Source organism: Talpa europaea (assembly GCF_964194135.1).
Source record: "Talpa europaea genome assembly, chromosome: X".
In the NCBI taxonomy this organism is placed as follows: domain Eukaryota; kingdom Metazoa; phylum Chordata; class Mammalia; order Eulipotyphla; family Talpidae; genus Talpa; species Talpa europaea.
This window is the reverse complement of record NC_140081.1, coordinates 54962274-55023221: the sequence shown is the minus strand read 5'-3', so window position 1 is coordinate 55023221 and position 60948 is coordinate 54962274. Positions and strand designations below refer to the sequence as shown.

The 60948-nt window shown below is 35.9% G+C and overlaps 1 protein-coding gene across 1 annotated transcript; it reads right to left on the bottom strand.

Moving 5' to 3' along the window:
- Positions 1-16262: 16262 nt before the first annotated feature.
- On the bottom strand, positions 16263-40583 carry ZNF711 (zinc finger protein 711; the record flags this gene model as incomplete). Its single annotated transcript, XM_084258581.1, has 8 exons — positions 16263-17440; positions 17940-18083; positions 19420-19467; positions 20328-20465; positions 23216-23353; positions 24032-24187; positions 33772-34332; positions 40505-40583. 8 exons carry the CDS (start codon positions 40581-40583, stop codon positions 16263-16265), a joined length of 2442 nt encoding a protein of 813 aa, XP_084114707.1.
- Between the last annotated feature and the right edge of the window lie 20365 nt (positions 40584-60948).

Here is a 60948-nt window from a genome sequence, read left to right as displayed (position 1 = left end):
TGTGGGGACTACACCTGAAAGGAGGAAGTATGCATTGTACAAAAAGGAAGAATGATGTAAAATATATATAAAATTAAATTAAATTATAAAAAAAATAAACAAAAATGTACAGCAATAAACAACAAACATGATACCTGAATGAAACAGAGACTGACAGCAAGTTCAAAAATATATTTAAATAATATCACAGGTGATAGAACTATATTTATAAATAAAGATATTTAGACATGGTTTTCCTCTAAATGTGACACCAAGGAGTAAATCTACTCAATCTTACTTCCCTCTTACTTAAAATCATTTGAAACCTTGACTCATGCCTGACAAAATATTGTTTCATTGAATAAATACAAAATAGTACCTCAACATATACATTTAAATCATTTTAATAAATATGCACTTATAAGATCTTAATTTATGAGCAAGTTCTAAATTATTTTTTTTCTTTTCTAGCCATGAATGAATCTCCAACTCAAAGAAGTTTTTTTGTATCTGCTTTAGTATTTTGTTATTTTTTCCACCACGAATTTTTTTTCTTTTCTAGCCATGAATGAATCTCCAACTCAAAGAAGTTTTTTTGTATCTGCTTTAGTATTTTGTTATTTTTTCCACCACGAACAGACAATCGAAAGTTTTAACCATGCTACTACCCAGTGAATCTAATGCAATGAATTAGTTCTGCAGATGATAGTCTCTCCAGCCACATATGAGATCTGAATACTTTCTATTATATTTATGTATTCTACATAGCAACATGTAACTAATTTAAAGGTAATTTGCAGACTTTGTAGGATACAATCCAGTGTTTTTCAATAAGGTGCTCCCTAGACATTGAATTGATTTTTGGGGGTAGAGATTTTACAAGTTATTCCACTAGATTTTCTTCTTTCATAATAGTACTACACTTTAGCTTAAAGAGTAAATACTGTTTTTCTAATCAAAGTAGAGGCAAAAGATTATTGAATTTTTAGAAAAGTTCATTTAGTGCCTGGTATACATAGCATATACTTGCTTTACTTAAGTTACACCTTGTGACTAATAGAGATGCTTTATTACATGTTATTGATCTCTCTTAAAGACATTACAAAATCAAAGGCAATGGTTCATTGCATTTAGTAGGAAAGTTGGACAATATATTTTAAACAACTAAATAAAATACATTGTATATTATACTATTATGGCTCTTAAGTACCTATCAATGGCTTGGAAAATCCATTCTTTCAAATAATTGGCTCATCAAATGAGCCCACCCAATTCCTTAAAAACATATCACTCTATATGGTAGTGGGTGAAAGAAAGGCAGACTTTTTTTTAATAGTAGTATATAAAACATAATATTGCAATATAGCATAAAGGCTTAGGGAATAAAAATAGTAACAGCAAATACTAGATATATGCATTCTACTTAAGAGAAAGAAATTTTTATAGGTAAGAATTTTGTTGACTAATTGGGTTCCAATGGCCTTACAAAGTGAATACAAGTATTTTTGAAATACATTGGTAAAAAAGAACGAAATTTCTTAATTTCTACATTTCTGGTAACAGTTAAGTAACTAGCAAAAATTAAAATGTTTTTATTGGACAAAGTATGAATTAAGTCAACAAATATATTTGGGTTACATATGATGAAGTTTTGCACTGAAATATCTCTGTAAATATCTATATATAATTCTGTAGTGCCTTGTAATTATATTCTAATAATTGTTCATTATGTTAAGAAACTGTTAGGAATAGATGAAGCATTACATAAATAAAGAGAAAAACACTTTAAATACTCTTACACAAATATTAAAATAGGTCTTTAATATGAAGCTAAAAGCCTTATTAATAGTTGCTTTGACAAAAATATTAAGCTTTATAACATGGATTGACACAATTCCAATGTTATCAATATTTGTGATAGAAATGTTAACATTCTTTATGAGCTATATAGTCCTTACATATTTTTTCCTATGGTGTAGGAACAATGGGGCAGTATCTCCTCTGCCAATACTAATATGTCTAACTGTAACAAAAGTATGTAAAGTTGTCTAACCAATAAAGATGATATAATGAAAGTTTTTAGTATCCTGATAGAAATCTGCCACCATATCTTTTTGAAAATTAGAACAAATGTGATTTTCCAAAAATTCTTAAATAAAAATACAGTGGCCAAAATTTGGGCCAGTTAAGTCAGTACTCATTGACTCTCTTGATCTATGCATAGTGAGTTAATTGGAGTCGTTACTAAGGTAATTATTATACCAAACAAATTTAAATGTATGCATTTCTTTTGCCATTTGTAATTGAGATCAATAGAAGTAGTGGTGATTTCCTTCCTTTCACAAAATCCATACAACTTATCTACGAAAATTGCAAAGAAATGCCAGTTGATAAATGCCTTTTTATCTACTTTCTATTCTAGTATGTTTCTGTTTTAATTTGCCAAATAAAATGGAGACTGTGCAATGACGTGCAAAGTGATTTGTTTTTAGTTTTCTTTTTAATATTTATAATTTACTTTATTGAAGTCACAATGGTTTACAATAGTTTTTATGGTTGAGAAATATAAATTCCACCTCTTCAGATGTATGTTATCATACCATATCCACCATCAAAGAAGCAATATTCCTCCATCATCGCCTAAGTGATTTGTTTAAATGTTTAAATTAAAATATGTAAAGTATCTGCATGATTTTTGTGAAGTCCTATTAGGAAACATGCAAGATTTTTAGTTAAGCTGTATTTTTTTTTCCTGGAAGCTGTTATCACGTGAGTATGTGTTAGAATTAGTATCACTCTAAAAACAAGAAACAAAACAAAAAATTCTTCCTTATATGGAGTACTAGAGACAGCACTTTAGCATAGACCTCCAGTAGATGCAGACTTTTGTATGAAATGTGAGTTTCCGTGCTTACAAACCTAGTCTTCTAAGTTCCATAATTCATTTGTTTCAAATGTGATTCCATAAAATGTTCAGCCCATTTGTTTAATAATGCTACATTAACTGTAATACTGTCAGCACAAACATTACATTAAGGAACAAAATAAAGCTAAAAAATTGCTTCTCACCACCCAATTTAGAGCACCTTGGCAAAAAGCTATTCTTACTTTTCCATTATTGTAATTTACAACGATGACAAGTAGACATAATTGTTTTGGAAGAAAATAATAAGCTGTGAAAAAATTCCCATATAAGGTACTTTTCCCCCACCACACACCATTACTAAACTTACTGGATTTTCATAGTATTTACTGTACAGAAAAAAATAGAAAGTCTTCCATGCTCACCTTATGGTAAAAAGTAGATACAATTTTTAAAAGACTATGATTAACAATTTCATTTGTCTTAATAAAACATTTAGCAATATGTACTGAAAAAATTAGATGTTCTTTTTTGAATCTCCAAAGGAACATTGAAATTGTCATATGATATAATTACATGATAGCCAGGCAGTCTTGATATCTTCTTGGTCTCTTATAGACTATGAAATATTGTCAGGTCCAGAGTCTTTATGTTTGGTTACACATCCCATTACCTTAAAATAATTATTAAAGTTTATATTCCAGAGATAATTTATGTTAATAGATAGGCATGGTAATACAGTGTTTTGAGTCAATAATTGGCTAGCTAACACAATCCTTGCTGAATACTACTAGCTCTTGTGAACCAAGATACAACACATCAGACCAATTTCTTAAAATGGGAGAATATATATATATTTTTTGAGATAGTTTCTATAAGGGGTGTGATGACCCAGCCATGTTATTATAAATGAATAGTGCTGGAATCTAGAATGGCAAGTTTTGGAGTCATATGGTAGGTGACTGGGCTTTCCATTACAGGTTAAGTGGTGTAAGTTTCAATATTGCCAAATGGTCCACAATTTTAAATGGAGCAGAATTTCCTTTTGAATAGTTACTTTGGTAATGCCCAAAGAGGAAAGCATAGCAACTGAAACAAGGCAAGTGAGAACATTTTTAGTTTGGGATATCTGTGCCAGATCCTTAAATGTACAAATTACAAATTTCCTTTATGGGGCCTCTGGACTGCTAATAATCGCCAGTTTTATCTAGGATCCAAGAGTCTAAAAGACCTTTCTCAACCAGCATCAAATTTATAAACTTATTTTTTTATAGAGGCATGTTTTATTTATTTATTTGTTTGTTTGTTTGTTTGTTTTGTTTATACATGCACTGGGTACAGTCAGAAGCGCGGGGGGGGGGGGTGTGTGTGAGAGAATTCACCAGAGCCAGAGCAGGGAGCAGAGCAGGCAGAAGGACCGAGGTACACTGCTGAGGGGAGCAGCGGGCGGCAGGAGAGGTCTGCGCGCCCTGTGGGACCTTCCTCCGGTGGCCGGGGAGCAGCCGGGATCGAACCGGCGCTGCAGAGGTTGCGGGCAGCTTCGCAACCCAGCGCTCAACCGTTGCGCCATTGGGGAGGCCCTATAAACGTATTCTTTTGAAGGAAAGGGTGGAGCTGAACGAAGTTGAGGAGATTCTCTAATTCAGTGATACTCTGGAGTTCTAAATCTAGTATGCATTTTCTCTTAATGAAATCTTATTAGTCCTGAACACTTTATTGAATAGGATTCCAAGTCTAGCCATTTTTTTCTTGATTTTACAAGGGTTAATCCCAAAGATTTAAACAAAAGGATTCTTTTATTCCTCTGCCTTTATAGATGGTCATTTCTCCTTACCCCCAGAAGTAATCATATTAAGAATTGTACTAATTCTTCAAAAATTCTTTAAAATACGTCTTGGATTTACTTTAAATTAAACCAGCAGATGAAGGGAACTTAAAAAAAAAAAAAACAAGCATGGATAGGTGAGTGAAACAAAGAGTGAAGAAGAATATAAATTAAACAAAATTAGCCATGTAGTGAAAATTGCTAAAGCTAAGTGATGGCTATATTGGGGTTCATCATAGTCTTCTATTTTTGTATAAGGCTGAAAATTTTCTGCAATAGAAGGTATTCATCTACCATATATTTTCCTATTACATGTATCTTTAAGGGCAGTTCAAGTTTTGAACTGGTGATTATCCTATATGTGACATTAGTTGAATTTGAGAGGTTTACCTGAGTAACAATTCCCAAATACCTTCTCCATTGTGGTATAAACAATTTAGAAGGACAAATTCATTTCTACATAATATAACTGAACTCTTCTGGAGAAATGTTTTTCAGTAATTCTCAACTTATTTCTCCTTCTTGTAAGGGTACTTTGACCTGTATTTTTTTTTCTCTACAGTGCAATTCCATTTTGTTTTGTTTTGAATTGTCTTTGCATTTTTGTATTTTATGGACTTTTTAATAATAAGTAAAAATAGTTTGTCTGAAACAGTTACCTGCTAGACTAGAAGAAAGGATGTGGGGAAGATAGTGCTGGTCTTAAGTTTTTGCCCACCGCCAAACCATCTCTGCCCATATCCCATCTACCTCCCTTCTCATCGCCTCCACTCTTTTACCTCTAGTAAACATTATCTTCTTTTTGCTGAGTTCAAGTTTTATTCCTTCTAGTCTTTGCATATAAAGCTTTTTTGGTATTTATATTCCACTTGAATGAAACAATTCTATATCTGTCCTTCACTTTTTGACTAACTTCACTCAACATAATGACCTCACGGTGCATCCATTTTGTCCCAAATGCCACTGTTTCACCTTTCTTCATAGCTGTGTAATACACCATTGAGTATATATTCATTTCTCTATCCATTTATCTGTTGAAGGGCACTTGGGTTGTTTTCCTGACTTGGCAATTGTCAATAGTGAATAGATAAATCTTTTCATATCAGAGTTTTCATGTTATTTGGATGAATAACATGATATTGAAGGATCAAATGGAATTTCCATTTTTATTTTCTTGAGTAACTTCCATACTATTTTCCACAGGGGCTGTCCCAAATTGCATTGCCACCAAGAGTGGATGAGAGTTCATTTTTCACCACAACCTCATCAACATTTGTTATTTCTATATTTTCTTATATTGGCCATTCTCGCAGGGGTAATGTGGTATTTCAATGCAATTCTAAATTGCATTTCCCTTGTAATGAGTGATGTTGAACATTTTTTCATATGTCTGACTGTTTTTTAAGAAAAGTGTCTATTTAGGTCCTTTGCTCATTTTTTTTTTGTTGGGTCACTTCTTTGTTGTTAGATTGTGCAAGAACTTAGTAAATTTTGAAGAATAACCCCTTGTCAGATGTGTGGTAAGAAAATATTTTTTCCCATTCTGTACATGGCTTTTTTTTTGTGGTGGTTTCTTTTGAGGTACAAAAAAATCTTTTGATGTAGTCCCACTTGTTTGTTTTTGGTTGTTTTGTGTCCTATGTTGTTGGAGTTGTATCTCCAAATACATCTTTGTGGAACATGTCCTGTCATGTGTTTTTTTTTCAAGTACTTCATGGTTTTCGTTCTCATGTGCAGGTCTTTAATCCATTTTGAATTAATTTTGATGTATGGAGTTAAATATAGGTCTTGCTTCATTTATTTGCAAGTGCCTATCCATGTTTCCCAGCACCATTTATTAAAGAGGCTATTTTTCTCCATTGTATGGTTTTAACTCCTTTGTCAAAAATTAACTGTCCATATTTATATGGTTTTATCTGTGGGTTTTCAATTCTATTCCATTGTTCTTACTTTCTGTTCTAGTGCCATACTATTTTGATTATTGTTGCTGTGTAATAAAGTTAGAAGTCAAGAAGTGTGAAACTTCCATCATTCCTACCCATAAGCACAGGATATCTTTCCATTTCTTTGTGTTTTCTATTATTTCCTTTTAACAGAGTTTTATAGTTTTCAATATACAGGTTCTTCACCTCCTTCATTAAGTTTGTTCTCATGTATTTCATTTTTTTGGTGTTATTGTAAATGGAAATGTGTTCCTTATTTCCCTTTCTTCTGAGACATTGTTTGAATATAGAAATGCCACTGATTTATGTGTAATAACTTTGTATTCTGCCACTTTATGGCGTTCATTTATTATTTCTGCAAGGATTTTTGTAGAATTTTTTGGCTTCTCTAAGTATATTAACACATCATCTGCAAATAATGACAGTTCCACTTCATTTCTAATTTAGAGTCCTTTTGTCTTGTTCTTGCCTAAGCTTCAGCTAGGACTTCCAAAGCTATGTTTAATAACAGTGCTGGTAGTGGACACCCCTGCTTTGTTCCTCACCTTAGAAGAATGCTTTCAGTTTTTACTATTGAGTATGTTGATGGCTGTGGTTTTATCATATGTACCCTTTAAATCTTTTGATAGGTTCCATTTATTCCCATTTATTAGAGTTTTTAATCATAAATGGATGCTGGATCTTGTTGAATGTTTTCTTTGGTAGCTTTTGAGGTGATCATGTGGTCTTCCTTTTTGTTGATTTGGTGAATAACTTTGACTGATTTGCATACGTTGAACCTCCTTGCATCCCTGGTATGAAGCCTATTTGATCATAATAGATAGATGTTTCACTTGATATATTACTGTATTCACTTTGCTAGCATTTTGTTGATTTTTGCATCCATCTTAATCAGTGATATTGATCTACAGTTTTCTTTTTTGCACTGTTTTTGTTTAGTTTTGGGATCAGGGTAATGGTGGCCTCAGGGTAATGGTGGCCTATGGGCAATACCTTCAGGGCAATTGCCCATGGTGGCCTATGGGCAATACCTCAGGTCTGGGCAATACCTCAGGGTAATGGTGGCCTATGTTATGAAGCCTTCCTTCCTCTTTGATTTTTTTTAAGAGCTTGAAGAGGACAAGTATTAGATTTTTCTTTGGTTTGGTAGAATCCACTGGAAAAAACTGGTCCTGAGACTCCTCTCACAATATTGTAGAATAGAGATGTTAAAATCATCCTCTCCACTAAAAACTATACAAATTATTTGCTCATGGATAGATCCAGATGCTTCATCCCATCTATATAGCCCCAGAACCTTCCCTTGGAATTCAAGAACTAAGGATGGTGGCTGCTGAGGGGAAAGAACAGGAGGAAGGGAAGGAAAGCTCTGTCTGGGTTGGGGGTTGATTTCCCAAACCATGAAGTGGGGACCTGTGACATTGTGAAATGCTCTGGAGAAACCTTGCTGACACAGAGTGGGTGCAGACCTAACCAGGGACAGTAGGAACTCTGCAATTGGTATGGTATGGGCATCAAAAGAATCTTCCTCTCTCCACTCTTGCAAGAGATCAAAGAAAAGCCAGGCTGAGCATGGCCACAACCCTTAAAAAGTTCTACAGCTGAAAGGACAAGTTTAGAGTTAGAATGCTTTGCAAAAGGAAACAAAGGGTGATTATGTATGTGAGCCCAAAGCAAAGAGATCCAAAAGCAAAGAGAATTCTTCACCAGATTGAATACATAAGATCACAAAAAGAGATTCTGAATGAAATGCAGACAAATTTAGAAAGTGCTTTAAATAGGACTGGCAGGAGAAAGAATATGCAGCTGAGACAGGGCAGCAATGGCCATTGTGGACAACCATGGTGTTAAGTCAGAACACATGTGCCCACCATACACACAGCTCTGCCTTTGGGCCAAGTGTAAATTCATCCCGGAGCTTAAGCCTGGTGGTCCAGACCTTGCTTTTCGCACTGGGAGACCCAAACTTCTTAGATCACAATGCTTTGCAGAAAGGAATCAGAACAAGTTGTGGTGTGAAACTATCAACACATAGAATACAGGTTGGTATGGAATAAAAAAAGAGGTAGAGGTGACTAAAGTCACTCTTCAAACTGAGATTGGATCTCCAGAATTCCCCCCTACTTCCATCTCAAGCCAAGGTAAACTAAAAGAAAAAAAGCTAAATCCCCAGCACCCCAGCGACCCCAGCCACCCTGCCACACACAGCTATAAATAATGCAATATACGTGCCCAGAAAGTAAGGAACATCTCAACACAGGATGGAAAAGCAAAATGAGGACAGAAGAACTGGGACAAACATAAAGAAAATAGAAATAGAGAAACTATCTAATAGTGTCTTCAAAACAATAATAAAAATGTCAAATGAGATACTGGTAGGTCAGTGAGAGGCAGATATGCAGGTGCAAGACCTCAGAAAAGAGATCCAAAAGCAAAGAGAATTCTTCTGAATGAAATGCAGACAAATTTAGAAAGTGCTTTAAATAGAACTGGCAGGAGAAAGAATTTATTTGTAGAAGGCTCAAATGAACAAACTAAACATTTAGAAGTCAGGACAAAGGAAAAAAATGAGGAAACTATATGACAAATATGACTCAATTAGAAGAGGTATCCTAAGAATGGGATTTCAGTAGTGGAAGAAAAAGCAATAGGAGCAGAGACCTTATTCAAACAAATAATAATTGAGAACTTTCACAGAATGAATTAAATATGCATCTCCACGAGGCAGAGAGAACTACCAAATATTTAAATGCAAATGACCTACACCCAGACATATCACTGTCAAACTGTCAAATATCAAAGATAAAAGATTTTGCAGGAAGCAAGGAAAAAAATAAATTACAAGGGCTCCCAAATTAAGATTTCCCCAGATTTCAGTTCAGACACTCTCCAATCAAGATGAGAATGGAAGGAAATGTTCAGAATCCTATAAGACAGTAACTGTCAGCCAATAATTCATCATACTGCAAAATTATCATTTAAGGTATAATAAAGGTTTTTCTCAAACAAACAAAGAAAAAAGCTAATACCATCACCAGATTTCTTCAAGTAATACTCAAAGAAGTTCTACAAGAAAAATTGAAACACAAATTGCTGAGCAAAATGACTATAGCAATATAACATTAGAAGCATGAGCAAGAATACTGAGTCAACAACAAAGCACTAAGTGGTGGGGGGAATGGGCAGAAAAATGTCAAAGAGCAGACACCAGCTCATAAAGTTTCTAAAATGCATGAATTTGAGTACCCAGTAAGCAAAATCCAAAATAGAATCACACAGACAAAGAAGTAAATAAATTGATAGAGATATTAAGGAACGTCATCCAGAAAGAGTAGAGAGAAACAAAAGGAAAAATAAACAACAAAATAAAACAATCAAAAACCAAAACCAGAATGACTGATAACAAAAAGTTTGTGTCAATGATCACACTAATGTGAATGGTCTGAATTCATCAATTAAGATATAAGCTAATACTATGTTTATAGCAGCACTATTTACAATAGCTAAGCTATGGAAACGACCCAAATGCCCCAAAATAGATGACTGGATGAAGATGTGGTAGATATACACAATGGAATATCACTCAACAATCAAAAAAGATAAACTCATGCAATTTCCAGCAACATGGATGGAGCTGGGAAAGGTACATGCCCAGTGAAATAAGCCAGAAAGAAAAAGAAAAATACCAGATGGTCTCACTCATAGCAGGAATTTAGAAAATCTAAATAAGAGACCAGGAAAAAGACTAATTATAATAAAGTAAAAATCAAGATCAACAAGCAACTATAAATCAGAGACACTCTATGGGGGGGTTGAGAGGGGAGGGAGAGGAGGGATTAAGGTCAAAATAAGGGGGGTGGGAATTGTATGGGGAATATAACCAAGATGAAAATGCATGCATTGTGTAAAAATGAAAAGTGATGTAAAAAATATGGAATGGGGGCCTCCCTGGTGGCGCAGCGGTTGAGCGCTGGGTTGCGAAGCTGCCGGCAGCCTGTGCAGTGCCGGTTCAATCCCCGGCTGCTCCCTGGCCACCAGAGGAGGGTCCCACATGGCGCGCAGACCTCTCCTGCCGCCCGCTGCTCCCCTCAGCAGTGTACTTCCGTCCTCTGCCTGCTCTGGCCCTGATGAATTCTCTCACCCTCCTGTGCTTCTGACTGTACCCAGTGCTTGTATAAATAAATAAATAAATAAATCTTTAAAAAAAAAAATGGAATGGAATAAAATAAAAAAAAAGAAATATAAAAAAAATAAAATAAAAAACAAAAGTAACGGGGCCTCCCCAGTGGCGCAGCGGTTGAGCGCTGGGTTGCGAAGCTGCCCACAGCCTCTGCAGTGCCGGTTCGATCCCCAGCTGCTCCCTGGCCACTGGAGGAGGGTCCTGCATGGCATGCAGACCTCTCCTGCCGCCCGCTGCTCCCCTCAGCAGTATACTTCAGTCCTTCTGCCTGCTCTGCTCCCCGCTCTGGCTCTGGTGAATTCTCTTACCCTCCCGTGCTTCTGAGTGTACCCAGTGCTTGTATAAATAAATAAATAAATAAATAAATAAATAAATAAATAAATAAATAAATAAATAAATAAATAAATAAATAAATAAATCTCTAAAAAATAAGAAGTAATAGCCGGTTGTCCAAAGGTTAGCGAGTGCTACAGGCCTGCCAGGGGCTTGCTCTGTGACCTCGGGAAAGACTCTGCCATCTCTGGGCCTGAGACTCCTCAGCTAAACAAGAAGAGCTAAGCAACGGGTCCCCAGAGAGGCTCCGCTGGGCTCCCCTCCAATGGGATGGTGTTGGGAGAACCCTCATGTGCAGCACTGACGGCAGAAGCTACTCAGCCATAAAAAATGGTAAAATCCTGCCATTTGCAACATGGGTGGAACTAGAGGGTGTTATATTTAGTGAAATAAATCAGATGGCAAAAGACCAAAAAAAAAAAGATAGAGGCTAGCAATGTGGGTGAAAAAAAATCCAGCCATCAATAATGTGTTTACAAAAGACCCATTTAAAACCGAAAGACAAAAACAAACTAAAAATTAATAGGCTGGATGAAAGGCCATATATTCCAATAACTCAAAAATTAAATCAGGAAACTGCTGTTCTCATATTCAGTAAACTAGACTTTCAAAAAGGTAGTCAGAAAAACAAACAAGGATATAAATGATACATCATTAATTTTAAAATAAATATCCAGGCATAAAGATGGAAACATAGGAACACCTAGTTAAATTAAAGCAACTATTGACAGATCTAAAACAACACATCAAGAAAAATACAATCAAAGCTAGAGACTTCACCACACCATTGGCACAAAGGGATAGATCATCCAGACAGAAAATTAACAAGGAAATAGGGCCTTCAATGAAGTGGTTAGAACAGATGGATTTACTGGACATTTATAAAACTTTCCATCCCAAAGGCAATGAATACACATTCTTCCCTAGTGCACATGAAATATTCTGAAGAATTTATCATATACTAGGACATAAAACAAGTCTCAGAGAATATAAGAAAATAGATTATATTAAGCATCTTCACAGATCACAATGCTATAAAGCTAGATATCAACCATAAAAAGAATCCTGGAACAACCCAAAACATGTGGAGACTAAATAAAATGCTTTTCATCAACCCTTAGGTCAATGAAGAAATCAAAGAAGAGATCACAAAATATCTGGATGAATAAAAATGGAGAGGCAAGCTATTAGGTCCTATGGGATGCTTTAAAAGCAGTACTATGTGGGCTGTTTAAAGCAATACAGGCCCACAATAAAAAAAAAAAAAAAAGAGAGAGAAAGACCTCAAATTTACAACCTAACTCTGCAGCTGAAAAAATAGAAAAAGAACAAAAGCATCCAAAAACAAAAGACTAAAAATTTTAGCAGAAATAAAATAGAAAAAAAGACAGAGATCAGTGATAACAAGTTGGTTCTTTGAAAATAATAAACAAAATCGACAAGCCATAAGCTAGTTATGAAGAGAGAAAACCCAATAGAATCAGAAATGAAAGAGGTGAACTTACAATAGATACTGCAGAAATACATAGCATCATAAGAACTTACTATAAAAGTTTCCATGCAAACAAATTGGACTCGAAGAAATAGACACATTTTTAGACTCATGCAACCTCCCAAGATTGAAACAAGATGAAATAGACAGCTTAAAAAGTGGGATCACAGCTGCTGAAATTGAAAGAGAAATAAAAACTCTTCTCAGGAAACTTTGACCTGTATTTTTAGGTGAAATGTTTGGGCACTTAAGGCAGGCCTGTGCTGGTAAAATCTGTATCTCTTTAAGACAATCATTTGTTTGTAACGTGAACTGAATTCTAATCTGTTCTATTTTGTCTAAGAATTTCTAGACCAAATTATAAGTGAAAGTAAATGTTTCTCCAGTTCCACTGTAAACATGAATAACTGGAATATTCTCTTCACAGGGATCCTTGCTTCCTCAGCAGTACATTCCTCATACAGCCTCCCGAGTGATCTTCAAAATATAAATTATATCATATTGCTTCCTTCCTTACAAATCTCCAGTGGCTTCCCATTTCAAATTACCACAGGTCTTAACTCTCAGTATCAGCATCCTCACCACAGTCCTGCCAAAATTTGTTCCATCTCAGGTTAGTTGCATGTTTTTCTGACTTGAATTCTCTTCCACAAGATTTTCATGACTAGTTCTTCTTGACATTCATCTCTCAGTTCATATGCCATGACCTCAGTGAAGGACTGCCTTTATCCATTCATCCATGGCTATCAACTTAAGTAAAGTTGCTAAAGTATAACGGAATTACACTGTGGTGGGAGGGGGCTGTCTAATACGTTATTACTCCTATGGTGGCAATTCATGGGCATTTGCTAGAAATGCATAATTGTAGGCCCCATTCCAAAGCTTTTGAATCAGAATATGCATTTGAACAAGATCCTTAGGCAAACTCTATAGAGATTAAAGCTAGAAAAACACTGTTCTAACATGCAGTGGCTAATAGATTTCTCCTTTTTATGTAAGTGATCATTATATAATAATTAACCCAATTAACAAGTCTTAATAGTGATTTATATCTAGGTACACGAATTTTATTGAATGCCAACTAGTTAGAACATAGCAGGTTATATTCATGCTCCTTTACAGCAATCTTTCTCAAATACTTGATTTAATACTTTTCCTTCGGAATGTATAGCATTCTATTGAGAACATAATTAGATGTATTCATTCCTTATGACTGTATTACTTCAGCAGTTTAAGAATTTTTAGTTTTGGACTAGCGTGCACTCCCACCAGCAGTGTAGGAGAGTTCCTTTTTCACCATATCCTCACCAACACTTGTTGCTAGTTTAATTATGTGCCATTCTTACTGGTGTAAGGTGGTATCTCATTGTGGTTTTGATTTACATTTCCCTGATTATGAGGGATGTTGAACATTTTTTCTGGAGGGGGAAGGACAGGGATCAAAACTATGCTGGATGGGCCTCCCCTGGTGGCACAGCGGGTTGAGTGCGGCGCCTTGAAGCTGTCTGCAGCCTCTGCAGCGCTGGTTCGATCCCACCAGCCAGTGAAGGTCCCACATGGTGTGGCAGACCTCTCCTGTCTTGCCCACTGCTCCCCTCAGCAGTGTATTTCCTCAGTCTGCCTGTTCTGTTCCCTGCTCTGTCTCTGGTGAATCCTCTCAGCCTCCTGCACATCTGGCCTGTACCCCGGTTCTTGTATAAAAAAATAAATAAATCTTTAAAAAAAAAAAAACTATGGTGGGAGGAGCACAAGGGACCAAGGGGATAGTGCATGGGTGAACTGGTGGTGGAAATTTTATGGGGACTACAGCTGATGTAAAATATATACAAATAAATAAATTAAAGAATTTTTAATTTTGTCTGTAATACTAAATCTAAAATCTTCAGATGGACACCTTTTTAGCATTCTGTCATGATTTTAACAAATATCATGCATTTTTGAGGAAGAATCATGCCATGGTCATCATAGTTGTTTAAATTCCTAGCTCATATTATTGTTAAAGTAGACAATTCAATTGAAGGCTAAATTGCCTATAAGGCATTTTAAATGAAAAGTCTTTCAATAAAGAGTAAACATTAATTACAAGACAAGTCTAAATAAACTCATTAAACTTTGAAATGCAATAAATGCTTTTTATTATATGCTCATTTCAATGAGTAACATTTAGAAATAATAATCCCACATAACAGTGACAATTTTATTTTGCAGTGTGTACATCATTTACAGCCACATAACACACAATTTTAGATATTCCAAATTTAATACTCTGAAGTTAAGAAAGATAAAAAATTTATTCTCCAGAAACTGATTCTTATCTGGTGCAAAAACAGAAAGGTGAACATTATTTGAAACACAAAGCCACAATATAGCATGAAGTAAAATTACATTTTAATTATGTTGAACAGCTGAGTGTAAACATGAAGCAACTAAAACTTAAAAGTACACATCATATGCATTACATTTAAGAACAAGATTTTCAATAAATTTCCCTAAACCTGCTTTTTATATTAAGCGCCATTTTGATATGCAGCATGCTAACACAAAGCGTTGTTTAAAGGGATGCATATTTTAAATTTATACACTGTAAACTGAATATCCACCTCCAAAGTCTATTGGCAGCATAACTGTTTCATTAATACTGCATAAATACTGCCATACTGAAAAATGCATGTTAATAAAATGGTATATAGATTTTTAAAATAAAAAATTTCAATAATGGCATAAAATTGCACCTTTAAACATTAGAACAAGTAAGATCAGAACAGTCATACTTGCTAAGACTGTCCTAAAAAAAAAAAAACAACTCTCTAAACATTATATTTAAGAAAACTGTGTTCTCTCAATTTAAATTTTAGATCATTAAGAAATATAGTGCTAACTTAGTTTGCAACAGTATTGTTGCATCCATTTTAGAAAGCCATATTTGAATCAAAATATCTGTTTTGTTATATATGCCATACTGAAAAACAATCAACTTGAACATCAGAAAAAAAGGGAACTTTAATCCACATACTTCACCTTAGACTTTAGCACAGAATGTTGTATTTTAAACATCCTATCCTGTGATAAAATCTTAGCAGCTCTGAATTTTTTAATAGCACTGAATTAGTCTAACCTGTTTTCCAGTGAAATTTATTTTAATGAATACACAAAATTTTTGCCATTTATGGAATTTAATTTCCAGGTACCATACAAAAGGCTCAATGACTGGTAAATGTCTGCTTTTAATTTCCTCACTCTGTTCCTAAAATTGCATAAAAGTGAGGCTTGCTTGCCATAGCAAAGCATTGATAAACTCCTCAATTATGTATGCTCTTTTCAGAAACATATGTCCCTAATATGATTAGCCAAATAAAGTAGTTGTCTTTGCCTTTTCTTTCTTAAGTTTAATTATGCATATAATACTATTAAATAGACATGTTTTTCCACAACCATTCTATGGTTCTTAAATTCTTTAAGTATTTTCAAACGGCTACATCCCCTGTCAATTCAAATATTTAAGATCTTTAATACAAATAGTGTAAAGTTATGATTTAATATCAAGCTTTGTAACCAGATGAAATAGTTTGTGCAATTTTCCTCCCAACTACCAAATTTGATATCAAAATATCAAATTTTCAAAATAGCTTTTCTTTATAGTGATCTTATTACAGAAGAGCCTCTTTGTGGTGCCTCATAATATGCTGATTTTTTTCTGATGGTCTTCGGAATCCCTTCTTGCAGAATTCACACCTGTGTGGGTAGTCTTTTGTATGTATTGATATCACATGTCGTTTAAAGCCAGATGCATCTGTAGTGCTATATTCACAATACTCACATTGGTAAATCTTCCTTCCAGTATGGGTCTTCATATGCTTTTTGAGCTCATTTTGTTGTCTGAACCCTCTCTTGCATCTTTTACACTTCAATGTCTGATCCTTAGTATGAACTGAAAGGATATGACCACTAAGAATAAATGGATCTGATGTTTTAAAGTCACAGTGTCTACACTGATGAATCTTCCTACCCTTATGGATATCACTATGCTTTTTGAGCTCAGAAGGACGATGGAAACCTTTATCGCAAACCTCACATTTGTGAGGAAAATCCTTAGTATGGACAGATATGATGTGCCGCTTAAGGTCACTTGAATTGGTGCTCTTATGGTCACAATGAGGACACTGGTGTGTCTTATGTCCTTGAAACAAATCCAGATGACGCTGAAGCTCCCTCTCATCACCAAATGCCTGGGGGCAATGCTCACATTTATACGGCAAATTGCTACCATGCTTAGACTTAATATGAGTTTTCAGATTTGATTGATCTGCACACCTGAAGATACAATACTGACATTGATATGGCTTTTCACCAGTATGGGTTCTCATATGCTTTTTGAGTTCAGAAGGATGTCGAAAGCCCTTCCCACACTCAACACAAACATGAGGAAAATTCTTGCTGTGAACAGCCAGTAAATGTCTGTTTAACAGTCCTTGTTCTGCAGTTTCATAGTCACAGTATTTGCACTTGTGTATCTTCGGCTCCTTGTCTCTTAGTATAAGCTTATTTGAACTCAGTGGACTAGCCTCTCTGTATCTTCGTGTGTATTCTGTAAATTCATGGGTTTTGTCAACTTTGTTTATAAGCTTATGGCTTTCTAAGTGGTTATGAAAACTCACTTTCTTGTTAGTTGTAAAGTCACAATCTGTACACTGATATTTTTTTCTCATCAAATGATCAGGATGATTCTTCATGTGTCTTTTCAAGAATCCCCTGGATTTAAACTTTTTTGTGCAAATATGGCAAGGATATACTGTCAGGGGCTGTCCATCAGGACCTATTATAACAGCTAGATAAAAAAAAAAAAAAAAAAAGAAGTTGTGATATTTGGCCAAACTATTTTTTACAACAAAGATGCCATAAAAATTAGCTTGACATTCACTATGTGATAACTATACTAGTAGAATAAATTCCTCTAAGATAAAATGCACATTGAAAGTAAATTATGATAAATTATGATAGTTTACTAAAAAGTGATTGAGCAGCACTCTACTCAGACTATTCACACCAAAAGGTGTATTACATAAACTTTAAAAGCTAGATATAGGCACACTTTATTGTCAAACCTGAAAGCTATCTTTAAAAACATCATTCGGGTAAAGAGCAAACAAGTATAACTTTAATTATTACTAGTCACAGAGTTTAAAAATTATTTATATAAAATAAAAGCATGTATATCAGAGTAGGACTACACTATAAACAACTGACTTTTTTCCTTTGGATACAAAAAATACCTCTGCATTTTACATCATTTTAATACTCCCAAAATAAAGTATTCGTATTTTTACCTGTTTGCCATTGCCTAGTTTCTCCTCTTCTCCTCTTCTTGGCTTTTTGTTTAAGTACTTTATTTGTGTTAATGCTTTCACAAATCTGAAGGTACTGTGCTGTTGTACTACTTCTGTTTTCTAGTGTTGAATCCAAAGTATTTCCTGAAAAAAATTGATACACCACTAAACTACACATATTTATACTTTTTTGGTTTTGGTTAGATAAATTACTAGTGATGACATGATATTCAAGTGGCAATTGTGGTACTAAATTTCACAAAGTATAAGTATCTCCTTTCTCTCCTACACTCAAACACACACACATACAAACATATAAACACTTTAAATAGGATATGCCATAAAATTAACTAGGATTAATTAGGATATGCCATAAATAGGATATGCCATTAAATAGGATATGCCATAAAATATGGATATTAATTAGGTATGCCATTAAATAGGATATGCCATAAAATTATAGCTTCCAATTTATTCATCCTAAATGAGTGAATTGATAATGTGAATAAAACTTAAGATAATGAATTTTATGACTCCAAACAAAATATTGGCATCAAGTCATTTTTTCACCAATAATCCCTAAAGAAATTAAAAGGATTTAAGCAAAGAAATATGTATGTATCATGGAACCAGTATAGTCATGAGTATGTATAATGTATAACTAACAAGACAGCTCTCCTATATATATGCTTAGAATAGTTTATTCAATGTGAAAAGTACTAAGATTGATTTTAAGGGCAATTTCCCACAATTTCAGTGGGATTTAGTGTATACAAAATAAAATACTAATAAAATCTCAATTATTAGAAATATGTTGCTAGTCAATTTAGTTTAAACATGTAGTACTACAAAACTGCTTACTATTATTTATGTCTGTCATCAATTCCTCTGAAGTTAAGATAAATGAATGCATTTAAGTTTAGTGTCAAATACCTCTTAAAGATAGAAACAAAACACTTGGCCACTTTATCATAAGAAAAAGTCTCCTTGCTAAGAAAAAAAAAACTATCAACTGTGGAATGACACTATTTGGATATATTAAAAGTAGAAAGAAAAAAATTAAACTAACACATGAGTTTTTAGTAACAGTTATATAAATCTACTGGTTATCCAAGAAAATAGGCCTGTCCAAGGAAGATACTGATTGATATCATTAATAAATTTTACTTTTCAGTAAAAACAATTTCTATTTTATTTTATTCCACAGTCACATTTTAAAGCCCATGCTGTTAAAGTGCCTGATTTGTATCTTGAGATGAGTTGAAAATGAATAGCATTTGTAGAATAACACACATTGTTTGTATATAAATTAATCATTTCTCCAAAGGGGCAAACTCTTGTAAAACTAAGTAGATTAGATATGATAAGGCAAATAACCGTTCAACAAATGTATTTGTACACACAAACTAATAACTCTTCATTACCAAGCAATATATAAAACCAGCTATTTAAGTTAAATCTCATATCTAATGTCTCTCACCTGATGCTTGGCAATCTTCATACCTACGGGAAACTCTTCTTTCGTCTCCTAAAAATAAAGACTAATTAAAACTGATATACTGAGAATAATGATTACAAGTGGATCACATCATAATCTAGAAAACCTTACTTTGACCACCATACCTTGGGTTAATTTTTTTGTTCCATTCTTCTACTCCCATAGATACTAATTTCAGATACTAAAAATAAGGGCTGCTGTCAGCATCTTTAAAACTCAATACCTCGAATAATCTTACTTTTAAAATAAAAACTGGATAGATATTTCTGCAGAGTAACCTCAAATTTGAAAATGCTCTATAAATGACTGTTGAATGAATGAACCTTGGAAAAACCAAGTTAAGATAAATTAATGCATATGAACATCAAACTTTTTCAAAATGAAGAGTACACCTGGACCACCTTGTAAATTAAATAGGAATGAAATAAAACAGACAGAAAGGAAAAAAAATAACTATATAAATTTACCTTCCGTTAAGTACTTTCTAGAAGAGCACACCTGGATTTTTGTTCCTTTTCAAAATCCCAAAATCTTATTATTTGTTGTGCTAATACATGAAATAAACTTTTCCAAAAAGGGAAGGATCTATTTTCAAGGTATATTCCTATTTTAGAAAAATAAAACTTTTTAATGGCACTCATTTATACAGATAGGATTTTAAAATAAGTCCTATTGAAAAACAATGCCTTAAGCAAGGTTCATTTAAATCACACAAGATATGTGGTAGAAAAATAATGTACGTAAATAGAGATGAATCAGTCCATAGCAAAACATTCTATAGTATTAGCCAACTCATGGGGGGGCATTAGCACAGCATATTTAATGAAGTAAAGGCTGATCAAATAGATAGGTTATGTAACTTATCAGGTGAAAAAATGCCAGTGTCCTACCATATGCCGCAGCCCAGACAACAGGGACAACTGTTTTATTAACATCAGAGTCCTCAAGCTGAGTCTCAGGGAGAGAAGTTCCTTCCTCTTCCCCTACAATGACTTCCATGTAAACTTCATCTGCTATTTCAGCGCAACCTAAATTTTAGAAATAATTGCTTGTTTATAACCCCAAATATTTAATAAATGGGTAAAAAATTCCAAACAAATTAAACCTTTCAACTCTCAAGATTTTAATTTGGTAAAGTTTTAAAAATACATTAGGCACTTTTGGAGGCTAGTGCCACTAGAAGATAATATTTTACCAAAATCTTTATTCTCTTCTTAATACCTAGTCCTATGAAAATGGATTTTGATTATAGAAAACATGTATGTCTGAAGTATATTGACTGATCTTACAGTTCATTGGGCATTATAAATTTATAAAAAAGGGTTGCATTCCATAATTCTGCCTGATAGTGCTTTGGAACTCAGAAAGCGTTTTCCATAGCATCAATACTAGAAAGTGGTCCATGCTATCTCACATATTGTAACTTAAATGCAGAACTGTACATGCATGAAAAAGTTAAAAATACTAGTAATTGAACAAAAAATATAATTGAAACCGTGTATGTGTGTGTGTGTGTGTGTGTGTATAAACATGCACATTCACATACACAAATACAGGCACACATCAAAGATATTATGGGCTTAGCTCCAGATCACCGAAGTATAGCAATTGTCACAATAAAGTGAGTCACATAATTTTTTTTTTGTTTCCCGGTGTATGTAAGTTGTTTATATTACAGTCTATTAGGTGTGCAGTAGTGCTATTCCTAAAGAAAACAATGTACATACTTAATTAAATGTGACACAGAAACATGAAGTAAACACATACTGTTGGGAAAAATGGTGCTAATAGACTTGTTCAAAGCAGGGTTGTCACAAACCTTCAATTTGTAAAAAACGCAGTATCTGCAAAGCGCAATGAAGTACAATAAAACAAAGCGTGCCTGTACATATATCTATATCTATATCCTTGTGTAGATAAAAATATATAGATAAATAAAATGGTGGTGTTCAAAAATATGTGGAACACCCTTCAAGAGGCAGGATGTTAAGAGACTACTGAGGAAAAAAGCATTGAGTGAGACTCATTTTAAAAAGTAAAGTTTTGGTGTGAAAAAATTAAACCTAAACTGTCATTTAGTGTATTTTATATGAAATAATCTGTTTAGAGTTAAACTGTCAATAGAAAACAGGTTCAAATTCATGCTTTTCCTATGTGTCATACACTAGGATCGTTTATTCATTATAGAAGAAATGTGGAACTAATGTGGGAAAAAAGTGTTCCTCTTCTAAGCTTCCCTTCTCTCCATTAACCAGAAAGAGTAACTGGTCTAAGTTTTCCATATTCCCATGGAACTCTGGCATCAGCGAACCTAAAATTCAGTCTCCCACCTTCAACGGTGCCCTTTCCTGACCAATGAGTTAAAAAAAAAAGATTACCTTTAATCATTACACATAAAAACTGAATATAGTGTATCATGCTCACCACTAAGAGTCTAATATCATCCTTCACCTTCTTTTACCTGATTTACCCACCCCCTTCCCTACAGCTAATTTGTTCATGTACTCTAAAAGTTTATTTTTCTTTTATTTGGTTCATTCATTTTATTTCTTTATGCATCACATGAGGGAAATCATTCAGTATTTGTCTTTCTTGATCTGACTTGTTTAAGCGTAATGTCCTTTTATAACATTCATGTTATTAAAATAGCAGTTTTCTATCTTTAACAAAATAGATGAGCAATATTCCATTGTGTATAGACCCCCCCATCATATTTATCCAATCTTCTGTCAATTAGATTCTTTTCCTCTCCAACCAAATGCTCTCAACTCAATTATTTTGGTATTTTCAGCTGTGGTATATTATTCATGCTTGTGACTGGCGCTCCCCATGTCCTCTAGGGGAGGAAACTGAGGAGTGGGGCTCAAGCACAGTACAGGTAAGGCTGAATATTGTCAAGGTAATGCATTGAAGTGGGGTCTGTTGCCCTTTTAGGAAAAAAAAAACAGTATTTGTCTGAGTATGGCAAGAACTGTAAGTCTCAAGGAAGGGCTGTATTCTTACACTGTGAAGAATAGAAAGTAAGTAGAGAATAAAATTTCTTCATAAGGAAATGGGTAGAATGGCAAGAAAGGAAATCTCAGGAGGTATTTTTTTTTTTTTAATTCTCTGGTACTCGGTCCCAAGGATCTTAAAAACAGCAACTACTTGGAGATCATGAATAGTATAATGAGATTCTGTCAGCATGATTTTAAAGAATACTTACTCTGCTTATCACTCAGTTTCAGAAAGAGAATAGTTAGTCCTTCCTGCTAACTATTTAGTACTGCTAAATTCAGAAAGAGGCCAATAATGCCTACTGCCATGGGGGGGAAAACTCTGGCAGTACAGTTAGATATATAAGAATTCAAATTCTACCTTCTTCAATTAATACTGGAATGATCTTGGGCACTTAACTTCCCCGGAAATTTTTTCATTCCATATAAAAGGGATAATACCACCTACCTTAGAGATGAATTGTGAAAATCAAATGAGATAAAAATTCCCTAAGTATTTTATGTGCTCTACTAAGGCCAGAAATTGTATGCTGCTAATCTCTGTATTCCTAATATCTGAGGGATAGTATTTCATATTTTCAGAATTGAACATACATATATATATATGTATATATATTAAAGGTCAATAAAGATCCTTTTACAATTAATTACAGCAAAGGGTCGACTTTATTTTATTAAACCTTGTTTCTAATATAGTACTTTTATATCTGAGACTGACATTTTTAAAAGAGAATGCATGTTGGCTATTGGTAAGTCACTACAGTGTTTTGTTTTTCCCTTACTGATATCATCTTCTTCCTGAGAAGAATCTTTAACTGCCATATAAACCATCTTCTCCCGTTGTATTCGGCTCTGGTCAAGCACTCCAGTAACAGAATGTCCATTGGTGTACTCACTCTCAGTGACAATCTCTGTTCCCCCTTAAAAATTGAAACACATATAAAAATAGAGAAGCATCATGGAATAATTCCCTAAATTAATAAGGTGGGTATATAAGAAATATCTTCCTTGAGAATTACTATTACCAAGAAAATGTTCAAATATAAATTTTAAGTGTCAAAGAATTTTCTTATAAATTATAACTTAAATTTTCAGTCACTACTCAGAAATTAAAATAAATGCGAACACATATATCTCACTTATTTGACAAGCACTATATAAGTCTTACATGTAATTACTCACTTGGTCTTCACAAGAGCTCTGAGATAACTATCATTGTGGTCATTTTATGGATGAGGAAACAGGCAGAAGGAGGTTAAGTAACTCAACAAAGTTCGCTCTCGTAAGTGACAGAACTAGGATTAAATTTACCTGTAACTTGCACTATTTTAAACATTAATTATAACTTCCTACTCTAAACCAAATCCTCTCTAATAATTTATTTTGATATTTCTAATGTAATATACTATTATGTTTGAAAGAATCTAAGAATGACATATTCTGAATTAACATTTTTCATTAATATGCATTATTTTATATTCCATCCTCAAAGAAACCTATAAAAATTTCCCATTTTGAGTACAATTTTAGAACAGCCAGAAAAGGCTAAGTTCTCATTTTTAACTGTTTTAATAATAAATTGATATTAATCTTTTTACCTATTTCAACATCATCTTCAGCCTCCGCTTTAAATATATACACTTTTATTACTTCTGAACCAAATCCATCTTCTTTAACATCTTCTTGTGACCCATCACTGCCAATTTTTAATGGTGTGTTCCCCATATGATCTAATTTTTCCCCAACATCATCCACTGTAAAATATAAAGATGAAACTTAATTTAAAAAGTATCACTGACACTGAGAGTTAAATATAAGTGCAATGTGAAATACTGCGTTAACCACCTATCCACTATATTCACTTAATGACCTATTATGCAACCATTAAAAAGTGATATACTTCATGAAAAAAGAGTATACAAGATCCATTATATAAAATGACCACAATTATATAAAAAAACCCTTCACAGGATTCAACTTATATATGAAACACAACAGATTCATTTAAATAGGAAAAGCTTAAATAACCTTCCATCAATTAACCTCAAAATAAATAAAACAAGAATATAAAAGACATAGTACTCATAAAATAAGTCATGTAAACAAAAACAATAATTACCAGATTAAATAACAGTATTTGTAAAATAATGTGAAATCTAGGATTGGAAAAAAAGAAAAAACAATAACACCACCTGAATAATTTTATCAAAAGGACTTTTTTCTTTTAAAAAATATTTATTTACATATATTTTTTACATTATCATTCATTTTTATACAATGTTTGATTTCTCCTCAGGTGTAGTCCCTGTACAATTCACACCACCAATTCACCGTGAAACGTTACCATAGTCCCTTGTGCTCTTTCCACCCCATTTTGATCCTTTTCCCTCCACCTCCCAGAGATATTCAAAAAGGACTTTTCAAATATCATTATAAAAATATAATCTTAGCAAACTTTTAACTTCTGTTGAATCAATGAAAGATAACTTCAAGTCAGAAATTTTGTATATTATATTTAGCAATGTTGGCATTACTTCAAAATCATACAAAAAGTTAAAGCAATAATATGAGAATATACTTACATTTTAAGTATACTTTAAAAATTTGATTCTCTGCTATCTAGCCTTTATGAATAACATTCAGTTTTATATGAATACTATGCACAGACTATGCAATGAATATCATAATAAAAACTTTGTTCCTTAATTATAATATTAAATATATCCTCACAAATATTATATATCTACCATTTTTAACATTTATCACTGTAAAAAATGAAATGCAATCTAAATCAAAATTCTGTTCTTCCTTAATGCATATATCAAGGTATATGAATTTCTTTAGGTTTGAATAAATCACAGTAACCTAGTGAAATAATAAAAACTGTTTTGATAGTTTTTATTACACTTCAGTGATTGGAAGTGATCGCAGTTCCTTCTGGGATAAACGGAATTAAAAACATAATTCACGTATGTTCAGTGAAATAAGTCAGAAGGAAAATGAAAAGTATCAGATGGTTTCACTTATAGGAGTAATCTAGGGGAACCAAATAAGAAATCAGGGTAAAAAATACCACCAATACAAAACACAGCAAAACTAAAACAGACAGACAATAATAAATCAGAGAAGTCCTGCAGGGGAGGAGGAGGGAGAGGGATCAGAGGGAGGGAGGGAGGAGCACAGGGGACTGAGGTGATGGTGCATGGGTGCATTGGTGAAGGAAATTTTATGGGGACTACACCTGGTCGGGGAGGCCAATATTGTTTAAAAATGAACAATGATGTAAAAAACGTTAAAAAAAAACTATAATTCACAAAATTAAAGCCCATGAAATGGAACACATATTTTTGCTCACTTCACAAGAGTTCTGTACATAATTTTTGTATTAAGTATTGAAATTATTGTTGTTATTCTAATTGCATTATACCTTTCCTTAAGTACCATTTAATATCTTCATTATTTTATACTTAGATTAGATTTCGCATAACAAACCATTTGGAAACATATTGAGTAACTAAGCTTGTTCTGTATTTTATATTCATAGAAGATGATAGCTATTAAAGAAGTTAGTGTATAGTTTTAAGAAATATATCATCAAGCTCACTAAAATTTATTCTATAAACTTGGCTAAAGTACAGTATTATCAAAGACTTAATAGGTAACCAATTCAATTTAGAAATAGGCCCTCGAAGATTCTTTTTAATACAGATAGTACTCAAATTTTCCAAAATTAAAGCTTAACTTATTGATTTGTTCTAAGGTATGTACTATTCAACTCTCAGTGTTTATTCTCAACCCATATGACATTGCAGCAAGAAATAAACAGGCAATATTATGCACACCACACAATTCTACCTATTCCAAACATAACATTAAAAAAGGTGCACTGCTTGCCAACATGTCAAATTTTGCTAATTTTCAATATTCTTTCATAGCCCATTAGCACAATTTAATTAAAATTTCATTTCAACAAAATTTACAATAATCCTTTTAAAAGCTAAGTAGGCTCACTACTGTACCCAATCTATGTTACATCTCCCAAATACTTTATACTTCAGTATAAAATGTACTTTATACTTTATACTTGAAGAACCAACCATAGCGATAGGGTCAGGCAATATTTAAGGTATCTACACTCTACAATGCTGAAGCAAAACTTAATTAACAGTTAAATTACAAACGTGTTGCACTCCCAGGTATACACACAAGAGATCTGAAAATAAACGCACAAAACTTGGACAGGAATCAGCAGCTTTATTCATAATAACTAAAAAGTAGAAACAACCCAGATATCTATCAATTGATGAATGTATAAATAATATGTACATGCATATATTGAAATATTAATGGATTTTAAAAAAGGAATACGTATTGCACATACTATTACATGGATGAGCCTCGAAAACATTACGCTCCCTGCAGAACTTAATAAGCCTTAGGAAGATCCCAAGCAGACTCTGCCACGGTAGGAGCTGGTAGACCTCAGCAAGTCTTTGAATGGGGCAAGGAAGTATGCCCACCTCAGTAGGTCCCCACAGAACCCCACGGAACCCATCAAGTCCTGGGGAGGGTCCTGGAAGCAACCCAGACCTGGTAGGTCCTGGCAAGCAGTGGAACAGGCCCTTCCAAAAGGAGCAAATGTGACATGTCTCAGGCCAGTAGAGACCAGCACAGACTTAAACAGGATTGACACTGAAAAGATCCATGCTAGACTGAACCAGAGGTGGGTGGAGAGGAATGTATGGGTTGTGATCTGGAGTAGGAAACATCAGTGGCAGGGTGGTCAGCTCAAACAGAGCCCTGGGGAGAAGATAACAGAAGTTGTGTAGAGGCATACGCCCTTGAAAGTGGGGAAAACCTAGCACATTAGGCGTTCATCTGCACTCTCCCTTCCAACCCACTCAGATTGGTACTTTTTTTTTCTTTTTTTTCCCAATTTTTAAAAGATTTATTTAGTTTTTATTTATACAATAGCTTGGGTACAGTCCAGAGGTGCAGGAGCATGAGAGGATTCACCAGAGACAGAGTGGGGAGCAGAACTGGCAGACGGACCAAAAGCACTACTGAGGGGAGCAGCAGGCACGACAGGAGAGGTCTGCTGCACCATGTGGGAATCTGCCTGGCTGGCTGGGAATCGAACCCGCGCTGCAGAGGCTGCGGATAGCTTCACAGCACTGTGCTCAACCTGATGTACCACTGGGGAGGCCCGGGACTGGTACTTTTTGAAGCATTACTATGGGCACAAGGATTGCCAAGTCTCCCAGGCCAAAAAAGAGAAGAGGGATATTGATAATGTCACAAACATGAGCCAGTACAACCCCAAATCATCCACACCAATATCTGAATTCCTCTAAGTCCCTGCCCATACTGCTAATTCAGCAACAAGGAAATAGACCTGAGCACATAGTAAAGCCAGCAAAAGATAAAATATGTAAATAAAATGAAATAAAATAAAGATATTACAAATAATAACAACATAGGGAGACCTCAAATAACAAAAGGTGCAGAACTATCTAACACATGGAAATACAGGACCCTCAAGAGAGTGTGACATCACAAGGTGAGAACAACTCTCCAAAACACAAACACTAAATGATGAAAGATCACATCTAACTAGTAGAGTTCAGAACTGCTATAAAAAAGAAACTCGGGTAGGAATAAACCCCAAAAGCAATTCAATTCAGCAGAGACACTATAGAGGAGGAGAATGGAATGATGTATTCAAAATACTTGAAGACAGGGCCTCCTTGGTGGTGCAAGGGGTTAAGACACAACCCATGAAGCTATCGCGAGCCACTGCAGCAAGAGTTAGATCCCCTGCCAGGGAGCTACCCACATGGCACAACAGACCTCTCCTGACTTGCCTGCTGCTCCCCTCAGCAGTGTATTTCAGTCAATCTGCCTATTCTGCTCCCCCACCCTGTCTCTAGCCTGTACCCCCCCCCCCGCATCTCTGGCCTGTACCCCAGTTCTTGTATGCATAAATAAATCTTTAAAAACAAACAAAAAATCCCAAAATACTTGAAGACAGAAAGTTCCATCAAGAATACTACAAGACTCTCTTTCAGATATGAGAGAGAAATAAAGGTCTTCCCAGACAAACAAAATCTAAGGGAGTTTGCAAACACCAGACCTCCCTTAAAAAAGAAAAACAACACAAAGAAAATTAAATAAGGAGATAAACAGAACAGAATAGAATAGAAAAGAACAGAAAGACAAAATGCAGTTGCAAGTAACCCATAATCAATAATCCCTCTAATTGTAAAAGGACTGAACTGGCCAATCAAAAGGCAGAGTGGGAAGTTAGAGCTTAAAAACAAACAAACAAACAACAAAAAAACCCCAAACCTTCTAATTGTTTTCTCCAGGAGACCCATTAGAGCTCCAAAGATAAACATATGCTCAAAAAAAGAAGAAAATGTCTGGAAAACAATCCTCCAAACAAATAGGATGCAAAAAAGGGTGGCAGAGCCATACTTATATCAGATAAAATGAAGTTCCAATTTAAAAAGGTAACAAGAAAAAGGGATGGACATTATATAATTATTAAGGGATCAAAATATTGGGAAGACATAGCACTCACCAATATACATGAACCAAAGAAAGGAATACCAAATATATGACAACTATTAACAAACCTAAAAACAGATATTACCCTAAAAAGAGACATTACTGCAATTAGTGGTAAGGGACTTCAACAGCCTGTTTAATATCAATGAACACATCAACCAGACAGAAAATAAACAAGGAACCATATCCTTAAATAAGTTATTAGATCAGATGGCTCTACTAGATTTTTTTTTTATTTAAAGATGTATTTATTTATTTATACAAGCACTGGGTACAGTCAGAAGCACGGGAGGGTGAGTGAGAGAATTCACCAGAGCCAGAGTAGGCAGCAGAACAGGCAGAACGATGAAATACACTGCTGAGGGGGAGCAGCGGGTGCAGCAGGAGAGGTCTGTGCGCCATGTGGGACCCTCGCCGGTGGCCTGGGATCGAACCAGCGCTGCAGAGGCTGTGGGCAGCTTTACAGCCCAGCACTCAACCGCTGCGCCACCAAGGGAGGCCCAACTAGATAGTTAAAGGGCAGTACACCCCCCCAAAAGAAGCTGAGTCCACATGGAACTTTTTCCAGAATTGAAAACATGCTGGGTAACAACGTAAGTGTCAGTAACTTCATGAATTTTGAAGTCATACCCAGCATCTTGTCTGATCATGATAGTATCAAACTAGAAATTTATCGTCACAAGGATGCAGGAAAAACCTGCATGGTGAAGACTGAAAACCACACTATTAAATAACTATTAGATTAATGAGGAAATCAAAGAAATTAAAAACTACCTGGAGACAGATGAAAATGAAGATGACCAACCAGAACCTGTGGAATGAGGAAAATCAGTACCAACAGCGGAGTATATAGCAATACAGACACCTCAAAATACGGAGGATCATTAGAGAGACTATAAATGACTTTATGCTAACAAATTGAAAAATCTAGAAGAAATTGTCAAATACTTAAAAGCATATGAACTTCCAACATGGATAGAAGTGGAGAGGATAATGCTACACAAAATAAGTCAGGAGAAAAATAAAATCAGAATGGTGTCATTTATTTGTGGAATGTAGAGAACATAACAGAGGGCCAATGAAAACCAAATGAATAATAAACTCTTATCTGACCTCAAAACTCAGGCAACCAGAGGGAAAATGTGGCAGGATGGGAGTGGAGAAGGGAAAGAGCCCAATGGAAAATGGTGGAGGATGTTGGGGTACTGGTGGTGGAAAGGGTGTGAAAGTATACAGTTGCAGAGACTTGAACCTGTAACCCCCGGAACATATACAAAGATGTAAACATACTTTACCTCAATAAACACAATTGGAAAGGAAAGAAAAAAGATACCTAATGAAGGGGAGAAAATATGTGTACACCATACATCTAACATGGGGCTGATAGCCAAGATGTACAAAGAACTTATACATCTCAAGAAAAACAAAACAAATACCCAGTGAAAAAAGGCAGGAGTGCTAAATAGGGACTACCCCCAAAAAGACATAGGTAACCAACAGATACATGAAAAAAATGCTCATCATGAGTTACTGTCAGGGAAATGCAAATCAAAATCACAATGATATTCCACCTCACTCCAATGACAATTGACCCTTATCAAAAATATATAAATACATCAGAAATAACAAATGTTGGCAAGGCTGTGAAGAAAACGGAAGCCTCACACACTATTGGTGGGATAGTAGACTGGTCCAACCCCAATGGAAAACAGTATGAAGGTTTCTCAAAATATTAAAAACAGATCCACCAATTCCACTTGTAAGTATCTAATTGAAGAATACAAACTCACCAACTAAAAGGGATATATGCACTTCTATGTTCATTGCAGCAGTAGTCACAATAGTCAAATGATGGAAACAACCTAAATGCCCACTGACACAGCAGCAGATCAGGAATATTTGGTATATATGCATAATAGCGTACTACTCAACTATAAAAACGCTTTTTCATGCTTTTGCAATAACATGGATGGAACTGAGGGGTTTATGCTAAGTGAAATAAGTCAGAAGGAGAATGAACAAATATTAAATTTTACTAATATGTGGAATATAGAGAAAGAAATAAAGAAAAACAAACAAACAAACAAAAAAAAAAACAAAGGAACTGACGAAACTAAACCAAAACAAATCCTAGAAATATGATTGCAGAATTGAGGCTACTAGAGGGGGAGGTAGGGTGGGAGTGAGAACAAAGGGGGGTGGGTCCCAAAGGCCTAGGATGAAGGACTATGGGTACTTTGATGGTAGGGATAGTGTGCTGAACTGAGGTGGTGTGAACCTATATCCCTAAATCATATACAGTGTTGTCAATCAATGTTATCTTAATAAAGAAAAAGTAAACATTATGCTAAATGGTAAAAGACAGACTAAAAACATAGTATATGATTACATATATAGCAAATGTTCAGAATAGGCACATCTCTAAGAGACTGACATTTGATTAGTTTTTGCCTACAGGGTGTGTAGAGGAGGGTGACTACTAAAAGATATGGTATTTCTTTTAGAGGTGAATAAAAATTTGAAAATTGATTGTGGTGTTGGTTATACAATTCTGTGTTGGTATTTTTAAAGAGGAGCACATCTAAAATAATTTAAGATAGATGGAAAGAATTTCCAAGATACTTAGTACAAGTGGCAGCGCCTAACCATATGCTAAAATACTTTGCTAAATTTGGCCTGAAAGTGGAAAAAACTCAGATACACCTCTCATTTTGAGAAAAATACTACATAGCTCTGTAACTCAGCTACTGATAAACTAGTTACTGGCTATTGATATGATCTCCTCATAGGAATATCTCTTAAATATTTTGAAGATCTCTCTTGGAAGAAAATCCAAGAGGACTCATTAAAAAAGTATTTAGTGTTGGGCCTCCCCGGAGGAGTAGCGGTTGAAAGCTGGGGTTGCGAAGCTGCCCGCAGCTTCTGCAACGCTGGTTCAATCCCCGGCCACCGGGTGAGGGTCCCACATTGTGCGCAGACCTCTCCTGGCCCCCACTGCTCCCCTCAGCAGTGTACTTGTCAGTCTGCCTGCTCTGCTCTCCGCTCTGCCTCTGGTGAATTCTCTCACCCTCCCACATTTCTGACTGTACCCAGTGCTTGTATAAATAAATAAAATAAAATGTTTAAAAAAGAAAGTATTTAGTATTTTTGTATTCCCTAAAAATGCCATTTAGTATATTCCATTTACCACAGTAAAACATTGCTTACGTTTTACAGGGATTTTTTAAAATAGTTGCGGTTTATTTACTAACGGGTAGGAGTAAATAAACAGCTAATACCCAACCTAAGTCTCCCTAAAAGGTTTCTGCAGCAGTTCCAGTATTATTCATGCAATACAATGTTCTCTATAATTTTCAGTCTAATCCTATTAGACTAGAAAAACAGAAATCCTTTGCATTTGATATATAAGGCAATGTCAAGAAAAATATTCTAAAATAATATTTTATATATTTTATATATTTTAAAAAATCTTTCACAGAATCAAATCACAGAAGATATGTAAGTTGTAACCATTCACAATACATAAGATGTCTAAATTTCAGACTATTTAAATACCACAATTTAGTTTGACAAGTACTCTTTTTAAAGGAATACAGAATTTATTTTGGTACAGAAAGACTATGAACATTTGCCTCACTATTTTATATAACCATAACCACAATTTTCCCCTTAATGTCAGCTTAAGATATAATTAGGGAATTGTTTCAGTAAACCACATCAATTTAAAATGAGGTAACATTTGCACAAACTAGTCTCTGAATGGTTTAAATTAGTCCCTTAAAAACAATGTGATTATTCACCTTCAAAAGTGCTTATAAGAGAAAAAGTTAAAATTCTAGGTTTTACAATAATATTTATAAATTTAATAAATCTAATTTATTTTTAGTTTTAAACCGATATATATATATATATATATATATATATATATATATATAACATAATCATTTTATACATACTATTTGGTACTTTCCAATCATTTTTGTTATTTTAGAAAGAACAAAAGTCCTCCCTGGAAAAGTGAAGTCTTTATGTAATCTTTACTACTACTTCCAGCATGATCCCTTCAAAACTTGTAAGGAACAAATACATTTCTCCAGGCTCTATCTATAACTTATCATGAGATTTTTATTATTGTTGCTGTTTGAGGTAATCCCACCACTCACAATGAGAACAAGATATTTCTAAATTTCTACTTAATGGAACATCTTAAGAATAGCATAAAGGATCTGAAATAAGCCCATTAAAATATTTCTTCATAGAATATACACACATATTTAAATAAACAGAAAGTAACCACAGAGAGAACTCTAGAATACAACCTGAGTTTATAATTTAATTTTAATGTTTTTAATTAAAAAACAAATTACTTATTTCTTAAATTCCTAAGCAATACTGATCTGCCAACTCCAGTACTTGCCATATTAAAAAGAAACCAGTGGTTACATAAAATAATATTCTCCTTTGAAATATAAACATGTACATTAAAATTTTCTATTTAATGTTCTTGGTTGAACCATCCAAGTCTGTATTTCTATTCGAAGATATTAATAAACTGCATTATTTCACTTCATTTTGGCTGCAAATTTTCACTGAGCAAATTAAAAACATAAGCAAATTCAAAAATCATCTCAACAACACAACTTTGAAAACAAAAATTAAAGTAAATTAACCCCATGACTGACTGAATAATTCCCCATCCCAAAAAAAACTTTCCAGGTTATATATAAATCAATCTCTCAAGTAATTACAGAATTTATATTTTACTTACAAGATATCATTAAGTAGTCCTCAGAAGTGCTCTTGACATCAACATCATCATCATCATCGTCATCTTCATCTTCCTCAGTTTTAATAGTAACTGTAGAACCGGGAACACCACCAGCTGTTTGAATAACAGTTTCTGTATCTGAATTTGTTACAAGAACCTCCTCTGATACCATTGTGGGAGAGTCAACTCCTGAAATGCAATCTTGGACCACATGTTCTAAGTGTCCATCAGGGCCAGTAACAAGATCAGCAACAAAAACCTGTTCAGGTACTCTAACGGTTTCTGTAATTAGCTCAGAAGCCAAAATGTGATCACCATCATCTTCCTCTAAATCCTCTTCAATGGCAACATCAGCTTCAAGTACAGCTTCAGGAACAATCACACCTTCTGTTACTACATCAGTTTCAGTGATGATATCAGGCCCATGGACAACTTCAGCTGCAAGACCATGATCGAGAGCTATCCCATCATCTGTGACAACATCAGAAACTAATACAGCCTCAGGAACTGAAACAACAATATGGTCTCCATCGATATGCGCAGTACCAGCCATTCCAGCCACTATAATACAAACGATTATACAAAACACATTATTGTTATATTAATTAAAAGTACTATATTTAATACATCAGATGACAAAATGTTCTCAAAATAATAAATAGTCCTGGCCAAACTTATCACTAAAAAAAAAATCACAATTTAGGGCCTCCCTGGTGGTGCAGGCAGTTGAGCACAGTGCTGTGAAGCTGTCCGCAACCACTGAAGTGCAGGTTTGATCCCTACCGGCTGTGGAGATACCCACAAGGTGAAGCAGACCTCTCCTGTCTCGCCCACTGCTCCCCTCAGCAGTGTGTTTCAGTCAGTCTGTCTGTTCCCCACTCTGTCTCTGGTGAATCCTCTCATCCTCCTGCACATCTGGTCTGTACCCTGGTTCTTGTATGCATGAATAAATAAATCTTAAAAACATCACAATCTATCTGCAATAAAAGCCATCATCAACCAGGAACTAGGGTAGAGGTGGGAGAAAACAATGTTAGTAAAATATAAATTGAGCCCTGAAAGAATAATGTACTTTATTTTCAAGTAAAACATAAAGCCACACTGAGATAGCACTACACATCAATTAGAAAAGCTAAAATAAAAAAAATGATACCGCCACAAACTGGTGAAGAGAAGAAGAAACTGAATCTCTCATATGTCTTCTCATATCTTGCTTGTGGGAAAGTAAAATGGCAAAAGCCGCTCTGGAAAACAGTTTGGCAGTTTCATATGAAACTGAACACACACTTTAAATCCAAAAGTTGCACTTTAGGACATCTTTCCCAGAGATATTAAAACTTATGTTTATACAAAAAAAGTCATGAATATTCATAGCAGTCCCTGGTAGCTATTTCTCCCAAGAGCAAAAAAATTGAAAACAACCCAAAAGTCCTTCAGTAGGTACATTATTGATTAAACCCACTCTGGCACAACTTTAACATAGAACACTACTTAAAAATAAAAAAGGGACAAACTACTGATACATTCAAGAATTTTTATCAATCTCCAGAGAATTATGCTGAGTAAACAAAAGACAGTATCATATATTAATGAAATTTATATAGCATTCTCAAAATTATAAAATTATATACCTATTGAAATGGAAAACATATTAGCAGTAGCCAAGCATGGCTTGGCTTGTGTGAACCTATTAGCATAACATATATGATGATGAACAGTTCTGCATCTTCACTGCAGTGGTGCTTACACAAGTCCACATAAACACAAATCCAAATGTATGTTAAAAATGTTAAAATCTGAATGAGATCTAGTCTAGTTAACAATAATGCACCCATGTTAATGTTCACATTTTGATATTACACTACAGTTATATAACATGTAACTTCTGGAGAAAGATGGGAAAGGAGTATAGGGAACACTATGTACCAGTTTTCTACTTACTATTAAGTCTAGTTTTTTTTTTTTAATTTAAAACTAAGGTGAAAAATTATGAAAGGATGCCAATACGTTAGTGAGCTAACAAAATATGACAAGCTTATTACATCATAAAGCATGTTATAAAATTCCCTGAACAACTCTGTAAGAATGCTTACAATCAAAAGTGGAAGGCATAAAACAGACTTTTTCTATTCATTCTCTATTTCACTGGCCATTTCAGAGGCAGAGAAAAGGTGGGGTTCAAATTTAGCATTCAACCAGACTGGAAATGTGTTTTTAGTGAGGAAAGCTTAAATGTTAAATCAATAAAATTCAAAGTATTGCAATTCTACATATATAAACAATAAAATTAATATTTCATAAAATCTTTTCTCAAATCATACTTAGAATAAGGGAATTTCCACTTATTTTAGAACTCTGCTGATAGAGGTAAGTTTGCTTCTTGAGAACAGAAACTAAGGAAGGATCAAAGGATTGAACACTAGTGCTGGCCTAGGCTCAGATTCTGGTTGGGAGAATTCTAAGAAGACAGAATGGAATAGTTGCTTTTCGGCTTACCTGGCCTCTACTTTAATCAGAACTTACAGGTCAAAGTAAATCAGATCTAAACCAAAATAAATCCAAATAGGCATACTTATCCCGAACTAAGAAATCTCAAAGATTCTAGAATAAGAATTGATAACCCCCCCCCCAGGGTACTGGTATATTACTCAGACCAAGATCCAAGATGTCTTGTATTAAATGCTATTCTTTCTTTTTAGTTCATCTATTGGATTTCATTGGATCTCTAAACAAAGTCACGTATTTAACTATACACTAGTTATATTAATTGAGCAGTGATTTTGCACCAAGCAATTTGCTAATACTTTTACATATATTATCTCATTTAAGCCTCAGAACAACTGTACAATATGGTGACCATTATCTTTCCCATTTTTAATATGAAGGAACCCTGCTTTAGAGAGGTTAAATAAGTGTGCCCAAGGTTTACTCTGGAAACTGAACTCATAGCTTCACTCCAGATTGGTTTTTTGTCAACTAGCCTAAAGAAGGAGAATAGAATTTACTCATTCAGTTAACTGTTTTTTTAAAAAAAGAGATTTATAGGGTAAGACATATGAGTCAGTACTAAAAGAATTTCTAAAAGAAAAACAGTCGAAAGACCTATCACATAGGTCTCATTTAAATTTTAAATCATTTATTATGTTGCATTAAATGGCATCAAAATTTATCTCACTACATGGTAAGCTATAAATAAAAACTCACTTAAAAGTATGGACTCAATTAATCAGATAACATTAAGAAACAAGACATCATTTTAAGACTTCCCATTGCACTAAAATTATTTTATTAAATGTGAATGCCTGGAACTTAACCAGAGAGATAACACAAAATTTGGTATTTTGGGAATTTGTCTTGAGCCACTACCTAAGTATGCTTTGCTTTTTAAATCCAATAGCAACATACACTTTGCAGCAATAAAATCTTAAAACAGCTATTAGAGTCAATGGCAAAGATTCCAAGGACAACCATTATACTGAGGCACCAGCAGAAGATTACATAAAACATCATGTTGTGAATTTTAAAATCTCAAGTATCAGTCCAACAAATCTGATCGAATGAATTTCTGAATTAAATTTAATGCCGCAGAATCTTTGTGTAGTATTCATTGCATCCCAACCTTGTAACATTTAGAAATTCCCTGCCACTTACTATAATTACTTGACAAGCTCAACTTATGTATACTAAACTCCATGTTTCAAAAAAAAATTATCATTGGAATTGCAAATATCTAAGTTTTGATGTTAATATAAATTTAAAGAGAATGTAGCTAATTTCCAATAATATTTCAGAATTTGTAAAGTTTAATGAGTGTCAGGTGAACTAAAACACAAGGGAACCACTTTCGAAGAAACCTAAATTATCAGGGCTAAAATTACCATCGTCAAATATCATCCCGATAATTCCTTTAGGTGTAGACCTGCTTGAGATTTTTACATTTCTTATAATGTCATATGAAAAGTGAAAATGCCTGTATATGAAATTAAACCCATAATTGCTCATCAAAATGAGTTCCAGCCTTCTAAGAGTTCTGAATTTATTTACTAAGAACAAATGGAAAACTTACAAACTTTAGTTCACCATCAACACTAAACACAATTGGGTGAACATTACCTGTATCAGTCATTTCTGATCTAACTGGATATTTAGCAAAATAATCTCATAAAAAATGTAGAACCAATATAGCTGGCATCAATTTATATGCCTAAATTTGTTATAAATTTAAAAGAGCATAAATGTGGAATTTAAAAATATTTTGAAAGAACACATCCTTTCAAAAACCAATAACCACAAAAACACTACTAGCCAGCTGAAGCATAAACAGCTGTAAGCAAAAAAACTATGGCTTAAATAAGTAAAAATAAGTTGGTTCACTATATTAAATTCATTTTAGAAAGCAGTTTAAATTATACTATGAAAATACCAATTAAATATCTAGCCACAGTTCACAATTTTTTCCATTCCATTACTCCCAAATGACCATGGATAGTAAATGAAAATTTTACTTTCTACTGCATAACATGTTTACATGAGTGTCTATGTGTATCTGTATGTATCTTTTCCCCAATTCGAATGAAAGCTATTCCAGAAATATGCTGTTTATCCTGTGCTTTCAGATTCACGGTGCTACTCTGCCATATGCCTCCAAGGGCTCTCAAAGTATAGCCTAAGACTCAAAACAAAAGTATTCTAAAACATTAAAAATAACACAACTCAAATGTCTATCAAATGATGACTGGATAAACAAACTGTAGTTTATCCATAATGGAATATTATTTGGCAGTAAAAAGGAATGAAGTACTGATATCCCTTACAACAGATGAAACTTGAAAACACTGCCACATGCCTCTGAGGTAGACACAAAAGGCCACATATTATAAGATTCAATGTATATCAAATGTCCAAAATAGGCACATCCATAAACAGAAATACCAGTAGTTGCCTGACTCTGGAGGTAACGGTAGTGGTGACTGTTGTACAACTCTATGAATATACTAAAAACCACAGAATTGTATACTTTAAAATGGGTGAACTGTATGGCATAAGAATTTAATCACAATAAAAAGAAATAATACAAAGCCATGTACACAGTATTTCAATATGCATGTTCTACTTCCCTAGCAACTAAAAGGAAATGAAGTGGTACGTGTAATAAGAGATCAATAAACCCTGAGGACATTGAAAAGGAACAGCAGAAAGGAAGGTAAGAGCCCACTAAATATTCACCAGTACATTTTTTTTTCATCCTTTGAAAGGAAGCATGCTTTTCTTGATGTCATCTGACAACTTCAGCAGAAAAGGGGATTTTAGACTTTACCAAATGTTACAGAGTAGGTAATATTTTGTATTAAATGGAGAAAATAATGGGTTCTTTCATTTTCAAAATATCTTATTTTAAAAGGTAAAAATTCAAAGTTGCTATATCAACCAAAACTTATCATATGGAAGTTCAAGTGTTACAACATTCTAAAAAACTGTATCCAGCAAAGAATTCATAAGGTCATCTAAAATGTTTTATTGTTCATCCTTCCAGAATTTATTCCTGGACCTTTTCTTATCCTTATCACTTGTAATCATGTATAATCAACACACTCACTTCTGACTCTGAACAGAAGAATCAATCCATGATTCCTTTCTATTTCATCAATTACATAGTAATCTCAATTCCCTGCACATTCAGTCTTGATCTACACATTGTACCTTCATTCATCAAACTGAAATGAAATGCCCAGGAGGCTTACTACTGGAGAGGACCTTAAATTTTATCTAGTCCAACCAGCTCATAAAAGTAAATTAAGTTATTTGCACAAGCTTACTCAGATAGTTAATAGTTCTGCCAAGACAAGAATCCAGTTCTTCTGACCCTTATTAACTGTGGGCTTTATAACAGAAGACAAAATATCATATTCAAATATATTATCTGAAAACAGTAGCATCATTTTATTTATTGAGCAAATTATCAGCAGTTATAATCCCCTAATTTTAAATCTGATTTTCTGTAATGCCTCATATTTTCTGTTTACTTTTGATCCTAATTTACCATTTCTCTTCTCTATTAACACTCTATGACTTTTCAAATCTTATCACTTTGTTCTTGCTCCTTATACGTCAGATACATTTTCTCTTCTATAGTTCAGACTAACCCTGCCCAAATTGTTTTTGACTGTCAATAGAGTTTTAACAACTTCATCAAAATGATAACTGTAAGAGGCTGCCAGAAAACTTGATCACAAAAGTGAGTCTTGTTTTTTTGAACAAGAAAAATAATAAAATGTTACTAGTAGCAACTTTCTGAGGCTATATTATCAGAATATAATTAATTGCCAAGTACATGATTTTTCCTAGATCACTACTTCTTTGAATTGACTGAATAACTTCTTTTTCTACCTTTAACAATGTGAACTTAAAATGTATTTTAGAAAGCCAATTATATATTTCATGCATGTGAGAACTGAGGCAGTTATTTATCTAAATTGACTTTCTTCATTTCCAATGATATTACCACTATATTCAAATTTCCTTACCTCAAACTGCTCAACAAATTTTAAGACTGATGTTAAGTATATTATATCCACATAGTACTTTCCTTATAAAAAAATAAGCCCTACAAATATATTTTCTGAGCAAAAGAACAATTCATTGTAATTCACCCCTCTCTCAATATAGTTTTGATATTGAGGTATGTTCTGATTTTTAAGAAAGAAAAAAAAATATAACAAAGAAAATGCTTTACCAAAATCCTGCATAATCATGGTATGGGCCATTCTAGAGTCTGATGTGTGCAATCCAAGACTTCCACAGCCTGAATCCATACTTAGCAAAGTTCATTCACAAATCTCTGTAAAAGAAATGATTTTAAAAAATAGTTTAAATAAATTTAGGCCAAAGCAAGTTGTTCTGAGGGGAAAAAAAAAAAACACAGCAACTGAAAATATGCCTCTCAACCAGGTATGCAAATCTCGTTGCAAAGGAAAGCAAACAAAAACCCTGATTAGATGCATTATATGACAACCATAACTAAAAGAAAGGCCAAGTGGAAGCAAACTAAAGAACATGAAATAAGACACAATAAGGGTAATGAGCCATAGGGAAGCAACAGAAGCAAGCAAAAGAACAAAAATTGTAGTATTGAGATTCCAATTAAAATGTGGGTTATAAAAGAAGAAAAAGAACAAGATGACAACAGACAATAGTTGGGATATTTATACATTACTAGAGGGCTCAGGTGTCTAGTATTAGTGAATTTCATCCAGTGGCTCTCATCCATTTCTTCCAGACCCAGATCAGCCCTGCAGCGAAGCTCTGCAGATAAACTTGTGTTTCACCTCTGGCTCCTGGGATTCTACTTATAATGTAAAATGTTCTATCCCAGTTTCCCTGGAGTTCTTTGAGCCAGTAAGGACTTCTGGCCTCACTCTACTACATTCTCTTGTCTCACAGTTTTGAGGACTCATGAAACATGACTGCTTCCTAAATATGGTAGAGATAAGATGAATCACATACAAACATTTAGCAAATTGTTTCTTTCAGAATACCTTTTACTTGTAGTTGTACAACTGATTTTTTAATTAATGACTAATAAAGTCATTCTAGTTTCATGTAATTTTGAAAGCAATAACCCAACCTATTTCATTTCAAATGGCTTATCCTATATTTAAGATCAACAAGATAGTATGGAACCTAAAATTAGATGCTACCACTCAACACATTTCATACAATTACATATGTGTAATTCCCCTGAAACATTAAGATTCTAAGAAAATCAAGTAAAAAAATTTGCCAATTTTATAAAGCATTTATCTCAGTTTCTGTGAGAAGCATTTAATAAATTGGGTCATACTGCACAAAAGTTGGCTGCATCATTAATATAAGTTTTAGAAAACTGCCATGTAAAGCAACTAATCTACCGTTTAAGTACAGGATATCACTAAGAATTTTTTTTCTTGCCTTAAAGTTCTACAGATATAAAGGAAGGAGGAGAGTCCACCTCTACCAATATTTGGATGTGAATATAAAAATCCTACAACAGTATGTGAAATTTCTGTATCAAGCAATTCAGACAAAATTACCTTATGCAAGAACAAAATTACAATGAAAAAAAAATCAGTTGTATTTTCTCTTTTCATTTACTACATTGTTAATTGCCTTTAAAATTAAGTTGAGAGACCAAAGGAATTAATAATAAATAGACTTCTGCTAACACAGGAAATTAAAATGCCATAAGCACTTACTTTTAGCTTTTAAAAATGTACTATTTCAACTTTAGAGTAACTACTTTATCAAATAACTAATAAAATAATTACAAGTATTGTAAAAATGCTTTGAACACTTAATTTTGTTTAACTATTAAATAAAAGGTTAAGTAATCTGTTAGTCACCTTAATGTGAGTGTCTTGAGGAAATTGTAGATTTTCTTAATATTGCAAATTAAATCTGTAGCGATTTCGTTTTGTTAATTCTCTTTCTGAGCTATGTTATTTTCTCTGGGAAAGTGTTCTGTTTACCTATTGCAAAAACATTCAAAATTAGATATTTTAAAAACATTTAAAATCAAATCTTACACAACTTAAGAATTTTTCTTCACACTTTAACTTGAAGGGTGAGATAGGGAAGGATTCATATGCTCAAAACGGTTCATCGCAGGTCGTCAAAGGGATTCTAAAAGAAACAGCTACTTACTACTATATAAGCAACATTATTACACTTAGACCATTTGATTAAACCAAAACGTTTACAGCACATTTTAAAAACCACTAGCTACACCTTATTTTGTAAAATGAAAGAGAATCAACCAAGGGGCGCAAGCTTTATCTTTGCCAAATCCAGAGGAAAATCTACAATAGAGCTCAATGAAAGGGAAAAAATTAATTTAAATTTTATTTTTATATTCCCCATACAAGTACAACCCCCTTATTTTGACCCCAAGCCCTCCTTTCCCTGCTCCCCACCCCCCATAGAGTGTCTCTGGTTCATAGTTGTTTGTTGATTTTGATATTTTCTTTCTTATAGTTATTCTTTTTCCTGGTCCCTTATTTAAGTTTTCTAGATTCCTGCTATGAGTGAGATCATCCGGTATTTTTCTTTTCCTGAAAGGTAAAAATTTTAATACACAGTGCAACTATTATGGGAAGCATCACACTGCCTGAATATAAATAAATTTGATAACCTCTTTCCCATATAGGAAGTTTAAATAAGACCATCAATAGAGAACAGCGTGTTAGGTATTCAATAACCAATAAACACTAGAGTTTTCAGTCTTCTCAAATGTATATTTCACATCCTTATTGAATGGAGGCAAACGCCAAATAAGCGTCACGTAAACATATTTCCATCCCTCTAAGGTGACCGGAAATCAACAACATTTTACTCTCATCTGGCTCTTCTAAACAGAGCTAAACATAGCTCATTCAGGACCTACTTAGCTTTTCGGTGATGTAAATATAGGGTGAGGGATAGAAAAGAAATTCTGAGGCGGCAGAACAAGAGAATGCGAAAGTAGTATTTGCAAAGATAGGAGACAAAGGAGCACTGGCAGTTAGCAGTATTGCAGCTTTGGACGCAACCCTCTTCCCGCATAAGTCTCCCTTTCCCAGGACCACGCCAACTTTCAATCATTTCGCGCGGAAGGCACCCAAGTGCCCTTTCATATATTACCCATCTGATTGGATCTTAAAGCTGACGAGAACCTTCGCTGTGGCAAAGCAGACAGCGAAGAGACAAGAATACCCTTTCCCCTCCTCCCTCCCCTCACTTGGTGCAGCGGTCGCCACTGCTGCCACCTACACCGAGGAGCCCAACCCCTCAGCCTCCTCCGGCTCCCTCGAGCCCGCTACCTGTGAGAAGGTTGGGAACCAAAATGGTGGTGTTTTAGCGAAGGCGACAGCTGCCGCACACGGCCCACGGGCCCCCCACCCATCAGGCGCTGACGGATCCGTCTCCTCTAAAATGCCCGATTCCGGTGCCACTCCTAACAAACGCAGCCATCCCTCGCGAATTCCAAGGTTACCGTGGGCGGTGGGCGGGGGACCCGGGCGGAGGCGGGGGGGGGGGGGAGAAGGGGGAGCGCGACTGAAAGGGATAAGGGGGGTTTCTGAGAGAAAATGTCAGGGGGACACCGCATTCTTCACTCCACTGTTTTGTTTTCCGCCATTTTCCCGTCACCTTAAAACATCGACGGCCTTAACGAGAGCTCTCAAGGGCTCTACCCTAGGGGAAGAGGGAGGCTGAAGGAAAACACTTGCTTCAATTCCTCCAGTCACAAGGGGCGGCTGAGGAGGAAACTGTCCGTCCGCCCAAGGGGGAGAGAAAGCTTAGGGACTAGACGCCACTTCCATTGTTCCCTTCGCCTTACACAGCACGCTGGGTGCGAGTCTCTCCTCCCTTCACACAACCGACACTAAGAGTGGGGAACCCAAGTCCCTCTACTTTCTCCTCAGGAGTCTCCTTACCTGCAACCGCCGCCGCCTCTGCCAGTTGGACTCAGACCGCGCTCGAGATTTCTGCGGGGGGTGGAGGGGGTGGGGAGGGGGGCGGCAGCTGAGGATCCGTAAGGTCCTCACATTCGGTTTCCGAGGTTCCGCAGACCGAGCCAATCACAAGCTACTCTGCGTCTGGGAGGCGCGCCGCCTCGTCCTCCTTTATATAGCTGCTGACATGCTGAGATTGCATTACGTCACACTACCCTTGCTGCAGGGTAGGGGGCCGAAGGGGGGGGGCTCGTGTCTGCGCGCGCGCGCGCGCTCTCGGGAAATCTAGACGCTCGCTTTCGGAAGGTGCTTGGAGACCCCGCCGACTTGCGGTGGAGGCTGCAGCGCTGGAGAGTCCAAGTGCGCAAGCCTAGATTTAGGCGCGTCCCTGAGGAGTTTCCATGGGAAGATTTTGTTTTCCAGGTTTCCCAAGGGAGATGAAGGGGGGATGGGGTGGGAATCAAGGACCGAGTAGCTACTCATTGGCTCCCTAATTTATCTTGGACTACGTTACGAAGAAGGCAGGCCAGAGTGATAAAGAGGTATGAGTCCCCACATTTAAAACCTACATTTTACAGTTTCCCTCCCTTCCTTCTGTGTTTCTTAATGATAGACTATATATATGAAGAAAGTAGAGTGAAGACAGGCATGGGATGGAATGGTAGACAGGGGACCTAAATAAAGTGAACACTAAATATCTCTTGAATGTGTCACTTTCAGCTTGTGTCTGCATAAAATGGGAGAACAGTGAGAAATTAAGTAGTAATGGGTGGGGAAACAAACTGATAATGTGACTAAAAGGTTGTATTTATAAAGGCCCTTATATTTTCAAAATTTAGCTTTCGAATCAGAGTTTACGCAGGGAAAGGATGTGACCCTTAAAAAAAAAAAAACCCTCATTACCTGTGCTAAATAATTTCAATATTTTACAAAGAAAACATGTTGGTCTTGATTAACTTGACAATTTCTGTCACCTAGTATACCACCATAGGTTTTGAGAAAGTTAGAGGAGACAGGGTATGAAAGCCCTAGCAAAATACCAAACTTTCTCTGTACAGACAGATAGCCCAAAAATCAGCCATAGACAGTATGAACACAAATGAACATGGATGTTCCAGTATAACTTTATGGAAAGTGACATTTGAAATTTATGTCATTTTAACATGTTATGAAAAATTATTCTTTGATTTTTTTCAACTATTTGAAAATGTAAAAACCTTTCTTAGTCAAAGACGTTCAAAGAATAGGCAAGCATACAAATTTGGCCTATGGGTTGTAATAGATGCTATTTATCTGCACTTTTATTTTCCCCCCTAGGTGACTTTATTTCCATACATGATGTCATTTTCTATATTGAAAACCCTAGCAAAGTATCTAATAAATACTTGAAAAAAAATCTCCCATTGGCAATTGCAATAGAAAACTTCTGATGAAAGAAAGCCGAAAAAGATGTGAGGTTTTTACATAAATCACCTTTGTGAAGGGTACATTGTGGTAGATAATTTTTTAAATCTGAAGATCATCTCCAAACATGTGATCAATTAAAATGTCCTGAGAATTCGACTTTTCCTAATTTCTGTGGAATTCACCCTTCCACCCCATTCCTTATGTCATTTACCTTGTTAGGGTCACATCCATTTTTCCCTGGATTATTGCCACATCTAACTAGTTCCTCTGTATCCATTTGTTCATCAAATCCTGAAATCAGAAATCACCAAATCAGAAAAATATCCCAAATCATGCCTCCCCACTGCATTCTCACTCTAATTGAAACCCTGAACAAATGGACTGTGCAATAGCCTCTTGACTCATTTTTCTGCTAAAAGTCTCTCGTCACTCCACCAGATATTTTTTACAATGTAGATTCTACACCACCACCACCACAGAAATCACTTGCATTTCCCTGCTTAAACGTTGATATCAGTTGTCACATGAGTCAAGGTTGAAATTTGGACAAGGACAGTTTCTCTATATCTGCCCCTGCATTTACAATTATCTCTCTCTCTTTTTTTTTTTTTTTTACTTCAACTGGTCTAATAGATATGTAGTGATATCTCATTGTGATCTTAGTTGTATTTGACTGATATTTAATGATATGAAACATCTTTTCCCGTGCTTATTTGGTGTAATCTCTTTGGTGAAGTGTCTGTTCAAGTTCTATGTCCATCTTCTAATATGGTTTTTCCTTATTGCTGAGTTTCAGAGTTTAATATATATAGTTGATATATATATATATATATATATAGTAGACCTTTTTTAGATATGTAATTTGCAGATATGGTCTACCTATTGTCACCTGTTTTTTTCTTTTTCTATACAGTATCTTTGGCAGAGCAAAAGATTTAATTTTGATGAAGTCCAAATTTACCAATGTTTTCTTGTATAGATTGTCCTTTGGTGGGGATTCTAAGAATTCTTTCCTAGTTTCCTCATACACACATGTTCTATTTTTTAAATAAATGTTTTATTGTTTTAGGTTTTACATTTATATCTATGATCTACTTTGAGTTAGTGTTTTTATAAAGTGTGAGACTTAAGTTGTGGTTCATTTCCATGCATATGGAGGACCAGAGTTTCCAACAAAATTTGTTAAAAAGACTATCTTTTCTCCAGTGAGATTTTGCACCTTAGTAAAAAATCAAGTGACCATATTTATGTAGGTCTATATCTGTCCTATTTTTTAGGCTCCATAGATCTCTGTATATATATCCCTTCACCAATGTCATACTGGCTTGATTACCTTTTCAATATATCCTAAAATTGGATATGTGGTATTTGCAATTTTCCTTTTCAAAATGGTATTTGCTATGCTAGTTCCCCTGTCTCTCCATATAAATTTTTATTTTCACCTTATCTATATCTACAAGTTCTATTGGGATTATTATTGATATTGTGTGCATCTATAGATTTCTTTGAGAAAAAAATGACATCTCTACTCTTTTGATTCTTCTAATTCATAGAATGCAGTTTATTCATTTATTTTGGTTTTCTTAGGTTTATTTCATCAGCATTTTGTAGTTTCGGCATTTGAATTCTGAACATGCATTGTTAGGTTCATACCTAAGTAATTTGGGGGCAACTATTGTAATTTTTTTAAGTTTCAGTTTCCAATTGTTCTTTGTTTTTATTTTTAAGTTGTTTGGTTATAAATGTGTTTGGGTCTGAATTTCTTTGGTTTTATCCTGCTTGGGGTCCACTCAGCTTCTTTATATTTGTAAACTTACATCAGTTAATTTGCCAAATTTGGGACATTTTCGGCCATTTTTTTTTTTTTACTATTCTTTTAGAATCATCATCTTTCTCTAGGCCATTCTGAGACTGATTGTATAAAATTTAGACATGCTATTTTATTTCACAGGTCCCTAAGGCTTTGTTCACTTTTTCAATTTTTTTTTTCTTTTTGCTGTTCAAATTGCACAATTTATATTGATCTAACTTCAATTTCAATAACTCCTTCCTCTGTCATCTTTATTCTGGTAATGAATCCAGAAAGTAAGGTTACGTGGGTTTTAAATTTTTTGGTTATTGTGTTTTACAGTTCTAAAATTTCAGTTTGATTCTTTGTGTATTTATTTGTTTATTAGCACTTTGTTTTTAAGAGAGAGAGAAAGAAAGAGGGGGGAGGGTGGTGTCACTTTATTTTTTTTTAGAGATTTATTTTATTTATACAATAGCTGGGGTACAGGCCAGAGGCGCCGGAGGGTGAGATGACTCACCAGTGACAGAGTAGGGAGCAGAACATGCAGACGGACGGAAAGCACTGCTGAGGGGAGCAGCGGGCCAGACAGGAGAGGTCTGCTGTGCCATGTGGGTATCTCCCTGGCCGGTAGGGAATTGAACCATGCTGCAGAAGCTGAGGACAGTTTCATAGCACTGCGCTCAACCTGCTGCGCCACGAGGGAGGCCCTCACTTTATTTTAATATTTGATTCAGGAATGTTCATGATTTGAGCATTTTTGTCATAGCTACTTTAAAGTCCTTGTTAGAAATTCCCATACTTTTGTCATCTCATTATAAATAAATATTGATGTCTTTTCCCATGTAAATTGATATCTTCATATGCTGAATAATTTGATTGGTAACCTGGAAATATTGAGTAATACACTGAGATTCTGGGTCTTATTTATGTCTTATGGAGTTTTTAATATGTTTGTTTAGAAAACCTTTGGCTTAGGTCAATTGAATGGAGAAAAATGAAAGAGAAAAAGCAAATGATAATTTCCCTTACTATCTTTGAGCTTTAAGAATTCTTAGTAAATTTCTTATGCCTCTCTTTCTCTGTCCCTCTCTGCTCACTTTTGTGTTTCAAGTTATATGGAGTTCAGGCCAGGAAATAAAGGAGTGGAGGGGCATGGAGGAGAAAGTAATTTAGCTACCGGTTCACTAGTACTTTGAATTCTGATGTTCTCCCTGATCCTCCTACTGATGCTTACTTTTCAGGGTTTCCAAACAGCTTTCCATCCTGTCTGGACAGGTTTTATATTTGAATTCAGAGGGAGATGCCCTCTTGGAACATACAGGCTTATAAAGATCTAATATTTAAACCAAAGAAGGAGTAAACTTGCATGGACCACTTAACACTTTAGGGACTATTAGGAAAATTTTTAAATTCTGTGCCTCTTGTTTCTTCAGTTGTAAAATGGGGATTTAAAGGGTACTTTACCTATAGGATTGTGAGAATTAATAGAGGCAATCCTCATGAACATAGTCCAGTGCTTGGTACTTAGTAAAAACTCAGTAAATGTTAGCTATTTTATTAATATTATTATCTTTTCTCATTAGTTTTTCACTTGTGATACTCAAGCATTGCTAAAATAGGCACTAGAATTAGAACTGCCATCTTGAAATACCAGCTTACCTATGCTTTTGTTTTGTTTTTATTTTTTTTACATCCCTCCACCAAACCACCTGTGCCATACCCCATCTGCCACACTTCCTCAGGCCCTCTGCCTTGTCACTTGTTCCCTCTGATAACCATTATCTTCTTTCTGCCAAGTTGAAATTTTTATTACTTCTCTTGTTTGCATGTAATTGTTTTTTGTATATTTATACTCCACAGATGAGTGAAACCACCACTTTTTGACTAGTTTCATTCAACATAATCACCTCAAGGTCCATCCGTTTTGTCCCAAATGCCACCATCTCATTTTTCTTCACAGCTGTGTAATAGTCCATCAACTATATGTGCCACAGTTCCTCTATCCATTCATTTGTTGAAGGGCACTTGGGTTGGTTCCATGATTTGGCAATTGTAAACGGTGCTTTTATGTACATAGGTGTAGGTAGATTTCTTCATATTACATTGTCCATGTTATTTGGATAAATACCTAAGAGAGATATTGTTGGGTCAACCAGAATTTCCATTTTTATTTTCTAGAGAATTCTCCATACCGTTTTCCACAGGGGCTATACCAGCTTGTATTCCCACCAAAAGTCAATGATAGTACCTTTTTCACTACAACTTCACCAGCATTTGTTATTTCTGTTCTTTTTTATAAGGACCATTCTCACAGGGGTGAGGTGCTATCTCAGTGTGGTTTTAATTTGTGTTTCTCTAACACTAAGTGATTTTTTTTTCATTTTTTTCATATGTCTATAGACCATGTGAATGTACTCTTTAGAGAAGTGTCTAAGATCCTTTGCCCATTTTTAAAATTGGGACACTTGTTTCTTTGCTGTTGGATTTGTGTATTTACTTTGTAAATCTTGGAGATTAACCCTTTGTTAGATAATATGGTAGGCAAATATATTTTTCCCATTCTGTTGGTGGTCTTTCTGTTTTGGGGATGGTTTCTTTTGAGGTACAAAAGCTTTTAAGTTTGATGTAGTCCCACTTGTTTATTTGTGCTTTTGTTTCCCTTGCTCTTGGGGTTGTAATTTCCAAATATATCTTGGTGATAACTGTCCTATAGTTTGTCCCCTATATTTTCTTTCAACTACTTTATATTTTCGGTCTGTATGTCCAAACCTTCAGTCCATTTTCAGCCCACAAAATTCTTTTGTGTATGGTCTTAAATATGGGTCTTGCTTTATTTTTTGCATGTGGCTATCCATGTTTCCCAGCACCGTTTATTAAAAAAGCTATCTTTTCTCCACTGTATGCTTGTAATTCCTTTATTGAAAATTAGCTGTCAGTATTTATATGGGTTTATCTCTGGGCTCTCAGTTCTGTTCCATTGGTCTGAGTTTCTTTTTTTGTTCAAGTACCGTACTCTTTTGACTGTTCTTGCTGTGTAATAGTTTTAAATCCGGAAGTGTGATTTCTCAATTTTTCTTCTTTTCTATCAAGATTTTTTTTAGCTATTTGGGGCCTTTGTGATTCAATATAAATATGATAATCATTCTATTTCATTTAAAATGCATTGATATTTTTAATAGATATGGCATTAAATCTGTAAATTGCTTTGGGTAATATGGCCATTTTAATGATATTGTCTTCCTACCCATGAGTATGGGATATCTTTCCATTCTTTGTGTCTTCTTTTATTTCCTTTAATAAAGTTTTAAAGTTTTCATTGTACAGACCCTTCCTGTATTATCATCTTTACTAACAGAGCAATTAGAATATGCCCCTTATCTCAATTCCCTTCTGGGACTTTGAAATAGTTTACTGAAGGCTAAATATCTGTTAGTGGTAATGCCCTTGCTTAAACTTTGTATTTATGCACTAGAATAGTCCAGGAGTATGCTCCTTAAAAGTTGGGGAGAAGATGGGAACCTTGAATTACAGTGTTTTTGTTATAAATACTCCCCCACAATGGGCAATATGAAGCTATAGTGTTACACCATTGAATACATAAAATTGGCTTTAATCTTTTAGTATATGTGGCTTTAGCATACCTTTGAAATACCCCAACTTTATCCTGAATTCCTTTAACAGGAATTCACTTCACTTTAAATCAAGTAAAATTTATGAAACTTGTAACCATTGAAGTATTATTTTCTGTAATGTTACAACCATTTTGGAAAACACATTGGTAATATCTACTAAAACTTGTATATGTGTGCTCTGATGGTATAATCACCTAATAATTCCTCTTCTAGGTGTATACCCATCATACATGTATGCATAAGCATACACAAAAAGACATATACAAGAACATTTATAGCTGTATTTCAAATAGCCCAAAACTGGAAACAAACCAAATGTCATCAAGTCCTTGGTTCATTCTTGTTTTTTGCATGCCTGCTGTCAGACCCTTGTTTAGTGTGTCTCTGCCTCTTGGCAATTGCCTTCAAGTTAAGGAATACAGGTGATAAAACTAACAAATACATACAAATTGCAGAAATATGCTATGAAGGAAAAGGAGTAACTGTTAAGGTAAAGGCCCTCTGAGGATATGACATTTAGGCTTGTAAGAAAAATGAGTAAATCAGGCAATTTTTTGCCTTCCACACAACAGCCAGCCCATACCTTGAAATGCTATGTTTTCTACCATTTGGACATCTAACAAACAACAGATGGGCCTTGCATTTGCAACAATGTATCAGTTGTGTGGCTCTGCGCTCTTAACAGTAAAAGGGGGATGGTAAGCAGTGGCGTTGTTGTACTGCCTTTTTCAATTTTAGAGTCTCGCTTGCTCTGTCTGCTTGTATATATTGTGCCCTGTTTCTGCATTAAAGGACTGCAAAATCCACCAAAAGCTCCCAATTCTCTTTTTGTCTGTGAGTACTGACAATGAACCTACCCAGCCTGGGATGGTTTCACAAGTGGCGTAGATGGCAGGACAGTTCCACCCAGACAGATATGGAGTCCTCTGAGAGCCGGGGAGAGATTGAGGGGTGGTCAGCCATGAGCAGATGGTACCCGGTGGCCCACCTCCTCGCCCAGTGGGTGCCTCCCCATGAATGGCCAGAGGTCCCTTGGCGGTTGGAACTGGCCCTGTGCAAAATAAAAAGGACCTTGGACAGATATAGTACCTTGAAGGAGGCAGTGGATATGGGGTAGGTGTTTCTCACAGCGCTACAAGAGTCTATGCGGAATGTGGAAGCCAAGGTCCTGAAATGGCAGAGGGAGATGCAGGCCCTTCAAGTATGTGTGAAGTATCTGGAGGAGGAAATTGAGGGATACCAACCTGCTACTCCGAAGACACCAGGCTCCTCTTCTGGAGAGGAGAAGGCTGGCTGCTTGCCCCAGGCTTGTCTGGTGGTGGCAAACCAACCTGCCATTACAGAGACTGTAGACTCCTTTAGAGAGGAGGAGGAGACTGGCCCCATGCTCCAGGCTCACCTGGTGGTGACAAAGAAGGTGAAGAAGCACTAGCAGCCCCAGGGGCTGCTGGCCCACCAAAGATGACAGAGTTCACCACATATCACCCATACACCCAGTGGAACTGGTAGACTTGGGTAAACAATTCTGTCAGAAAACAGGAGAATTCTTGGCAGCCTGGCTGCTGGGTTTGTGGGACCTGGGGATGGATGGAATTACTTGCATGGTACAGGAGATGGAGAGACTGGCCTCAGTGACCCAGCACCCATCGTTGAGACAGAGGCTGCAGAACAGCTGGCGATATGGCCAGGGTGATCACTCCCTGTTGGAATGGTTAATGATGCCATGTGAACAGTATGGGCTGATGTGGGAGATGTGCCAGAAACCATGAGTAAATGGCCAACTACACTGAGCTTGTGCAGGTACTTTGGGAACTGGGAATGCGGCAGGCCATGTTTATTGTAAACACTCATGGCCCTGGCAATGAACATTTTACTGCTTGGATGAGGGATTTGGTATTGCAGAATGCCCTTTCGTCCTCATTTGAGTCCCATATGGTGATACTGGCACTCCATGCAGGATGCCGAATAAATGATATCACCACAATGGTAGCCAGCTTAGGTGAAGCTGAGAGCCTGCGCCCTCAGAAGGGAATATGGGTAGCAACTGAAAAGGATGGCCAAAAAAGGCAAGTAAGCCTCTGAAAGCCACCTCGTACCCAAATGTGGGTGGGTCTACTGAGAGCAGGTGTAGATCACGCCAGAATAGATGTGCGGCCCAATGCATACTTGTTAGAGTTATGGAGACAATTGCGAGAGTACCAGCAGTTCACTCCCACGAGGAGTCAGGCTGCAGTGAAGGGAAAAGCTGGGAACTCCAGGACCCAGGCACATGCCCTGCACTTTGAAGATCATTTGCTGCTAACCTCAGCCCCGAGGGAGGCTCTGTATGCTTTTGAATAGAATGAGAGCCGAGGGACCCATCCACAGGGAACAGGCGGGGACTGGAGGCTATATGTGGAGCTTGCTATCAACTGGTCTCCAACCATTGTGCAAAGGGTATTGGCCTTACTAGATATGGGGGCAGAATTTACTCTGTTATATGTAACAAGCAGACCTCATAGAAGTTTCAGGGATCTGCTTGTTACATTAACAGCTATAGAGACTAGAGCTTCAAGGTGACAGCAGTGAGAATACCCCTGGGGATTGGGTGATTACCTCCAAAGGAGTATAAAGTGTTTATGTGTTGCCAATCCCAGAGTACATCCTGGGGGTGGATGTACTACATAGCTTGTGGCTGGACATTACAGCCAGAGAGTTTCCTTAGGGTACATGAGGTGAAGGCAGTGATTTGTGCACATGCTGAGCATCTGCTCATACAGCTGCCAGTCCCTAGGCGAGTGACCAATACTAAACAGTATCGGTTGCCAGGTGGCCATGACTAAATTACAGGCACAAGAGCAAAGTTGGAGAAAGTGAGCATTGTGTGTGCTGCCCACAGCCCCTACAGTTCACCTGTATGGCCAGTGAAGAAGCTGATAGCTCTTGGTATATGATGATAGATTACTGTGAGTTGAATAAAGTGGTTTCCCCCGTGTATGTAGCTGTGCTGTCAGTGACAAACTTGATGGATCATCTGAGTCACAAGCTGGGCACGTATCACTTTGTAGCTGATCTGGCTAACTATTTCTTTTGCACTGCTGTAGCACCAGAGAGTCAAGACCAGTTTGCCTTCACGTGGCAATGACGGCAGCGGACATTCACTTTGCATCTGCAGGGACACCTGAATAGCCCTACTCTGCCATGGACCTGTAGCAGTTGATTTGACCCGATGGGAGAGGCCATTGTCAGTGCACTTGTACCATTATTCTGATGACATTTTGTTGACCAGTGGGACTCTTGAGATTTGGAAAAAGCTGTATCCTCTCCTATTGACACATCTGAAATCATGTGGCCAGAAAATCAACGAAAGCAAACTGCAGGGACCTGGATTGTCTTTCGGGTTCTTGGGGGTTGTTCGGTAGGTTAAGATGAAAGTTATCCCTGATGCTGTCATAGATAAGGTGCAAGCTTACTGTATTCGACCACAGTGAAGCAGTTGCAACCCATTCTGGGCCTGCAGGGTTACTGGAGGGCATTTACACCTCACATATCCCATCTCCTGTGGTCTTTGTATGTGTTATATGTAAGGGGGACAGATGGATTGGCTTGCTGAAGCAGATGCAGCATTTGCTGCAGCTGAATGGACTATAAGGGCTGCTCAGGCCTTGCAGGTTTTTAACCCAGCCCAGCCCGACCCTGTGAGCTAGACATGCATGTCACTGAGGAAGTGTTCTGGTGGGGCCTCTGGCAGAAATCAGAGATGCTATGACAGTCCATTGGGTTTTGGTCCCAACTCTGGAAAGGGACCGAGTCAGTGTTCTTTGGTTGAAAAGCAGCTAGCTGAAGTATATGCAGCTTTACTAGATACTAAAATTATAGCCACTATAGCTCCTGTGTTAGTGTGGACTACCTACCCAAGAGCTTGGTGGGTACAGAATTGGGCAACAAAGCTCCATAGTGGTATTTCTCAGACATTTGGCAAAGTGGGGGGCACATACAACAGTGCTGCTCTCTGTCAACTAGCCCCTTATGGGTGGAGTTGCAGGAGGTCCTTTCGTCCAGTGACATAGGTCAGCATGGAACTGACTTCAGAGGCTTGTGTGGAAGCTGAGCCTGAGGCCATTCCTTACAAGGAGGGACAGGCATCAATCTCAGCAGACTCCTGGTACACGGATGGCTCCAGCCAGGGCCAGCCAGAATCATGGACGGCTATAGCTGTACACCCAGAAACAGACACCATTTGATTTGAAATAGGAATAGGATAGAGCAACCAGTGGGCTGAATTACAAGCAGTATGGATGGTGGTGACTCATAAACCTTCCTTTCTGGTAACCTGTTACTGACAGTTGAGCAGTTGGGCCAACTGTGGATCTCCATGTGGAACTTGGAGACTGGACAGTCATGCATCAGCCACTGTGGGGCCAGGCCCTGTGGAAAGATCTGTGGGACCTGGGATATCAGAAGCAGGTGACCATTTTTCATGTCACAGGACATACCCCGTTGGCCTCACCAAACATTGATGAAGCAGACACCCCAGTCCAGGTGTGGTGGCTTGCTCCGGGTGGGAAGTTACACAGTGGCTGCACAGACACTTGCTCTGTGCATGGCAAAAGACAATGTGGGCCACTGTGAGTGACTGGGGTCTACCTGTAACTTTAGAGGAGATTCAGATTGTGAACAATGTGTAGTGTGTTCAAAGACCTATCCCTGGTGACCTTTTGCTTCTACAGGCTGGGTGTTTCAGGGGCAGGTGCCTCTGACATGCTGGCAGATTGATATCATTGGACCATTACCTCACTCTGATGGGCAACAGTATGCGGTCACCTGTGTGGATACTGCCAGTGGTTTATTAGCAGCTTATCCTGCTCCACACACAGACCAAAAGGCCGTTTTGGCAGCGCTGATGTGCCTGTGTGCTTCATATAGATGTCTGCTGGTAGTGGAGAGTGACCAAGGGACTCATTTTACAGGTACCCAAGTGCAACAGTGAGCCAAGGGCATGGGCATTGAGTTGAAATTCCACATGCCCTATAATTGCAAAGCTGCAGGGATCATAGAGCCCTAAACTGGTCTATTGTAGCAAGGACTGAGAGCTATAACCCCCACTCCGACACTGGCCGACTGGAGCTGATGCCTGTGGGATGTGCTGCAGACACAAAGTTACATTGGAAGGCAGCATATGCACTGGTGTGAATATAAACTCTGTCTCTCTCTCATTATATCAATAATGAACCCTTCATTTTCACTTTGTATTCTGTAAGCAGTATACTCCTCCCAACTTTGATTTGTACCTGCATTTATCCTTTACTTCCAGAAAAATAGACATGTACAATGTCATCTTCATTTCCATAATTAAGAATATATTATTTTTCTATAGTTGAAAATACATATTTTTAATGTTGACAGAAAATGTCATACTGTTAATGTAAAAACAAATCTGATTACATCTGTTAAAGTAAGGCTCTCGACATATTGAACTACTGGCCTACTATAGCTACCAAGGAAGTTCTACAATATCAGTAATGAGCTCATCAATAAGAATTAGTGTTGTGTAAGGAAGCTCTGGACAAGAAATTAATATACAGTATAATATTTCATTTTAATTGTACGATTTAAAAACAGGTAATATACATGTGCTATGGATGATTTTCTGACATTTTAATATCTTTTCTTTTGGGTTATAAAAATGACCAGAAATATAAATAGATATGGAACAGTGATATATGTCCTAATATGAAGAACTTTCACTGCACTTTTTCCCTTTACAGTGAAAATTTGTCATTTGGAATAGTTTTCAACACAGGAAGCAGTGATTCTGTGCCATTTCCTCTGCTTTTACTACATAGTGCAAAATTTCTGAGTCGGTATCCTGCCGTCAGTCTTTTCATCTGTAAATCAAATTCATTTTTAATCTATTGTTTAGAGGGAGATATTTTCTTTCTGTTCAGACAGAGAGGACTCTTTTTTTTTCACAATTGGATAATAATGCTATGGAGTCAGTTTCCTCTATGGTCAGTTTCTCTCCTGACCCAGCTTCAGTCATCATTTTCACCAGAATGGTTTTTGCCTTGCTCTTTGCAAAGGAGACCATAGACAGGAACATGGTGATGGAACCCCTGCGATCTCCAATCCAGTGTTGATAATAAACATGTAAATGCCAACTGTCAGCTTTCTTAAAAGGAAAAAAAAGTTCTGAGAATTGCGAGCTTATGGCTAACAGAGATTTTGTCTCTCATTTGGGGAACTTTATGTGGCTTAACACAGAAGTGAAAACCTAGTAAGGACTAGAGAATTTCAGGACTTCAGAATTTCAAAAACTTCTAGAAGAAACAAGACATGTTCTGATTTCTTTAGAAATATTGAAACTCCAGACTTTTAAAATCCATTAATAATGGCCTAGTATAAATTTGGATGTGGTTTTGTCTTAAGAACATGAAAAATACCATAAAACATTTTGTAATATACCCAATAGAAAAATCATTGCTAAAAGATAGAAGATTGTTTTATTCCTGCAAATAAGATCTAGTAATTTGTAGGCTTGGCATGACACAGGACATAATTTTAGTTAGGAGTTTTCCTTTTGAACTCACCCCTGATACCTGATAAAGATAATTGCTGTGATGGTAATTATCTAGAACTAGATTTTCCCTTATTTCTCTAGTCAACTACTTTAGATAATCTTTCCCATTTTGGGGTCTATTGATTCAAGCCTGAACCTATGTTGAAAACTATTCCCAGTGACCCTAAGCTTGAGACATGTAGGAAGCTCCTGCCTTAAAAGGTGTTTGGCTAAATATGAAGCATCTCTCTTATTGGATGTTGTGTGCCTATCACTCAGATCTTATAATAAGATAACAACTATTGATACTTGTGGCTCTTACTCTTTGGTGTATGATTTTTGTTTCCAAGTCAACAGGCCTTGGTTTATGATTTCTGCTAATTGTCCTCCTAGATCTACCAACTTTCTTGACTTAAGTTTCTTATCCTTGCTTGTCCTCCAGGATTTGGATGATGCAACATAATGGCTATAATGGAAATGAAAGGTCATCTGGTGTTACCTGGTGATTTCATGCAGGAGAAAACTGCAAATTTGACCTTTCTTTTCTCTCTTGTCCTATCATATCTAACATAATATCTTTTGGTCCTAGCTGACTTCCCTGAAATTCTTTTTCTGCCCTACTCAAAATGTTATTCCTCTTCCAGTCTAATAAAACTCACAGGCAGGCATTTAGCTAATCCTACCAAGTCTCTAAAATTACAAGTGTAACACAAACTTCGTTGGTAAGAATGTGGGATAATTCCTAAGATAAAACATTTTTTACTGTGACAGTATTTCAACTAGATGATATAAAGGCACAAATCTTGAACATGTACAGCCTAGACCAATCACAACTGAATAAACAATGTGTTCAAAATATTAAGATAAAAGGTTAACAACAAAGGAAAACTAGAAAATTCCTCTGAAACTGTTTTTAAAACCCCAGAAGGGATGAAAATTCCTTCAGAAAACAACACAACTTTTTATGAGTTGTAGCCATTTCAAGGATATTGCTGAAAGAGAGCTATTGTGTATGAACTTAAAAATAACCTTAGAGATATCAAGTTAAAAAAGTAATGTAAAATGTAATCTTCTATTCCTTAAGAGTTCAGTAAACAGTTCTCACCTGGTTGAAGAGAAGCTAGTCATGTGTTTACTTACTGCCTAAACAAAGTGTTACCTGTCTTAATTTTTTTGTCTCTCTTTTAGCTATGAGGAGCAAAGGATATAAAGACTTATGATTGTTGCTCGACTGTGTTAGAAAAGCAAACCAGAATTATCCTTGTACCTAACAGGAAGCAATTAAAAAAACAAATCACCCTTGTTACTGTGAGGTAGTTGTAGAAATCAATAAAACAGACTTATCATAATTTCATAATAAGGTGGTTAAATCAGGCAATCTGGTTGTAGACACCAAAGGAATAGATAGGGTAGAAAGACTACTACAAACACACACACACACACACACACACACACACACACACACACACACACACAAAGTTTGGAAAAGTCAGACATGGAAGGTATTATTCAACATATACTGTATGTTCAAATGTGATATTTATTCCTTGGAGTGCCATGAACACCCACAGAACATACCTTTGTCTACTTTGGCCATATTCCTTTACTATGCTTTAGTAGATAATACCTATGATTTATTGCCTACTCCCTATTTGCTTGGCAGTGTTTTAAGTACTTTGCATGTCTTATCTTATTTAGTCCCCACAATGACCCTATGAAGTTTATATTATTATCCTTGCTTTAGAGAGAATGAAACTCAGGCTTAAAGGATCAGTAACTTCCCCAACTTCCCATAAACGATAAATGGAGAAGCTAGAATTTTAATGTAGCAGGCTAACTGTAGACTTGTCTAGACTGCTAACCACTATGCTATATTATCTTTTTTGACCATCCTGGATCTGTTCCCGCTTTGACTCTAGTACTTACAGTAGCTGCTCCTGACAACGTGGGGACTCTTCAGTGCATCCAAACAAAATCTCTCACCACCTAAGCTATATTCTTACGTGGGCCCCAGCATGAAGAGGTCAATGCTCTGAACACAATGAATATTCCTGCTTAGATCTATATAAGCCAGCTAGTGTTTGTGTTTTCAATATCTACAGAAGTCCTACCACCTAGGGTCTAGTCCTATATAATTCTCAGAGTGAATAAAGGAAGTTTTCAACAATTTTGAGCCTGTTTCTGTTTTGGACCATGTGGCATTTTAAACAAAACATTCAACCACCCAGGAACTCTTTGAGGGTTAGCCTAACTTAGGCTTTTTTCTGGTATGTTCACATCTTCTATAGAAGCAGCATCTGAGTGCTAGGGACTTATTTATGATCAGATTATCCAAGTAGAGGGAGCTATATATATGAAAATACAAAAAGGAAAACTGAAAGTCCAGTATGACTGGAGAACAGTGCAAGATAGAGGGTGGTATATGAAGAACTAGAAAGAATATGTTATAATAGTTACAGACTTTGGAGTCAGGCTATTTGTTTTCTGAATGCCAGCTCCATACTAATCATGTAGTCATAAGCAAATTACTAATCAAGTCTCAATATCCTTATCTGTAATATGGGAGAAATAGTTACTACTTCATAGATAGTTACTACTTCATAGGAATGTGTAAAGGTTGCATAATACATGTAAAGCATTGTACATTTGCATAAATAGTAAGTGGTCTATAAATATTACACACTGGTATACCTGAAAGGTACAGATGTGAATATAGTTGCAAGTAGAGAGAAAGAAAACAAGTGAGAATTTTTTTTAAAGATTTATTTATTTATTTATTTATACAAGCACTGGGTACAGTCAGAAGCACAGGAGGGTGAGAGAATTCACCAGAGCCAGAGCGGGGAACAGAACAGGCAGACCGACGAAATACACTGCTGAGGGGAGCAGCGGGTGTGGCAGGAGAGGTCTGTGCGCCATGTGGGACCCTCCCCGGCGGCTGGGAATCGAACTGGCACTGCAGAGCCTGTGGGCAGCTTCGCAGCCCAGTGCTCAACTGATGCACCACCAGGGGAGGCCCAACAAGTGAGATTTTATATTCTTAGGGGCCTTGTAAATTTTGGTGAAGATTTGGAGCTAGAAAATCGTAAAGGGCTTTTGGGAGAGAAGTAATAAGATTAGATTTGTATTTTAAAGTATTGTTCTGGCTGTACTATGGCAAGATTAGAGGGAGACAAGTATATATATGAAGCATCCAATTAGAAATTTGTTGCAATAGTCTACGGGAAAGATGGTGGTGTTTTAGATTAGGGTAGTAGCATAATGTGTAGAGACAAAGTTATAAAAGTAAACATATTTGAGATATAATTAGAATATAGAAGGCAGATGGGTTGGTGACCAATT